This window comes from Lampetra fluviatilis, chromosome 18 (assembly GCF_964198595.1).
Source record: "Lampetra fluviatilis chromosome 18, kcLamFluv1.1, whole genome shotgun sequence".
Taxonomy (NCBI): Eukaryota; Metazoa; Chordata; class Hyperoartia; order Petromyzontiformes; family Petromyzontidae; genus Lampetra; species Lampetra fluviatilis.
The window spans coordinates 8,714,001-8,774,948 of record NC_136292.1 but is presented as its reverse complement, the minus strand read 5'-3'; the positions used below and the strand labels follow the sequence as shown (position 1 = coordinate 8,774,948).

The 60,948-nt window shown below is 46.6% G+C and overlaps 1 protein-coding gene across 4 annotated transcripts; it reads right to left on the bottom strand.

The window, feature by feature from the left end:
- Positions 1-6,882: 6,882 nt before the first annotated feature.
- LOC144937200 (protein cornichon homolog 1-like) lies at positions 6,883-37,599 on the bottom strand. Of its 4 annotated transcripts, XM_078864540.1 has the most exons (7): positions 37,558-37,599; positions 34,640-35,195; positions 30,280-30,348; positions 28,677-28,724; positions 20,103-20,186; positions 14,305-14,448; positions 6,883-9,241 (listed from the first exon to the last, which is right to left on the bottom strand). In XM_078864540.1, the coding sequence occupies exons 2-7, from the start codon at positions 34,718-34,720 to the stop codon at positions 9,065-9,067; spliced, it is 603 nt and encodes a 200-aa protein (XP_078720666.1). In that variant the 5' UTR covers positions 34,721-35,195; positions 37,558-37,599; the 3' UTR covers positions 6,883-9,064. The 4 variants fall into 4 exon arrangements, with proteins under 4 accessions (XP_078720666.1, XP_078720665.1, XP_078720667.1 ...); XM_078864539.1 differs by lacking the exon at positions 37,558-37,599 and having other exon boundaries at positions 34,640-35,315; XM_078864541.1 differs by lacking the exon at positions 37,558-37,599 and having other exon boundaries at positions 9,134-9,241; positions 20,103-20,215; positions 34,640-35,315.
- Between the last annotated feature and the right edge of the window lie 23,349 nt (positions 37,600-60,948).

Below are 60,948 nucleotides of genomic sequence, written 5' to 3'. Positions count from 1 at the left end.
GCGTCTTGTCCTCACTCCTGTTTGTGATTTTCACAGACAGGATACCAAGGCGCAGCCGAGGGATGGAGAGTATCCAGTACAGGGGCATGGAGATGGCTTGGCTGATTTTTGCAAATAACGTTGTCCTTTTTGCCTCGTCAGTCTGTTTTATTCAGCGTGCAGTTGAAGAGTTTGATGCCGAATGTGAAGCGGTTGGGATGAGGATCAGCACCTCCAAATCTGAAGTCATGATTCACTCCCGGAAGATTGTGGATTGTTCTTTTTAGGCGAGGGGGAACAGCTGCCCTTAGTGGAGGAGTTTAAGTACCTCGGGGTCTCTTTCACGAGTGATGGTTATTAAGAACGGGAGATCGGCCAGCCATTTGGTGCGGCGTTCACAGTGTTGCGGGCGCTGTACCATTCCATGGTAGTGAAGCGGGAGCTGAGTTCTCGAACAAAGCTCTCGGTTTACAGGTCGATCTATGTTCCCACCCTCATCTATGGTCATGAGCTTTGGGTAATGACCGAAAGGATGAGATCGCAGGTACAAGGGGCCAAAATGAGGTTTCTCCACAAGGTTGCCGGGCTCATTCTCCACGATCGGGTGAAGAGCTCGGTAATCTGGGAAAGCCTCAGAGTCGAGCCGCTGCTCCTCCGAATCAAGAGGAGCCAGTTGAGGTGGTTCGGGCACCTGGTAAGGATGCCCCCTGGTAGACTCTTCCTGGAACTCTACTGGGCACGTCCCACTGGGCGAAGACGCCGGGGCCGGCCCAGGACACACTGGCAGGACTATGTCGCTCGGCTGGCCTGGGAACGCCTGGAAATTCCCCAGGAAGAGCTACAATCTGTCGCCAGGTGAAGGGAGGTCTGGATCGCCCTACTCAACATGCTGCCACCGCAACCCTTACCAGGACAAGCAGATTGAGAAAGGAATAAATTTTGACGCTACCGTATCTTGCCATTTCTTCCTGCCTTCTGCTAGATTCCTCAATAGCTGCAAAGTCACCACCGTCGCCTTCGAGGCCTGCCCTAAAGAGTTTGCCATGCAGTTTTACATTGAGGGTGTGGATATAGTGCCTTAGGCACGTTAGAGGATGCTTCAGTTAGTGCCCTGTGTTTCTTGTTTCCTTGTATCGCCACTCCTCCATGTAAGTAGACGCAATGGGGTATCTTCAATAATTTACAAAACAGACAAAATTCCAGTGATAGAAAAAAAGTGTCTCAATTATCATTACATTAACAGATCCACATTATATCCTATTTAGATCTGCATTGGGTAAGAAATTCTGTATATGATCAGGGTAGAGATGGGATGCCCACACTTTACCCCACCACCGTTAATAAGATACATGTTTAGTGCTAAGCTCAGATAAAGGCATTAACATGAAGTTCACATTTGGGAAGTCCTCAGGATGAGATGCCAATAATATGAAATGCAAACAAAACTGCAAACACGATATTAGGTTAAGAGTATTTAACTTCTTCTTCTTGGTTCTTTCGGTAAAGTCACGTAGAAGGGAAGTAATAAAATAATAAAAATAAAACATAATAAAATAATTCTCACGAAGTTTCGACCACAACGCAAGCAGCCGTCCTCAGGTGAAGACCAGGTCTGTCGGGGAGACAGCGTCTGAATGAAACACCACCACGCTTGGAGCGTATATTTAAGCTGGGTTGGAAGGGGGGAAGGGCGCCTTGACAAAAGAATTTGCATATCAAGAGGAATTTAGCATATTTATGGGAAATGCAGGTATGTGATTAGTACTACTTGTGAAATGCGCAGGAGGTGGGCGGGGGGTTTCAAAGTCATATTATGCCCGTGCATTATGCAGGATTAGCAGCATCAAAGGGAGGGGATAGGGGTAGCATTAATAAAGGGAAGGAATGTTAATAGTATGTAGCTGCAGTAACTAAACAACCACGTAAAAAACTAAAGTATAAACTACATAGTATCATCAGTATACTAAATATACTCTCCAATAAGCTGAGCTACTAACAGTAAGTAATACATTACAATTCTATGTCGCAAAAAGTATAATATGCTTCCAGCTAAACTTTTTTTCTGCCCCTTACATCACACGGGTCTACCCCGTACTATATGCTGCCATAGACAAACCCAACATTAAATTATATACTGTATTACTATACACCACCCTATACCTTAACTTACACAATACTCCAATAGACATAGGTGGATTACAAAACTCACCGCATGCAGTGCAGACTTCGGCGACACGTCGTGTAGAGGGTACTTCTTATTTTATTACTCACACTGGGCACAACACAGGCCAACACTTATTCTTCCTCACACTGAGTACAACACTCGATATTAACGTCTCTAATGGCTACAAGGAGCAGATCACTCGGCGTGGTCCCATCGTCCTCACTGGCTGGCGGCGTGACAATGACGGCGATTCAATTTTCGTCACAACAGAGCCTCCACAGCGAGTTTATTTCAGAATGAAGGGTCCGCCCTATGGAATCATTTTACACTTCTCTTCTAACACAGATGTGCCATCGTCTCCCGTTGCGCATTCAGCTCAGCCTTCTTCATTTCAGCAGTGTATACGTACACCGTGCAGTGCTAAGTATAATATGGAGTTCAGTGTAAGGTTAGGGGTTAGGATTGTGTAGCGGCCCAATTCGCAGCCACTTGCCCCATCCATCCTTTGTGTTGATCCTCTTATGATCCCCAGGCTCGCTAGACTTTATAAACCAGAATTTGTCAAACTGTGTGATATACACTGAGCTGTTTAAGTGGAACCTGGACAACTGGTATTTTATATGAAACTCTACACACTATATTAACCTTGAAGTAAGTGCATGGGTCTATAGTGCTTTTATTGTAGATGTATGTATTTAACACGTAGGCTTCCGCAACCAATATCATCCATAAGAGGTTTTTGTTGGGTTAGAACGCGTAAATATATAAATGTGTCGTTAAAACCCACCACCACCCGACACAGTCAACTAGTAAGGGTTTTACGTAAACAGAACATGCCAATTCGTCACTAGTACAGCACACCGGTGTCTTGGAGAGCCAAGCCACAACATTTACAATCTGAGTAGGACGTTTCGCTAGTAATTACAACTAGCTTCATCAGGCGACAGACAGATTTGTGGAGAAGTCAACCTGTTTTGTTCCTTATATAGAGGCGTAGATGTGGTGACCACACTTCCAGATGTGGTGACATTTAACTGATACATTTCCATATTTCATTATTCATTCTACCCTACAACAGAAGAAAAACTAAAACAGGCCAAACCTTTTCATGAAGTGGGATTTTATGAGCATTTGGAAGGCAGGCCAATTTGATGCCAAATTTGCTTAAGCTTGCATATGACTGTGATTGGTTGACTGGTCATTTTCAGATTTGAATCGTACATTATTTGTAGTGTTAAATCCTCTCAGTAAGGAAAGAGGGACATTGCAATGTTATCTTGTATTGTGTTGGTCGTAAGTGGTGCTTGTACAAAACAGCCAATGTTCATTTTAAGTGTTCTGGCTTAAAAAAAAAAAATCTACTTTTTTAATTTGAAAAAATGTCAGCTCTGAAATGTGTTTGCACTTGAGTCATGCAGTTCTTTCTTTGGAGTCCAACTTGTATAAATGTTTGTATGATTAAGACCTCTGATAGATATCTTTAAATCGTGGGTGGTGTATTATTTGTTGAATACAATTAATGCGAATGCCATAATATCCAATGCATTACATTTCACCAGGGGAGAACCCATTGCCAATAAACATGGTTATCTCCTTTCTGTGTCCATTTTCCGCACTTTTTTGACTTCGGGGTTAAAACAATAAATCCCCTGTGCTCATACACTCTCGTGAAACGTGGGCACGCAAGATGCCAAGCAGAACTGCGCTCGTAAAAATAAAATTCACAGCGCTTGCCTGGAGCGGCCCAGTAGTAGGCGCTATAATACTGTATTACATTTCGCACACCGCAGGTAATCATGATTCGTATTTCCCAACCTCGTGAAGAGATTGCAGTCCATATATACTGAAGTTAATCATTTAACAATATGGCTAATAATACATTTCAATTAAATGCGTGTTCACGATAAACTAATGCATGATACATATGTGTGTTCACATCAAATGCTCCTGCCAGACTGATGCAGGGAGTAAGAAAATATGATGCCAAAAGTGCAGCCAGTGTGATTCACGTGAGCTATTTCTAGTTTTGGATTGATTGTGTTTTTAAATCTCCCATGTCCTTACATTGCAATCTGGCGTTCAAGTTACATGGGCAGTCGTCACGAGAATTGGTTTTGTGGCCACATTTGGGGTAAAATTAAGTGCAAGTGTAGTGCTCGGAATTTTCCCAGGCCAGGTGTGCATGATGGGTAAATGAAGCGTAGGTATCAATCACTCCAGCGAAAGGCATTCGGCTCCTACGGGCTTGGTATGTGTTTAGGCATTAGTGAAAACTGAAGCAGTACACCGCAACATTTTATTCTTTACTGTTTCACTTACAGTACCTCTTTTACACCCCTTCCATGAAATTTGGCCAGTGTGGAAAACGAGGCCAATACCCTCTATAGGTGCTTACCACAGTTGTCTCTCGTAGAGGCACTGCCGCCAGTAGTGGCGTGAGAATTTGGAGCGTCGCACCTTAATCATTTACAACCCTGGCATGAAAAATGGCAATCGCGTACTAAAGAGTAAAATAAGAAGTGCGTGTGTATTGCAGCTAAACACAAATCAAATGCTAGCTAAAATGACTCACAATGCGATGCTTTTTTATTTGCTTCATGTAGAAACACGTATTCATGGACATGACATTTTCGTCAGGGCTCTCATGCCCTACTATTCCTTTACTCTGCATGTCGATCTCCAGCCATGATAATTTTCTGAAGGAAAACGTGGAAGACGACAGATTTGTACTATGTAGTATATGCTTTTGAAAACGAGTAATAATATTCAGTACACATTCCCTTTTGCAAACAGCCTTAACGTATTAACTTTGCACAAACTATCACACCTCATAAAGGTGGCAACCCCCACTATGTCCCTGTAAAGCCACCTGTCTTCTCTGTGTCTTGCATAAGGAAACCTTCTGAATCCACCAAATGACTTTTGTTCCTGTGTTAATTTAGATCCTGTTCCTTTCTGCTGTCGGTAAAATGCTCCCCTTACTCTCCCAATGGTGGATGTCTTTTTAATATCCATCTATTTAGAAGTAATTGAAATGCCACTCACCAGTTGAATAATCATGAGTGAGTTTATACTAGCTTAGAGATGATGCATTACATTAACGTGAACATAGTGTCCTTGTTGAAAGCATGACCTTGGGGGTTAATTGTAATGTTTTAATTGCTGCTCACATTAGGTACAACAGCACAGGTGAATTATCACGAAGATGAATGATGGTTCATAATTATTGAATATTAATCACCGTAAGAGTAATGCAAGAATTACTCTCGTAGATGAATGTATGCCGTTTGTTCTGCACATTTCTGACCCTCTCCTAACCACCGTACGATGCCGCCAAATGGGGATGAGAGAGTAAACGATGAGCCTTGCCATTTGGCCAACGGAGCCCCCTTGTGTCATCTGCTGCGGGCTTGTTATGTTGATGGTTTCAACTGTAGCCTGCAACCTAAAATAATTGAATACCAGCTGCCTCTATTCCTCCAGCTTGTCACCATCACAGCGGAGAGTTGTGACCAAAATCCTGCGACGAGTTACCACCTGCTCACTTGGCCAGCTATCACGGGGACTGATGGAGCTCTTCAGCTGGGCATGCATGTTCCTGGCAAAAATAAGCAGCCTTTCAACATTTGCCGTTTAACACGCACACCAAGTTGCAGCCCTGAAGCCGTGAAATGTAATTCGTGTGATGTCAGCCGCCTGTCCCTGGGCTGACTGCCTGAGAGGTTTCTGGGTGGCTCAGTGATAGGAGCGCTGCGCCTGCACTGCTGAGTACGTGGGTTTGAATCCAGGCAGCCAGCTGTGATTAAACTGGGTTGTTATGTATGTTGAACTCTTGCCGTGTCACCAATGACTGCACGTAAAACGCATCACATTAAATTTGATTCCACATGATATTTACCAAATGTTATTCTATGTGAGTTACAAATATTGGTTTGACTGTCATGGGATGAACATTACTCACTGTTGTTGGGTGAGTGTCAGAGGGCTGCCTCTTTACTGTGTGGATCACAGGTCACTGAAAGAGATCTCAGAGGTAGCTGTGATGTCTGCTTCTGTGGGCAGTTCTCTAACACCAAGGGTCGCACTGCTCTGTGACGTGATGTCGATAGCACAACCCAGATAAACTTGGGACAAGGACAAAAAAACCCCGCAAAATCAGGCCTCATGAAGCCATTTCAAGGCAATATCTGGAAAATAACGTGGCGCAGATCAGACAGGCATCAGTAGTGGTGATGTCACGTGAGCATAAGTCAGGAGGGTCATCGTGTTCGCATAAATGGTAACAAGCCTTGACACTGTGCTCAGTAATCAATTAGGAAGTATTTGAATGAATTCCTAAAATATCCACTGCATTGGCTGCAATGTCTCTGAGCTGTATCATCCAGCATGTGGTGTATTTCTGTAGGTGCAAAAAGAGGCGTTTAAAATATTTTATTACACTTGTTTTATAAACACTTAAGGATGTGTTTAAAATATCTTACGAGAGCACAGGATGTACAACTCCTTTGCGTTTCTCATGAAATTATGTCAGACATTTTCAGGCGCAGAATAACTATATTATTAAAATAAAACACACAGCTCTAATATTTAAAATACTGTATTCAAACATCATGGACTCCACATCGTTTTTCTGGAATTCAAAGTGTTAAAAATGACGACTGTGTTGTATTACACTCAACTGACCACTTTTACTTATGAAGCATTGCAAAATAACTTAAAGCATTATCAATGTAAAGATAAAAACTTAACAAACTTTTATTGTTATATTTAAAATGACAACATGAATTATAGACATTAACATGAAACATAACTCATTCAAACATGTAATGTCTTCACGTCAAGGGCTTGACACTAACCCTTACTACGCGGTACATGGCAATGCGAGATCAGTCCATCCAGCTTGTGTTCCGCAGAGAGGGAGATGGGCACTCAGGGCTCGGCGGTGTGACAACGTATTACTCCCTCCAGGGCCTACTTGCCAATGCTGTTTGAGTTCCAGCACTCATGAACGTGACCCTTACATTTCAGAACATAAAATGAAAAAATGCACATCCGGTTCTGACATTTTTCCACGAACAGCGACGCACACTCAGATGCACTGCATCGCAGTGGTCAGAGGAAGACAACACAAATGTGCTCAAACTAGTGACCACAATTTGTTTCAAGTTACTTTCTTTTACAATGTCATTTTTCATGAGCTTCACCCCGATGTTTGTGCTGTCGGCGTCATGCTATGAGACGAATAATCCATTCGCATCTCCTCACGGAGCAGCAACCCTTCTTGTTGAAGAACGGGCCACTGAAGCAGACGTCATAAAACTACCTTCGAGAACCCTTCAATGCGATCTGGTTTGCACAGGAAGAGGAAGCACTTGCACATCAACTGTACCTGCAATGTTCGTCACATGATAGCTAGTCAAACCAACGTTTTATTTTTCAGAATTGGAATTTAGCCAAATTAAGTGCATAACCTTGCTTTGTGCAGTCACTGGTAATGGAGCTGAAACCATCAATCCACTACCCTTGGGAACACAGTTAAATCACAATTGGTTACCTGGACTTAATACCAGGATCTCAGCAGTGCCGGCTCAGTACTGTGACGCCTGAACCACCTGGCCACCTACACGGTAAGTGCACCTCATTCAAGTTACTTATCTCTAGTTAGAGGTGGACACCGCAGCCACCACCTCCTCCATGGCTGTGATGTGCTTCTCATTTACACTTGCAATACACGGGCACTGCCTCTCATACTGATGCATCAAACATAGCAGAGTACATCATTTTAAAACACACCTTAGGCAATGATGGTGCGAGGCATAAGAAAACTAAGAAGAAGTATAGGGCCCCAAGAAACCCAAGGGGCCCAGGAGACATGAAAAATAGGGGTACACCACATATGGCCTTACACTCACATCGTTATAAAAAAAAAAGTATTAACATGTCTAACAATATTATTAAAATAATGTAAATTTCAATTAATCGGTTATTTTCATTGTTTCACACAAGGGTGATATCATTAAGTTCCGTAGTTTATCTAACTTATCATGTTTGTAATCGTGTAACCCTAACCCAAACACAATGTCTGCTAATGGCCTAGGCTGAATCAGCAGTGCCGCTGCTGCCCCTAGGGCTGAGTGTGCGGCCCATCCCACATTGACGTCCGTGGGCACGCAACGGTTTCTGTCGGTCAGAATATCGCCGGAGTTAGTCTACGCATACCAAGCAGCAAGGAATGATTGCATGCAAATGATTAGACACCTGCCATGTGTGTCACTATGAGGTGTTTTTCTTAGTGACACCATATTAAAAATTTATTTTAAGACATAATCCAGAAATATAATTCCTTTCTACCACTCGGTTCACGTAACTTGTCCATCATTGTCGCACTTAAAAAAAAATTTCAGTGTAACAGCACCAATGTTTTTTTTTCTTCTGGAGATCAAACACCGAGATGATTGCAAACATGTTCGAGTCTTATTTAAAAATGGAACTGGGATGATCAAGGTAGCCGAGAAACATACATTTTGTACTGTCTGTTTAAAAAACAATACCCAAAGATGCTTAATCATGCCTAGTTTCTCTTTAATCAACCCAGCAAGATAGGGCTTGAGCTACAATCCCTCTCTTTGCTTTCGTCCATGAGTGCAGATGTCGCGCACAAGCATCAAAACAGAAAGGAGCGATTGAACAAACAGGAGGTGCAACAGCAAGAGATTGACAGATCGCAGCAAATAACAAATAATTAACTGCAAAGAGTCTGAGTGCACTTCGCTAAACTAAGGCTCATTCCACTCAGTGGGGGGGGTCTTCATCTTCACACTCTGCCAAAATCTTCTCCCCCAGCGAGGACTTGACGTGGTCCCAAAGTGCAACGTTTTAATCCCTCGTGCTTGGTTATAAACCCATCCGCGATCAATCCACTCACTGTGAGTAATCGTCCATCTGCTCCCAATCGCACGTTCCGGTGGCCACCAAAACACAGCGATCGGCGCTTGAGAGGCACCGTCGCTTTGGAAGAGAGGTTGGCGCGCGGCGGAGCAGCCATAGCCAAGGAAGAGCTGGGGTCCCTAAGGAGGACTCATCAGGTTGTAGACCATGCTGCAGACGCAGATAGGGGGCGTGCACCGATCAAAAACCCGTGTCCCTGCTTGAGATATACATGGTAAAACGCAACCCTGAAACTGTTTGCTCAGGCCACTGTGGGTGAATGGGCCTCCACTGAAGGGAGCTCCAATGGCCTCCCCAGGCCTTCTTAAGAGTGCCCTCTGGGGGGATAGCAATGTAACTTTTAAGTACTTTTATCTCGCACACTAGCCAGACGTCCAAGAAGAGGTGGGAGTATTCACACTCGACCCTACAACACGTCACCTGCTGATCAGCTGTGGTGTTCCCATTGAAACTGCTGGGTGGACAGAGTTGGGGGCATTCAGGAAACTTGCTCATTGCTCCAACTGCCGTGCCAGGAGATAAAACGGGTGCCCTCTGAATTGTAAGACCAGTATGCCAACCGTCACCACCAATTTACAACCCTTTGACAATCCAACGCTGGATAAAATACTCTCAATACCATGTCAGTTATGGAGATTGAATATACTTCACCACGACGGTCAGTGTGCGTTGGAGAAGGAGGGGCTCAGAACCAGATCAGATATCACTCGCCATTGTTGTTAGCCACGGCCAGGAAACAAACTAGGGTCACCAGTGTGCGTACCGCAGGCACCACCGCTTCACCCCGAGCATACCGTTACCAGCAGTGTGTCTATAGCTTGGACCATTATTATTATTGAAGGCGGATCGGGATCAAAACGATGAAATAAAGAGGCCAGGCAGAGTAAGGTGGAGTGTGTTTGGAAAGCTGGACTTAACGAAGAAAAGCGATTTTACAATGTGTCTAAAAAAACGGAGTGTTCAATCAATGCATATTTCCTACTATGCCATGTGGATCGGAAACATGCACTCAACCAAAGAATGTGGAACAAAAGCTCAAAACTGCTAAACAGAAGCACAATTAGATGAATACATGCTGGGAAGTATGCTGAGAAACATACAGGGACATATGTATGAAAGAACAAATACAAATTAGAGACATTATAACAGGGAGAAGAGTAAGTGGGCTTTGGCAGAACATAGCACTATAAGGGATGATCACAGATAGATGAGACTGGTGATTGAATGGCAGCCAAAGAAGTGAACACACCGAAGAATATGATGACCACAGCAGAAATGGAGTGATGAAATCAGCTCATGTGCAGGAGTGAGACGAATTGTAGCATCGCAAGAGCACAAGGCATGTAAGAATGTGAGGAGGCCTTCATCCAGTAGTAGGTAGAACATGATGATAATAAAAGGCAATAGAAATCAGAATGCATAAATCACAGCACGTGACTCCAGCATATTGAAATGAATTCAGTTTGTAAAACATAAATAAACTTATAAAAAACAGGACAACGTTAATTATAATGTTGTCTTATTCTACTGCTACAAGGAAAGTACATTTGTGGAGCTGTAAACATGCAGCAAAAATACATTTTAGCACATTGAAAGCGATAGCTTTACGCATCACTTTCGTTGTGTAATTATGCAAATTGCTACATATGATGCGAGTTTTACAAATCTAATAATGGTGTTTTCTGGTTTTCTATTTTCCCATGAGATATTCAAAATTGTGTTAGTCACACTGCTACACCACCAGTTTATTTTTCGCAGAAAGAAATGTTTAAACGTGTGTACAATGGTGTGGCCTAGGACTGTTTTGCTGTTGTTTACTGCCTTTCCAAAGCTTAGGAATTGACGTTCTTATACAATTTGAACTTATATATTTTATCTCTTATTTATTTATAATAGAGGCACCACGGTGGTGTGATATTATCTTCCTCGCCTGGTATGCAGGAGGTCAGGGGTCACAGTGTACATGTTCTCCCCATGGTCACGTGGATATTTTATCTGGGTCCTCCGGTTTTTCCCTCCACATTTAGAAACGTGCGTTCAGATTATTTCGATTATTTGGCTGCTATACATTTCCACATCATTCGTAGCCGGGTCGCCTCTGAAAAATAAGCTAATAGCTCAGTGTAATTTATCTAATAAAATAAATATTATAATTTTTGTATCATTAAATATGTATGTATATACATATGTACACAATTGTATATATTTTCGTGATCTGCTTACCTTTCCTATACTTTGCACTCCTATCGTGTTTTTGTATTTTTGTTGTTTTAACGTTCTGACCCATCCCTACTGGACATCTGTGAAAATAACTTCATAGCTCATTGGATTCCTCCAGTATAATTAAATATTCTGATTCTGACTCTAAAGCCACAGAACGGCAGCCTCTCCTCCACGGTTAGCACACCAACATTCCACATGCCTAACTGCAGTGGTTTGTTTTTAGAGGAACCCGAAAGGGGGAACAGTCTCCTGGCTCCACCAAATGGGGTTTGGATTGGAGAACACACAGCAGGATTAGGGAACACAACAGGAATGGAGAACACACACAGAATCATTCAAGCTGTTAAGCAAAGGGAGTGGACTTGGCTGGGACATCTTACGGCTGGAATGAACGATGGCCAATGGTCAAAAATAATAACGGAGTGATAGCCGTGGAATGGAATGCAGGTGTTAGGTGGATTATTACATCGCAAGATCATGAGAGGTGGTTGTGGCTCGGGGAAGCCTTCATCCAGCAGTGGATGGACAAATTAATTATTTAAAAACTCACAGAGGCTGTCTTATGGCAGCTCACATACGAGCCCGTGGGTGGTAATGCTCCCACAACACTCATGCTCAGAGAGTACCATCGTTTGCCGGTAGTCTCGTTACATTCACCACACACGGTAAATAAGTAACATTCGCATGATTAAAAGGGCTTGCTTTTAAATGAGCTACAAGCAGCCTCATTGTTTTTCCATCTTCAAAGATGGAAACAATAAAGAAATCATACCAGCATGAAGATAGCAACCTTTCAACAGAAAACGCTTTTGGCACTTGGTGAAGCGGGTTTGCAATAAAACGTTAAAGTATAACTATATAATGACCAATGTCTAATTCCAGACCATAAACCACTCCGGTATATATGTATTTTATACCCCATTAATTTCGCATCTCTATTTGAAAATATGTATACATGATAGAAAAGCACATGTAATTGATGGTGTACATTTGTAGCGATATAAAACGGCGAGTGTCCATATTGATCATGAATATTTAATGCGTTTGCCCAAACTACAAGATAACTGGTGCCTCGTAATTAGTCTGACGCTGTATCACCAATAAAAGTCCACTGTAATTTATGGGCCTGTATTAATTATGAAATGTTTTAAATGTATTTTCAAGCACAATTGTTAAACACAGGCCCAAAGGCCTAAAACTATTATTTTGCCAGCAACGACAGCACTCTAAGGTTCACTTTTAAGATTCGTAAACTAAGAGATGACATTTCTTGTCCGGGTGAGACTACATTATAGATGAGTTTGGCTGTCATTCCAGCACTTGCAGAGTCCCGCACCTGCGGTTAGCATGGTCGGCTTGGCTAAGTAAGGTGCGAAAGAAGTTCAACATACATACATATATTTTCTCTCTTTATGCATTTTAGCTCAATGCCCACATTAGTGTATGGTAATATACCCATCTCCTCCACCTGACATAATTATGTTTCAGATATAAACTGGTACTGAGCCATTGGTATTTTATATAGATGGAAAAATCCGTGTGAGACTTCATTCTAGACATTGTACAGCAGCATTTGCATATTTTTTTGCAGCTTGCAGGCAGAAAGAAAACGTGAAACATGTACACCACGTGGTATTGTCACCAAAATTCAAAATCCTTTCAAGGCACGAGTTGCTTGAACGCATTTCCCTGGCCTCCTGGAATGGAGGTCAAGTTATTTATCCTGAAATAGTTGCTTTGCGCTCCCATGGCTGCACATGTTCACCCAGTGCGAATATGTATATGCAACACTGTGCTTCAATGGAGATGGAACAATACAATCGGCTCGTGTGCAGGGACTATATAGATTGCTGGATCGCAAGACCATTAAATATGTCTACAACTTGGGGTGGCCTTAATTTAGCAGTGGATAGATCATGGCCAATGATGATGATCAAGGAATATATTGTTTAAGCAGATGAGAACTCAAGAGACCAGGATAGTCTCATTTGCAATAGTGACTGGGTCACCAAAATGACAAAAGCAATGATGATAAACAAAAAGTGTGTACTATCAATTCATTTTCTTGGTTCTTTCGGTAAAGTCACGTAGAAGCGAAGTAATAAAATAATAAAAATAAAACATAATAAATTAATTCTCACGACGTTTCGGCTGCTTGCGTTGTGGCCGAAACGTCGTGAGAATTATTTTATTATGTTTTATTTTTATTATTGTATTACTTCCCTTCTACATGTCTTTACCGAAAGAACCAAGAAGATGAATCCCTACAGTCACGAAAGCTTTAAATCGAAATATCAATTCATTGTTTTCTCTTTGGTCGTGGCACGATGCTGAGGACCACAATGTTTCACTGCCAGGCAAACAGTTAAATAATCAGCACGTTGGAATTGCCGTAACTGCAGACTGCATGGAAATCCGCAGGGTGAAGGCAGCCCCAGTAGATATCACAGGCTGACAGAATTCTTTGTGGTGCAAAGGCCCACCAGAGGGTTGATTGCCACCCCACGCCCACCATTCCCCAAAAACTGTGATTCTCCAGTTCAGTGGGCGATACGCAGGGAGCCCAGGGACCCAGCCACACGTAACGGGGGAGATTAAACTGCTACTCAAAGCACGCCCTTCCCAGACGAATAGCGCTCGCGTGCAGTTCCCTTTGAGCTGGCAGAGCAAACATTATTGCTAATTTATGCGTAGGCTTTACTTTTTGCGCACACGTAATGGTTACACTTATGAAAGCCAACTGAATGTCAAAGATAATCTGATTTATTTTGGCACGAGATTAACCATTTAGTAATTGCTTTTAAAACACAAACCAGGACAAATTTAGCATAGAAAAACAGGTGTGGCCCTCACACGCTTCCATGCACAAAGCAGTTATCAATCCATAATTATTCAATATCATCTAACTTCCAGTTGTTGTGCCTTCTCAAAACAAACTGCCACTGCTTCATCAGCGTGCGAGCCATCAACTTGTCCAATCTCCAACTAACCTGTAGAGGTAGTAAAAAAAGGAGAGCAGGTAAAATCCGAGCTTGCACCAGCCCTCCTTGCGACAGTAGGCCAACGCGTCGTCGCCCAAAACAGCACAGGGGTCGTACTGTCCAGGAGAGCTCATCGCCGGCCCACGTAGGTACCTGTGGGGTTAAGTGACAGGGGCACACACCACAGATGTGACACAAAGTGATGCCAGCGGCGTTACGTTGACACCCAACGCCAACGCCGTGGCGATGTCGTTGTTACAAGGGGCCCTGCTACAAGCTGCGCGAGTCTCTTATTCGATTGTGTTGGCTGCTGCTCACCCAGGAGTGTATGATTTTTTTTGCCTTTATTAGACCGTAACTGGGGCATAAAGATGGATTGCCGTTGCAAGCGTCAGCTTTCTGTGCGGTTATTTTTGCTGGGCATGAAAGAGGTAGGAGCCAAAGAGTAAACAAAAAAAACAAGAATGATGGACGCAGGTTATATTGTGGCCTGAGGACATTAGTGTTAAGTTATATCCCTCGCTCCATTTTTCACAATTTCCCTGCAACACTGCACCTTCCAACTCTTCGGCGTGCACTCCGAGTGAGCGTTGCAATGCCTGCATTGGACATCATTTGCTGCGCAGAGTCAAACTAAATATAATAAGTGATCTCCTGCTGTTTAAACAAGCATTGAGGTGGTGCCCATCTCCTATTTACATCTCTGAGCCAGTGGTTGAAATTTTATATCTTTCTCTGGTGAGAGTGAGTCTTTTCATAGGACAACCACTGTTGACTTCTCCACAGAGCCATTCATTTTTTTGACCCCGGATAGATGATAGGCTAAGTAAACCCCCAAACGGGAGTTGAACTCGCAACCATTCCAATTGCGAGCCGCTCACTCTACCACTGAGCCACCTGGTCAAATGTTTATAATATCAACAATAGACTCATCTTCTTGGTTCTTTCGGTAAAGTCACGTAGAATGGAAATAATAAAATAATAAAAATAAAACATAATAAAATAATTCTCACGACGTTTCGGACGGCTGCTTGCGTTGTGGCCGAAACGTCGGGAGAATTATTTTATTATGTTTTATTTTTATTATTTTTTATTATTTTATTTTATTATGATTGTATTATTTCCCTTCTACGTGACTTTACCGAAAGAACCAAGAAGATTAATCCCTGCAGTCACGAAAGCTTGAAATCGAAACAATAGACTCCTTTTCAAGAACGTCCTGCAATTGGATGCTTGACCAACATACACAAGGGGATGACGCTGTAAGGTCCACAGAGACAGGTCTATGAGCTCATTAGATGTACTGTCATCTCCTAACTACCTCGCAGCTCAGCGTCTTTGGGAGTTTCACAGATCTCAATCCGATCCACCAACACTTGCCTCCGAGACGCTAGATTGCAGATGTGTGCCACCAAGCCTCGCTCTTAATGCCCGCTCATCTACAGAAAGACGACCTCGGCAGAGGGATAATTTACAACACCATATCCACACATTTTCAGGGATCTGTACAGTGGCGGCTCCTGCAAAATCTCTCAGGGGGCGCAAATGTCTGGATGATTGATAAGGATAAGGTCCACCCATGCAAAGGATAAATTAACAGCTTAAGCATGTAAAGGCAACTTCACTTCTTTAATATTAATGAAAAATAAAGTGACTCTTACAATACATCTTGTTTGTTTCTATACTCACTATTAATACAATCCACTCATGTTTCTTTTATTAAAGATTCCACTAAGTGGCGACAAATAATTTTGTTGGATGAAACGTGCTTACGTATGATGACGTAAGCACGTTAGTGCGAGCCCTCCCGGAAGCCATAGAGAATGCATTGCAGCGCCCCCCGTTCGAAAAAAACATCTTTGAATGTAAGTCTATGGGACCACTCGGGGCGATTCTCAGCCGGAGGGAAATCGCCCAAAAAGAGGCGGTACTCCACAGGACGTAGCATGACGCTGATTGGACTATATCCAGAGGCACAGTGACGGCTAGCGTGACTCTGTGGTTGAATGACATTGGTGGTGCGTCGCCCAATCGCCCTAATGAAGAAACCGCCCCCCCCTAGATCTGTATCTGGTGGTGCATGTGTGGTGGGGTGGGTGGCGAAATAACCTACGAACCCCGACTTTGATTAATTAGCAGCCACGGCTAACATCGGTGCCGAGTGATACCCAGGGTATCACAACTTCACCAACCCCCCCCTTCTCTTCATCAACCAGTGTGGATTGACAACCAAATTTCAACTATTATTCGAATTATTAATGTGAGCTTGTTATCAGTACAAAAGCAATGCACAATGGCAAATTATATTTGTTGCATTTTACTATTGTAAAATGCATTTTACTATTGTAAAATGCAACAACGTTTTCTGACTAAATTATTTGTAAAAGTGTGAACCTACGTTACATAGAAAATCTCATATCTGTAAACTTGCTTCCACTAAACTAAAAATAAAATCCACCAAATTCTACATATTGTGCCATACCCACAGCTGCATCCGCTCTCCGTTTCAATGCAAACGGTGAATCTCAATGGGCTCTCGCTGCATAAACAGAGGACATGGAAATGAAATTAAATAAAAATCCACTTTGGCCACTTCAATCCACTTTTGTGAAATGGCCTTTATCACCGTCGAGCACTCACACCACTGAGCACTTACTTTGCCGATCCAATATTTTAACGTCTCTTTAACAAAAAGGTCAGCGACCCTGGCTAGGGATGAAACTAGATGTCACATTGCCACATGGCATTTTAGCCACTGTTTCAAAAACATTGCATAAGCTATTGCAACGAATCTCAGAGGTGTTTTCTTCTCATGTCTCAGAATGATTCCCTCACAAAGCCTGTCAGCGGCAAATATACGCTTACACCTATTCAGTCGGTGACATGATGTGTTATATTGCTGTGGCTGGGTTGCAGAGATAAACCAACATAGCGATAAATCTGTAGAGATTCACTTCACTTTTGCAAAGAAATGTAGGTCGCTGGGTAAACAATGTTTGATCAAACCATTCCCCCGCTATATGGTTGAAGCCGCATACTCCAATGGGACAGTGCTTAATGAGCGAAAATATCAACAATCTGTCCCAAAATTTATATGTTCTTCTTTAAAAACATGGTCCATTGTGAATTCGAAATGTACCAATTTCAATAACGAGATTGCATAAGGAATGGAGTATATTATTTCACTAAAAATCTGCTGTGTTCTTTGGTTTCCTCGCATAACTAAATAAAACCCATACAATATAACTGGTATTGGTCAAACATCTCAATGATAGAAAATTATGGGGGAAAAAAACCCAATCCAATAATGTCATGCCTTCGATAGCTGTGCTGGGCGGATTATAAGAAATGTATGCATGCGGCACATACACTGGCATCATAAGCACAAGGGTGCCTGGGAGTGAAGCTCACTTCGTGCCCTGAGGGAGAAGATGCCCGTGAGAGACCAGCAGAGTGCATGCTGCACCGCACGCATTTAGAGAGATATTGCGTCTGTCGGTAACCTGCACAATCACACCACTCTAAGCAGATACGGCGTAGGCATTGTCAGATTTGACAACGTGTGATTCAATGTCGCAAAAGAATATAACGGTGGTCGGTACCGAAAATGTTGTATTCAATGTTTACACGTTGGCATTTCTTTTTTTTTATGTATGTATTTATTTATTGAATACCAGGTTTCCTTTGAAAAAGAGACTCTTGGTCTCAAGCGGCTCCTATCCGGTCATGTATAAACCCCGTGTCTTGTGTGAAAACAGGAGTGTTTTTTTTATACTGGGGTGTGATTAGCCCTCTTGAATAATGTCTATGTTTATTTAAAAACTCCCATGTTGCGTTCACCTTCATATGCAGACTCGACTCAGAGAACCGCTTGGACAGAAATGGCAGTTTAGGTCAAATAGAAAAGTGTCCATTTCAGTTTGTATTATTTAATTAAGAGTCAGTGGAACTGGCGCTTGCAGCTATTTTTATGCAAATACATTTTTACCATTTCCTGGCATCACTGTCACTACATAACAAAAGGCCAATGCCGCAGGATTGCCATTCTCACAGGGCAAGGGCAGTCATGCAAATTAAACCCTTGAGTTGCTGCTATAATATGATTTCTTAATTAAATGCTGTTAGGTTTTTTCGGTAAAGTCACGCAGGTAAACATAAAAATAAATAATAATAAAATGATAACAATGATAATAGAAATAAAGTAATAATATATTAATACATATTATTTAATAAATAAAATAATAATACAAATGATAAAAATGAGAATAGAAATAAAATAATAATATAATAACAAATATTCTTATAATAATGAATATTATTATTTTATTTCTATTATCATTTAATAATTAGCATTATTTCTTTTATATAAATTTATTTATATATTTTTACCTACGTGACTTTACCGAAAAAACCTAAGAGTATGAATCCTTGCAGTCACGAAAGCTTCAAATGTAGTCTTAATTAAATGCCAACGATTGCTTGATTAAATGCTTTACAAGTTATTCTAGAAAACTAGCACAACATCAAAGATATATGTCGCCACCTTAAAGTTGCACGTGTATTTATGTGACCAGGCGAGAACACGAGAGGACCAGGATTGTCTTTGCAAAGGATGATCTGAGACACCAACATCACAAATATAATCATGTAAATTGACGTAACAAACACAGCCAAATTGAAACATGACCAATATAACCGCGTTACAGAAATCTAAAACACTGCATAAACATGAACCAATATCTTCTTGGTTCTTTCGGTAAAGTCACGTAGGAGGGATTCATGAACCAATATTCAATACATTCAATATCCGTTCATAAAATATGGCCTGAACAATTTATAAAAATACATTCATAATAAAATTACGTTACAGGTGTAGTGCTGATGAATGGAGACACACACTACGTGGTTGGAGGCAACCCGTTTATTAGGGGCCGTCCATAAATGACGTCACGCGATTTTGGACGATTTTTGACCCCCCCCCCTTGTCACACGGCATCACAAAGAGTCAGACCCCCCTCAAATATGACGTCACAAAGATCTGCCCCCCCCCCCAAAAAAAACATGCTTCAAATCGCTTTAAACTATTGTCATAGTAGTGCGTATTTAATGTGCCGCTGCACTCTGATGTTGTAGGAAAAAACATTTATCAAAACGTCTATTTAATTAAGTAGAACGTGTTGTCTATATTTATTTAAAGTTGCGCATTTTTACGTGACGTCACATTTCTCACCCCCCCCCCCCCATCGTCACACATCGTCACAAATGTCTGACCCCCCCCCCAGGTGCGTGACGTCATTTATGGACGGCCCCTTAACACTTCCTTATATCGGGACTTTTACGGATCTGACTAATTGCTGTAGACGTATCTATCACTAGGTAACCCACGAAACACGAGGCTATTGACGATCCACGACCCGACAACGTGAACGTTACCCACTGAATCGACCTTCGACGATTTCGGCGCTCCCCTTTTATTCTGTTAAGCGTGGCCTTGCCCCGCCCTCTGGCTCCGCCCTCCTTCTGGCACCTCCCAGAAGGCTCGCTCCCTTGACTGCCCGAATCACGCCCCCTAGGGCCGTTCGTGTACCCCCCCCCCCAAGTGGGTGGCAACAGCGCTCTAACCCCAGGTGGCGGTTATTCCGCCATTACACAGGTAACGTCACGTGGAGTTAGGGTATGGCAGTAGCTGGTAACCAGACAAGGAGACGTGTCAAACGCACGCATCCTTCACCTTGCAGGGGGGTGGTTTGTTACTTGGGGAATCACATGGGGAAGGGCAAAGGAGCGAAGGAATTTTGATTTGTTACCTCCAGATGTGGTAGCACAGGAGAGGTGCATTTACCCCCACGGCCAGCCACTCCAGGGCACACAGGAACATGAGGCAGAATAAGCTGTGGATGAAATATTCTGGCAGGATCAGCTGTGGATGCAGAGGACATCTCCAATTACTGGATGACACAGAAAACTCACTACAAATAATCAGACAATAAGCCTCCTTCACGTCCCTCCGCGTAAAAAAATAACAAAAAAGTAACGTATTTTTAAAATCCTTTATATTAAGTTCACTTGCTTGCTTGCGCGCTTACGACCGTGCAAATCTTTCGGTCGTTTTTTAACCCACTTCCCGTGATCCAATCGAGCTGACATTTTGCACACAGACTCGTTGTGCGTGACAATTTATTTTCGTGAAAAAAAATGTAAAACATTTTCCACTTTTTAGGAATTTTTTTTTCATATTTTATTTAAAATACCAATGTGATAAAAATGAAACTCTTACTCAAGAAAAACAGAAATGAATAATAAAATAAAACCGATGCCACGCATATAAAGGATTTATAGTGAAAAACTTTGTTTTTACGGGTTAATTTTTTATATATCCCATCAGCCAACGGCCTTTTCAGAGTGCATTGATTTCAGCGTTGGATCAACAGAAGTTAAACTCAGGACTGTCATTCACTGTCTCGTCAGCAGTCAGGCCAATGCTCACTACAATGCATCCACGTTTTCCCTTCCTCATGATATCCATAAAAAATAAGTGAATCCAAACCTTATTGATAATTACTAGTTTTAAATTAGTTTGTTATTTTTTTATGAGAACACGCACACTTAAATGAGAAATACGTTTTTTAAGCACTGTACACTACCTCCCTACTGTTGCAAAAAACAGACACAGAACACCAGACAGGCTTCATTAAGGCCTACTGAAATATGACGATATGTCTGCGGAATATAATCAGCGTGAAATGCTGCCTATGTTTGCAACTGTGCTCCCGTATTAACATGATACACTATTTTGTGTATTGGCTGGATTATAATAGAATCAGACCCAGAGGGAAAATATCATCCATTCCAAGTATTCCTTTGGTGCAAAAGTTAAAGGGCAAGTGTTCATCAAGGCCAAATTGCACGTTAGGGCAAAGTCTTCATCTCCACGACAGGTGTTATGGTCTAAATTTGCCAAATTTGAAGATTTACCTGTAAATAACTCGGTTGGGATTTCACATAGCAACATCACTAGTTTTGTGTTTAGTTTATTGTCCTTCTCTCGCAACTCTGATTAGCACAGTTGGCTACGTACGGTGTGAAAGAAGTTTAACATGCATTATACCATGCTGTGAAACTACTGCAGATCATCATCAGAAATGTGAAGGCAGAAGGCCTCCTGTAAAGTTAGGCTGGTGTCAGTAGAGATCTGGCAAAACCCACTGCTGCATAACTATTACTGACTAAGGAATAAGTAACATATAGTGTGGGTCCGTGATAGCCTCGCGCTATATAAAAATAATCTGATTTGATCATCATGCATTGTTAAGTCATTATATTTAGACAGCCAACTGGGCTCGGTCGATTGAACTTTGCACGCAATCGCGATGTCAAGCAAGCGTGCTATCGTGCGCATCTCATCCCTCCGAGCCTTCAGTCCACTGCCATGGCATTGCGTGCCCTATGGAGATCTGAGAGAGAGAGAGAGACCCAGGTGTTCTTCAGCATCGCCGGTGAGATGGTTTTGAATGATTTTGTTTCGTGCTGTTGAAAATCACTCAAGAATTTCGGTAAAAAATGAATAATAATTATATATGAAATACGTTGCAACATTTCAATCAGACAACTCAATCAGCTGTCTAATTGCAGTGCCATCAGAGTGGAGGGTGATACCTTCATTGGCACCCTGTATATCCAACCATACGATTTAAAAAGCATCAACATAGTTTGAGAGCATTTCAAACATGTAATGGCAGGTCTTACGCTTATCAGTCTAGAGTAGCAATTTTCTTACATTTCATCTTGAGAGCAACACATTTGCATAATGTATACTGCGGGGCGTGTAATTAATAAGGACAACGGCAATGCAACGAACCCCAATATCAGCTGCACGTACTGCACCGTTGACACGCTGTTATCATCTTGATGAAAAACACCTCGATGCAAATTTCTCCAATGTACATTAGGGAAGCGGTCGGTGCGGTGGTTAGCAAACTGCGCGATGAACCCAGATAACAGAGTTTGATTCCCAGCCATGGCCAACATGAGCAGTGAGTGGCACCTGATCCGACTGTGTACGCCACTGTTATTTTGGCGACCCACATCACCCGCAATGAGACTACGCTGGTATTCTGAGTTATTCCGTCGTTAAACAGATTCAACTAAACTATGCGACTGGCTAGCATGGCGAATCATGGTCAAACGACCCCCACGTTCAACACAACACGAGGAGGCCTTCATCCAGCAGTGGGTGATACAAAATTGATAGAGACATTCTGTAGAAACACCGAGCTCAGTTAGTTTGCGTTTGAACGCCCATCATTCAAGCACCTGCCTGAGACTTTGTTGCTTTAAGACCCAAAACTAAAGGCTGGAGAACTCACATTGCTTAAATGATCAGGTAATAAGGAGTATTGTTAAGTAATAACCAGTAAGCCGGCAATGGATTTCTGAATTTGTTAACGGTTCCGTAGAATATCAGTAATGAAGGCACCGATTAGCAGTTTGTGTGAACGTACAAACCGGAGTGGCCTAAGTCTCCGCCTGGTACATTTTTCTTATCTTTTCCCAGTCATAAGATAAAGGTGCGATCCTTGCCTGCACACACCAGACGGAGGAGCTAGAGGGTAGTTTGTCTACTCTTCCACGCTAGTCAGATGCTATAGAAGAGATAGGTGTACCCACACTTTACCCCGCCATGTATACAGCTGGGTGGACATAAGCAGGGTAATTTGAGAAACTTGCCCCAGTGTTCAAGTTATTGGTTCTTTCCGTAAAGTCACGTAGAAGGCAAATAATAAAATAATAAAAATAAAACAATAACATTTTTACGACGTTTCGATTGTAACACAAGCAATCATCATCAGGTGTGAAAACCACGGCAAGAAAATTTAAAATCGAAATTTGCCCCAGTGTGTCAACTGCCGAACCAGGAGTTGGAATTGAACCAGCGCCCTCTGAATTGCAAGTCCAGTGCGCTAACCATGACACCGTAACAGTTTTCCTTCATTGCCTGGTTAAAAAGCATTTTTATTTATGTTTACCGCTCTGTACATTTCCAAATGTGCAACAAATCATGAACCGGTCTTTGACCACGCTTTCAATGCAATTATCCGTAATGCGAAAGAAAGCCCAAACATTAACAACCCGAGTAATAACGGTCCATTTGGCACCACCACACCGCAGCTCTGAAACAAAATGGCGCAGTGAGTGAGCCACCTGCCCAGGTGCTGACATATCGTCAAACACTGCCAAATAAATGAAGCATCACACAGGGAGGGACCATTCCCAATGCCTGCAGAGAGGCAACAAACGGCTTTTTGGCGAAGACTGATCGACATATCATTACCATAACACGGGTACATATCATCGGACATGAAACGTACAAAGTGGCCAGGAAGACGCGTGAGTGCCGAGGCCTTTCATTAAATTGCCTCTCCGCGAACGCTTTGAGATGTTTAACGTCTACAGACGACGAGCGGCGCGCTCATTCTTCCCCTCCCCTCGCCCCCCCCCCACCACCCCGTCTGGATGAGGTTAAGTGCTCGTGGTGTTAGTCGGAGGGGCGACGCGCCGTATCGGAGCGGCCGAGCTGCCCGCTTGAGCCAACAAATCCGAGTGCGTTGCAGGCCGATCCCACAGCAGCCATCGCGACGCAAACCGCACGGACCGCCTACGTGGGACTTTATGAATCTCATCATCATCGTTATTTTACTCGTTTACCCAGGCATGCCTCACTGAGTCTCAAGACTATTTTTCAGAAGGGTCGTATGATATGTTCGCAGTAGGGGGGGGCGATGTTGCTGCTGCTACTGCTGTGTGATCCCAATTGAGTAATTTGCAGCTAAGTTTTCAGCATTGCTATGTTTTGGCCTTGAACAGTAACTTTGATGATTCACAGGACCTGTAGAAATTATTGCTACCACTGCGCCACCCGACTGCCAAGGGCACGCAGTTGCTACTCCTGATAGTGCTGTGCTACTAACCTGGCGCCCTGAGTTTGATTCCTGGCCACGGCCAACATAATTGGCGAGTGATCTCGAAACTGGCCCTGGCGCCCCACCTTCACCAACCAGCATTGCCCAGAGTGGTGAAGCATGGTTCAAAACAAAACCCTTCAATAACAGCCACATCATAAGGAAGCCTTCATCCAACATCGGACTGACAAAGGGCTGCAAATATTTATAACTAATAGAATTTGATTTCCCAATGTGAGCTGTACCTGTTCACTTGACTCAAATGAGTTCATGTTTCTTATCATAAGCATCATTCAATGCATATCACCTGCTATGACGCATGGTTCATGAACACTGTCATTCCAGATTTTTTTTACAAAAATGAAAAAGACCATAAAGAAGCATGGGGAGACGCATGCATAACAGTATACTGAGATACAGAGGAACATGTCGATTGGAGAACATACGCAGGGTAACGGTTAACGACATCATCCAAACCATTCAGAAAAGTGAGTGGGCTTGGGCAGAACATGTGATGATGAGAAGGGACGATTCTGGACAGTTGTCAATAATAATTATGGAATGGCAGCCATGGAACGGAACGCATCCAAGCGGAGATCCAGCGAGGAGATGGAGCAATGAAATAATTTCACGTGCAGCAGGTGCTGGATGTGTAGTGAGTTCAACTGAGTCGCAGACGTACGTCTTGGAGCCAACACATTTATTAAAACCAACACACGGGGCACTACCCCTTAACACATTAACAACCTATGGTGGTGTACCACCAGGCTAACTACAATAATCACACAGGAATTAGCTACGACGGACCGGATTCTGGCCAGGGTCCAGGTCCACGTGTTGATGACTCTTATAGGACGTAGAATGTAGATTATTCAGGATGAACAACAGCAGCCGGTCCCGCTCGGGGACCCGGCTTATATCCTCTGTGGCAGGGCTGGCTCCGCCCCTGGCCACAACCACCTTCGAGAATCCTCGAGCAGGATCTCCACCTGACACGTGACCACCCCTAGCCCCCACTTTGGGGGCCCCTGTGTAGACTCAACCGCTCACGTGTCCTTTCGGGTCAACCAGAGTGCCACGGCCTTTAGTAACCCTGTTTCCATGGCCGGTACTCTCACACCCTATCCTGTAGGGGTTGGCACTGCACGCAGAGCGTGGAGCCACTCAGCACTGTCAGACAGCGCTCACCGAGCCCCTCAAGGGCCGTTACTGCACCCACATAAACGTGGTGCCTGCGATGTCGTTACATCGCACGCCGTGCCTCTAGAGCCGACAATACACAGTGACATCCGCAATGACACTATGGATGGATTGTTGCTTTGCAGGATGGCGAGAGTTGGTGACGGCTTGGGATAGGCCTCCATCCAGCAGTGGATTGACCATGGCCGATGACAATGAGACATTCTGTTGAGACGCTAAATGAAGACGCACGAATCACTTTGATCTGCACAAAGCACGAGTCATCGGCACTCGGTGGATGTCGTGGGGCAGTCGGAAGACAAAGAGACTCAACTGGACCCAAGAGGCTGCTGCTTTCAGAGTTAATGACCAGCGCTGATCTCTTTCTATAAAACGCATGACGACATTAACGTGAGCCAATGAAACAAACGGTAAAGAACCACGGCTTAAAAACTCATCCGTATAATAACAAAATGAGACATTGTGTGTATTCATAACCAATTTTTAAGTGAACAATCCAAGTGGTGCTGCTCATCTATTTACAGCTGAGTCAGTGGTGGAAATGCCACATTCTATAGTGGGGGCCAGTCTATACATAGGACAACTACTGTCGACTTACCCCACAGAGTGGTCCTCTTTTTATTGGCCCCAAAGGAATGATGGCCTTACAACCCTAAAGCAGGAATTGAACTCGTAACCTACTAATTACGAGCCCATCTCGTTACCGATGAGCCATCTGGCTAGATATTTCGACGTCCCATAACAAAAGACAAAACTTATAAATGTATAACCGATATATATATTTTTTAAATCACAGATGCAGCAGAGGTTGGCGACCCAGAAAATATTTCCACGCCCCGGCACACCGCATCCAGTCGACCTCTCGCGATGGCCACCAGTGAATGGTGAACCTCCCGGCTTACCGGCCACTGACTGTGAGAGACTGGGCACGCAGAGCCCGGGACGCGGGCAATCAACGACACTGCGGGTGGTGACGCGGGAGTGAGCACAGTGGGAGCCTTGCTAGGACGCGCGTGACCACAGAGGAGTTGTGTTCCTTTAAATGCGTGCGCGGCAAACATTATTTAGAAAATAATAATGATGATGATGATAATAATATGGTAATTGGTTGTTCACTTCGGATGCTTTCTCTTCTGTACTGGGGTACAGACACTCACACCTCCCGTCATTGCTCCCGGCCACAGTGGCAGTTTGCAGGAAAGGTTGGAACGAATAAAGGGACATTCGTATTTGTGTAATTGTGTTTTGTATGGTTATGTTTAATGGGCTAATGACAGAGAATGAATATTAATCCTAAATACTTTAAAAACCTCTGAACACGTACATGTGATTAATATACCAAAAAATGTCACGTAAATGTTTTCCCGAGCGTTATTTAATTGACAAGCAACGAAAAACATCAAACGCAAAGAAACCAAACATAATTATGCATGCGTACAATACTAATTTCTAAGTGGGCCAGATCTTTTTTTGATTTTACGAAGCTACGTGGCCGTTGTGATAATATTACGGCGGCGAGAAAAACGGCAGCACGGTACTTGCTGCTAAATCTATCGCGATCCGAAATTATAAATATATTTTTTAAATCGCATTGCCAATCTTGGCTCAACGAGGTGTGGACAAGCAGCGCTAACAAAGCTGTCGCACGATCCAAAGGTTCGCGACGCGCCACCGTGCTCTCCGTTAAATCACAGCATCGATTCATCGGCCAAGCACGAGACACGCACTATACCGGTAATGCTAATTTAGTGGAGGGGGGGGGTGTTAAATAAAACAATAGAAATATGTGTTGTATTCCACATGATTAATAAACTGGCATTCAAATAGCATTCAACCATTTGTCATTCATTAATTGAGATCACTGAATGGAACGCGATTAGTGCTGTCGAAGAGAGGCTGGCACCAAATGTCAGGGCTCTTCGTGCGCGCCGTGGTAATTACCAATGAGCAGCATCGCTCTGCGTTTCTCGGTGTGGAATCCAATTAACAGGTTCTCTGTGCTTGGCTCTAAGGTCCCTTCTCGACACAATTAGAACTTTAAAATGCACTCGTGGTCTAAAGGCAGCGCACATTTAAAAGTATTTACCTTTTTTTTTGCTGTACATTTTTCAATGTGAAATTTAAATCCTTGCAATGTAATTGAAGTGCCATTGACATGTATTACGTTTTGCATACGTGCATTGTTTGTTGTGCAAAGTTAACAACAAATTGAAACACACACCAGAAATGAATAAGAACTAATTTAGTTAAATATTGATTTCAGCAACACATTTGCCAATGCTTAAACAGCAAATGTTGCATTGCAGGGGGAAATATAAATTATCATTATTGTCTCGGAAACACGCATAAACTGTACTCATACTGCTTTACAAAATCTATTTCATTAAATACCTTCAGTAATTATTGTTTCATTTTACATTATCGGGACATTCCAGCATACTTGTATGGGCTTCAATCCCCCAAGGGCTGCCTGATTTACATTACCAAGTGCGATTGTTTTCTGAGTAGCTACATTTACGCAGAATTATCTCAGAAGGAAATTGATTACATTCACATCACTGAAAAGTATTGTGCTGCAGAGTGCACTCAGTGGTATTTTCCTTTTGAAATTTACATGGAATAAAGTGCATTATTCTTCGTCGCATCACAACTTAAACTCTCACGACAGATTTTGGGAGCTGATTGCCTAAATGCCTTAGATTTGCGATTGCTGAATTATGGGCCCGGAAATTTAAGTTTGTAATTGCATTCGTGTCTTACTATGCTTATGATAACATTGTTTCCATAATGCGCTGTAATTGCCTTAATTAAAGGAATTATTTCAGGTGGAGTAGGGGACATTGCAGATACGGCGTGTCTCCAAACAATGCGCAACAACTCCGGTACTCGACAAGAATGCCATGGACGGCTTTGTATGCCCGTGCGAAATGTTCCTTTGATGCTCCGTTACTATTTGACTGCGCCGCGTCTGGGGATAATCTGTTGCCTTCAACTCAATATAGAAAGCAGCTGCAGACTCAGCACAGCCTGGAGCGCCCGTGGGAACGGAGCACTGCGAGCGAACGTTCCTGCGATTTATCGGGGGGCCCAGGCTCACACGGGCCTCGATATACGGGCGCGTCTTCCATAGGCCAGCCAGCAAGCCCGCTCCACGCAAGACAAAGAACACGGCGCTCTCTTCGCAAACAATGGTGTGACGGGCGGGCGAGGGGTTAAGCCAACCTGTCTCAGCATGCGGCAGATCCGTTCAATTTTCCTCATCCGCTCTTGCTGCATGCAGGCGACAGCATCATGCGCACGCACACACACACACACGCACACGCACACACACACGCGCCATTTCAATAAGTATAATTATGAACACGTTCACAATATCTGTTCATTTACGCACTCGATTTAGACTTCACACGCAGCATGCATTAGCTCATGGAACAGAAACACGTGTGCTATGTTACCATCAGATCGCTTCAATAAACAAATGCATATCTGCAGTGAAACGCGATTAAAACGGCTCGTGTGTGGAGTTAAAAGGGCAGATCTTCTGAAGCCCCCATCAATACGCGGGCACTTCGGATGAAGCGTAACCGCGCTCCGACTGCACTTACCCGCCAACTAGGAGAACATTTGTGTTATTTACTTTACCGAGGCTGAGCATTAATAATACATTCCACACTCCCTCTCGCCGTGCTGCCCTGCACCTGTGTACACCGTGTAAGTGTGTATAGCACAGCGTGGAGGGCTTGTGCCATTATCTTGCCAGGTGCCGATGTTCAAAAGCAATTGCTGCTATAATCGTTTCCGCCAGGACTTTCCGTGTGTGTGGATTTTATCCAAATTGTCAAAAGCCTTGCACTCTGCTTTTTTTTGCGGAAATTAATACTTTTGGTGTGGGTTCTTTGTTTCTACTTACGCATCACTGTCATATATTTATGCGGCATATTTGAACGGTATTTATTTTTGCATCGTCACTGTACGAAATCTCTATCGTGCGCACAATTGACAGAGGTGTTTAATGCGAGCTTCCCACCACGACGCCCCTGCGGAACACTCCGAGCTGGTGCCAAGGGACGACCCGCATCATCCCGGCCCGAAAGGCACTACAAATTGCGTAACACCAGGGTAGTCAATTAACTTGTTGGCATGAAACTCCACGTGGGAAACCTGGCCTGGCACCGATGCCAGCCGAGGGCGCTGGCTCTGTGCGTGTCGCCACCGTCACTTGTGGGGTCGCAAGTGACGCGTGCAGGTGAACTCGTTTATTGGTGCGTGGAGGCAGCGAGTCATTATCTTCGCGCTCAGCTCGGGGAGGAAGCCAGAGCGGTTCCGCAAGGAAATGTTGCGGCTGACAAGACTCAGGTGGGCTGTTCCGGACGGTAACACCGGGGAGGGCTGGAGGGGGCTGAGCTCCTCCTGCGTAAGGATCAGATGCCCCTTCTAAGCTCCTATTGGCAAGCCACAAATTCGCGTGTAAGCGTTACTCGCGTGCGATTTCTGCGTGTGTGCGACTACTTGACGGGAAACCGACTCGAGTAAAAAAAAAAGGATTTAAATCGGACTGCGGAAAAATGTCATGACACCTCTGCATGCGTGTACCCCCCCCTCACTCTCCGTTGAAACCAGGTCAAGCTACAGGGTTGGTCATGAATATGCCACCATCCCTCCAAATACTGGACCCACGAGCTGGCAAAGGGGCTGGCACCACGGCGCGTGGGTTAAGAGCCTCGTGGCACTCTCCCCTTTCTCCGAGTCGTCCGGCGGGGCTGGCGGTCCTCTCTGTCCACTCCGCGTGGTGTACCTCGTTCCTCTCTGCCCACTCTGCCCGTACCTTGTTCAACACGTTGCTGTGCTCGAGGGGACTCGTGCATTCGCGCTGGAGTTCGTCGAAAGCAGCGATCTGTGAAGAGGAGGAGGGGAGGGAGGGAGGCGTTACATTGTTCGCTCGCGGGGACCGTGCTCAAGACTGCGACGTTCCGTGAATTTACATCGCGGCTTGCACTTAGCGCAGTGCACGACTTTATGCAAATTCATGCAGCACGTCTTATGCAGACCCAAGCAGTGCACGGCTATATAGATGCACATGCAGCACACAGATGTATTGAAACCCGTGCAGTACACGTCTGATGCATGTTCAATGCAACGTGCACAAGTACATTCCAGTACACCTGCTAATTATAAACGCGATGTGATATATGCAGACACATTTAGTGCGCAGCAACAAGAAACTACATGCAATTCACGACATGGATACGCATGCAGTGCGCTACAAACCCACGCAGTGCAGTGCTGTGTACATACGAACGCATTATAGTAACATGCTTTATGCAAACCCATGGCTTAAGTTATTGGGTATTAAACACCCACACCAGTATTCGACTCGATACAAACTGCCATTGTTACCCCTGGCACAAAGCATGCAATGGAACGGCATCGGCGACAATGAGCGGCATCGGCGTGCGCGTGGGCGCGCGAAACGCCGCCTCCTCTTCCGCAGAGGGCCACCATCGCTACAGGCAGACGAGCAACGGGGCTAATGATAGCCCACCACTTCAGGTAATCATTACTTATAATAGCAGGTTGGCTGACTCTGCAATTAATCTCCACGCCCGACTGCCAGATCACCAGCCGTGTGCTGCAGCCGATGTCCCCTTTAACCCGTCGCTCGGTGGCATATGCTCGCGGTTATGTAAGGGGGGTTATCTGAGACACACGTGCGAATGAGGAGGTTTGCGCAAAACACCTCGAGTGAGAGTCAGCCTTTGCTGCCGAATAAAATTCGGTGTAAGTGAAGCAGGCGTCCGCTCCTGGTGTTACCCGGCATCATCATCATCAGCCATCAATTCTAGATTTGAAGCTTTCGTGACTGCAAGGATTCATATTCTTAGGTTTTTTCGGTAAAGTCACGTAGGTAAAACATTAAAATTAATGAAAGTAAAATAAAATAAAATGCCTCCGAAACGTCGTGATTTTTATTTTATTTTACTTTCATTAATTTTAATGTTTTACCTACGTGACTTTACCGAAAAAACCTAAGAATATCATCAGCCCTGATCTATCCGCTGCTGTATTAAGGCACCCCCCAAGCCGTTGCTACTTCTTAGAGTCTCGCAACGCATCGACAGGTCTGGCACCTGCACGCCGGCGGATTGCATCGCTGAGTCATTCGACTCAAACTCCAGACATCATCCATTCCAGAGAGCTGCCCAAGCCCCACCGACTTCCCAAACATTGAAGGAGATGTCTAACTCGTGTATGTTCTCTAATGCGCAACACATTGCGTTGCATTCTGCCTGTTCACTCAAGACTCCTTTTCAGGAGGGTCTTGCTAAGTTTTCTCATCAGGGGCGCAGTTGCTGCTATGTGCAACCCTAATTGAGTAATGTGTCGGTAATACGTTTTTTGCATTGGGATGTTTGGACAATACCGTTACATTGCGTGGTGTGTTTTCAGCCAAGGGAGAACCCGGAGGAAACCCATGCAGAGCAGGGGGACAACATACACACTCCACACGTAACCCAGGCACTCGTTTCTGTGAGGAGCGAGAGTTTCCACTGCGCCTCCCTGCCGCTCGGTGGACAAGGGACGTGGACATTGACGAACAAAGCGGAATCGGCGGAGGATGCGCAGAGCGGCGTGGACTCCCACTGCTGTACTCTACAACCTATGGTGTCATGTCACACCCAGAGCAATATTGTCAAATATACACAACACACCGGTGGGCTAAAGCAGAGGTCGCAATCGGGTACCCGATACCCGTACCCTACCCGATACCCGGCTACCCGTACCTGGCCGGGTACGGGTACCCGTTTGCGACCCTGGTGCGGCCGGGTACGGGTAGGCCGTGAGTCACTGGTGAGTAACCGTTTGTCACTCATTTCGGGTACGGGTACGGGTACCCATTTGCGACCCTGGTGCGGCCGGGTACGGGTAAGGAATCAAAACCCGTTTGCGACCTCTGGGCTAAAGTAGTGAACTATTTGTCTTTTGTCAACGTGACACATGTTTTACTGATTGGCCGTGTCGGGTGGTGGAGGGTTGCGACACATTTATAAATAACGCGATCTAACCCAAAAACGTTTATTATGAATAATGTTGGTCGCGAAAGCCTGCGTGTTGAATTGTCAAATATAACTACACTCACCATTGGAACCTCCTTTGCCAGTAGCAAAATATGATAATTGCTTTTTTTTACCCTTTTATCTGGCAACAAAACTGACACCTTTTTTTTACAAGGAGTCATGTTTGCATTGACCACAATACCTGCGGTCGGAATGCAAACCAAAAAAAGACACAACTCTGATCATGTATGCACTGTCCTTGACATTGCTTGGTCCACACCCGAGACAGCTTTTCTTAGAGCCTAGTCTCATATGGTGTTGGACCAGATGACGCCTTTTGGCGTCATCTGGTCCAACACCATGGCGTCATCTGGTCCAACACCATGTAAGACTAGGCTCTAGAAAAGCTGTCTCGGGTGTGGACCAATCAATTTCAAGGACAATGCATAGATTATCAGAGTTGTGTTTTTTTGTTTGCATTCCGACCGCAGTTATTGTGGTCAATGCAAACATGACTGCTTGTAATAAAGGTGTCAGTTTTGTTGCCAGATTAAAGGGTAAAAAAGCAATTATCATAACAACACTCATCATCATGGGTCAGCGTCTGTCCAACCCGCACTGACCAGCTTGGTGACGTATAGCTAAACAACCTCAACGAGCGACGTAGCGTGTCGAAAAGGCCTTCATCCAGCAGTGGAATGCCAAGAGCTGTAAATTATTAATTACGAATACAGCTGTAATAGTAATGATATTATCAACAATCTGCCTGTTCGACGTGTTCTCGCGTCGAAGTTGAAGTTCGTTACCACACCGGCCTGACGCCGTTACAGACCAAGTGGGCCGCGTGTAAATTTGATTTGCATCACGCGATGTGAAGAAACTCCACTATTAATAGACACGACCGCACATGATTCATTATTTAGCTTCATTTTCCAAAAATTAACAACTCTAAATGTAAGTGCCACAGCAGCCAGAGTTCCCCACGACGCATCATCCTAATCCGCCTTGCAATGTTTTCAATTGGGATCACCTACATCACGGATTTACAGCCCTTTCTCAATCAACTGCTGGATGACACCTCTTCTTCACGCCGTGTCTGGCGCAGAGGTCGTTTGACCATACTTCACCACGCTGGTCCACAGCACGCGGGTTGGCGAGGTGGCGTGGCGTTGCGGTGGCTCGGACCCGGTCCGGATATCGCTCGCCACCGGTGGTAGCCGAGAATCATGCAAAGCACGGTTGAATATGAACGATCGTGTAAAATAATTTACCCCAACAAGCCTCAGTGTCTTGGAATTACGTTTGACGCGGGTCTGGCGGCGGGATGCTTGGCCAATGAACTCTGGACTGCAATGAGTGAGCCCTGCACGGTCTACACGTGCGGTTTCCCCCGAGAGCACGGAGCGGTCGGATGTTAAACGCGAGTTCAGTCACCGCGGATTCATCACCACCCACAAGACAGAGATCCCACGTATAGCCTCAACAGACTGTTGGGGCAAGTGCTGTTAGCGAAGCACCTATGAAGGCCGACACGGCACACCAGGGGGTGGGTGGCCAGCACCGCGCCCGCTCGCCTTTGTTTCACCGGGTTCTGATGTTTACACATCGCACCAGAGGTACCCATTTAAGGCTGAGTCAGCCTCGGGGAGGTCTTGGACCGGTTCAGATATTCGCCACTGTTATTGGTCATTGAGCGAGAATCGAACTCTGTTCGCCGGTTTCATAGCGTAGTGCGCTAACCACTGCGCCACCGCTCCCCCAAAAGCGCACACACATACACGTGCATTGCACCACTTGAGATAAACAATACAGCAGTACTCGTAATGCCCAATGTTTACCCGGAGGGCCCTGCAATGAGATGTTTGAACAACGCCACGCTCCCGATCGGCTTCACGTGAGATGAACGGCGGGAAAGCCAGACAAACGCTCACAAGGCATCCTGGACGGGTTACACTCAAAGCGCCACACAGATGGATTCAATCATCATTTGCTGCAACTGGCATCAACTGGCTACCTCGCAGCCCAAGTACTGTTCGCCCGGGCAAGTCTCCCACGAGCCAAGCGCGAGCCACCGGCACTCAATTCGGTGCAGCGCGTTGTGCGGGCAGCAGCAGCAGCAGCATCACTCACGTGCCAGATGGCGAAGAAGATGAGCGTAGAGCACAGGAGCAAGGCCAACATGTAGCAGAAGGCGGAGAAGCTGAACGCCATGGTCGCGAGGCACTACCGCCACCACCTGCCTGCCTGCCGCCGTGTTGCGTCTTCCCCGTGCCACTGACGCTCCGTTGCTCGCTGTGGAATCTTCGTCGCCAAAGCCGTCTTCTGCACCGGCCCGTATTCCTTATTGTCTCCTATTATTATTAATATAACTACTTTTCACGTCTAATATTTTTTTTTTACACCACGACCGACGGTTGAGGGTTTGGAAGACTTAATTAATATGTTCTTAATTTAGAGCCACCCTCCGTTGATTTCAGAAGAAAAAAAAACGAACGTCGAACAAATTTCAACGGCCCTAATCCTTGTAATAATATGAATTATGATCGCAGAATTCGTGCCAAGGGTGCCCGCGGAGGAAACAATGGGTGCGAGCACTCACGGCGTGGAGAGAGACTTGAGGAGCCGCGCCGCGCTTCGATTGTTCAAACCGGAGGCGGTGGGGGCTTTGCTGGGGTACCACTGAGCCCTGGGAGGGCGGGGTGGAGCCGAACGAGTCTTACAAACACCCACTCACCACTAAACCTCTCATCACTCACCGTCTCATCACTCACCCTCTCATCACTCACCGTGTCATCACTCACTCTCTCACCACTCACCCTCTCATCACTCACCGTCTCATCACTCACCCTCTCATCACGCACTCTCTCACCCTCTCATCACTCACCCTCTCATCACTCACCGTCTCATCACTCACCCTCTCATCACTCACCGTCTCATCACTCACTCTCTCACCACTCACCGTCTCACCACTCACCGTCTCATCACTCACCCTCTCATCACTCACCCTCTCATCACTCACCGTCTCATCACTCACCCTCTCATCACTCACCGTCTCATCACTCACCCTCTCATCACTCACCCTCTCATCACTCACCGTCTCATCACTCACTCTCTCATCACTCACCCTCTCATCACTCACCCTCTCACCACTCACCCTCTCACCCTCTCACCACTCACCCTCTCATCACTCACCGTCTCATCACTCACTCTCTCACCACTCACCCTCTCATCACTCACCCTCTCATCACTCACCCTCTCATCACTCACCCTCTCATCACTCACCCTCTCATCACTCACCCTCTCACCACTAACCCTCTCACCACTCACCGTCTCATCACTCACCGTCTCATCACTCACCGTCTCATCACTCACCGTCTCATCACTCACCCTCTCATCACTCACCCTCTCACCACTCACCGTCTCATCACTCACCCTCTCACCACTCACCGTCTCATCACTCACCGTCTCACCACTCACTCTCTCATCACTCACCGTCTCATCACTCACCGTCTCATCACTCACCCTCTCACCACTCACCGTCTCATCACTCACCCTCTCATCACTCACCCTCTCACCACTCACCGTCTCATCACTCACCGTCTCATCACTCACCCTCTCATCACTCACCGTCTCATCACTCACCCTCTCACCACTCACTCTCTCATCACTCACCGTCTCATCACTCACCGTCTCATCACTCACCCTCTCATCACTCACCGTCTCATCACTCACCGTCTCATCACTCACCGTCTCATCACTCACCGTCTCATCACTCACCGTCTCACCACTCACCCTCTCATCACTCACCGTCTCATCACTCACTCTCTCACCACTCACCCTCTCACCACTCACCCTCTCATCACTCACCGTCTCATCACTCACCCTCTCACCACTCACCCTCTCACCACTCACCCTCTCATCACTCACCGTCTCATCACTCACCCTCTCATCACTCACTCTCTCACCACTCACCCTCTCACCACTCACCCTCTCACCACTCACCCTCTCACCACTCACCGTCTCATCACTCACCGTCTCATCACTCACTCTCTCACCACTCACCCTCTCACCACTCACCCTCTCATCACTCACCGTCTCATCACTCACCGTCTCATCACTCAATCTCTCACCACTCACCCTTTCATCACTCACCGTCTCATCACTCACCCTCTCATCACTCACCGTCTCATCACTCACTCTCTCACCGCTCACCCTCTCATCACTCACCGTCTCATCGCTCACCCTCTCATCACTCACCGTCTCATCACTCACCCTTTCATCACTCACCGTCTCATCACTCACCCTCTCATCACTCACCCTCTCATCACTCACCCTCTCATCACTCACCGTCTCATCACTCACCCTCTCACCGCTCACCCTCTCACCACTCACCGTCTCATCACTCACCCTCTCATCACTCACCCTCTCACCACTCACCGTCTCATCACTCACCGTCTCATCACTCACCGTCTCATCACTCACCCTCTCATCACTCACTCTCTCACCACTCACCCTCTCACCGCTCACCCTCTCACCACTAACCCTCTCACCACTCACCACGATCACCGTGCGCCGTTATCTCATGTCACGACTTCGCTCAACATTTCTCGTGTCGTGCTCACCCACTCACCAGCTCACCACTCACCGCCTGATCATGACTCGCCACTCAGCGCACCTATTTCAATCTCTCAATATTACGCAATGCACCTGCTCACCACTCACACCACTCATACCACTCGCTACACACACACACTAATACGCACTCACTAACCTCACTAATTACCATTCACCTCCTCAGTATCTCAACATTTAAATGCTCAGATTATCATCACTCAGCTGCTCACCATCTCACTCCTCACTTTATAAACCTCTTACCATGAGCTAAGCCAGCCTCCCACACCACTCACCTACCCACCCTCACCAATCCCACGACTATTATATTAAGTACTCCTCAAGACGCACATTACTCACTGATCGCCAGCTCACCAGCTATTTCCCCACAACGCATCACCCAAAACCTCACGATGGGTGAGCTTTGCGGTACTCACAATCGCCAGCTCCCCACTCACCCCCGCTCACCACCACTCCCGCTGCTATGGCACAGTGTGTGAGTGAGCGAGCGAGTACGGATCACGCCGACCCGAGAAGAGACGAGGAGGGAGAGGAGAGATGGGGGGGTGCCGACACGAACAGCACAACCATTAGCGTCACCACAAGCAGCACCACCGCGACCACCACCATCATCGTCGCCATCCGCGTCTTCACGTCACCGGCACTACCGTCAACATCGACAGTACCATCGCTGCCGACACCATCAGTACCATGACCACTGCCACCAGCATCACCGTCATCACCGCCATCAGGCAAACTCCATCAGTGTCGTGAGCTTCGCTCCGATTGCCACCGTGAGAGAGAGAGAGCACTGTCGACACCGTCGTGAATTCGCCACGTGTAGCCTCGACGGCTTCCAGTCATCGTAGTCATCTCGCCTGGTAGCGAGCTAAGCCTCGTGCACGAATCATACCCTTCCCAAGTCTGTCTCTCCACGTACAACACAAACGTGTCCTCCACGTAGCGGCCGAGGGATTGTGGAAAACTTATTCTGTGTTTTTACGCGGAGAGGCAGATATAAGGAAACAGTGCCCGCTTATCTATTGTGTCGTAGGTATCTACATTATCCGCAATTACGCTCGCGATTAATATATAACCATTACACACAGTCCATCACGCAGTATTCGTCAGCCATGATCAGTCTGCCGCTGGATGAAGGCCACCCTAAGTCGTGGCCACCTCTCACGGCCCCGCGGCGTGGCAATCCGCCCAGCCCGCTCGCTCGAGGCGATTATCACGGCAATGATCACAGCCGCTTGTAAACGGGGAGACCGCAGGGGCCTGCTGGGAGGCAGGAGCGGCGCGCGTCTGCTGCAATTACCACGCGTCGCGTCCAGCTGAGTGACACAGCCTCAAAACGCGTCTGCTGCACTGACCACACATTGTCCTGCGGAGGGAGCTGGTAGGAACGTTGGGTTGCTCGGTCAATGGCCAGGGTCAACGGCGGCGTGGTGTATTCCGCAAATATGCCCGACTGTGAGGGCGGGCACAAGCCGGCGTGAGTAGGTTAAACGTTGAGTTTTATAAGGGCACCACGGGGTGACCAGCCCCTCCCCACCCAGCCCCTCCCCACCCTCCCCACCCAGCCCCTCCCCACCCTCCCTTCCCCACCCAGCCCCTCCCTCCCCACCCAGCCCCTCCCTGCACGACGGACGGACGGACGGACACAATAATCCCCTGTGGGCTGGTGTAACCAGCAGGTTCCTACCAGTATAACCTCCACATGCATCGCAGTATACAAGACTGCTCGATGCGCAATGAGATAATGCGACGAGCATCACAACCAGAACACTGAAACCGACACCAACCCCCTGGGCTCCCTGTCCTGGCCAACGTTCTGTCACTAAATACCCGCGTGCACATTGCAAGGGAGTTTTCACGTTTTCTATGCCAACGACCACCACCTCCAACCGTGGTCCACCAAGACCTCGTCAATGTTTCTCGCCGCAAACTCAAGTCCCGATCCCCCTTCTAGGATCGCTCTGCTGCTGTCACCGTGCCTGAATCTCGCCCAGATCCGGAAGAACGTTGACGAGCAGAGTGGAACAACGCAGACGTCCAGAATGAACACCTCACTCGACACCCAAACATCATCGCACCTCCATCATTTGACCTCCTTTGCCAGTACCAAAATATAATAATCGGGTTTTCCCCCTTTTTTCTGGCAACAAAACTGAAACATTCTTACGAGGATTCATGTCTGCATTAACCACAATACTTGCAGTCAAAATGCAAACAAAAAACACACACTATGATAATATATGCATTGTCCTTGAAACTTGGTGTGGACCAATCAGTTTCAAGGACAATGCATATATTATCATAGTGTGTTTTTTGTTTGCATTTTGACTGCAAGTATTGTGGTTAATGCAGACATGAATCCTCGTAAAAAGGTTTCAGTTTTGTTGCCAGAAAAAAATGGGTGGTATAACCATCAACCGCATCGGAACATTTGAACATCTGTGAAAACGAGCTCGAAAGCTCATCAGATGGCTCCACTCTAAATAAAGATTCTGAGTCTAAGAACATCAACAGGCCGATGCGAACATGTCCTTCATGAATGGAAAATGAAAGACACAAGCCATTGAACACAAACAATGGAACAAATAATAAATCGCTGTAGTCTGCAATCCTTCAGCGGAGGACAAATTGCAAAACCACACGACCCGGTGAAGCCCTCTCGTGGCTGGCAGACCTCGACCTCGACAGTGGCATTTAGCTCCCGAACCAATTGGTGCCATGCACAAGAATAGAAAATCGCCGTTGGGGACATCCACAGCTCTCCAATTGGCACCACCCCGTCAATAAACGCAGAACCGCGTTTCGTCTCCACGTATAAACACTCAATATTGGGGGAGGGGTGGAGGAGGCTATCAATCTATTTATTCGCTTTCCATACAAACATGGAGCAAGATTTGTTTAAAGCAGGCACACTCTGCACCGGTTTCGCCGTTCTGCGGTCTCATCAGCGGATCCGGGCTCGTTAAGCAATGCTGTTGGGTTTGTATTCTTAGGTTTTGTCGGTAAAGTCACGTAGGTAAAAAATAAAAATTAATAAAAGTAAAATAAAAATAAAATAAAAATCACGACGTTTCGGAGGCAACACAAGCTTCCGTCTTCAGGTGGAACCGTCACAGCACGATAGCTGTATCAAGTGAGAGAAATTCCAAGAACACAGTATTTGTATATATACTGGTTGAGGGTGGGAGGAGCCAAGATAGCCCCTGAATATTATTTTTGTGAGGTTCGGTGCGGCAGATATTATTTGCACTCTGTATAAGTCGCGGGATATGGGTCCCCGCGACAGGCAATGCGGTGAGGTTGTGCGTGAAGCTGTGCACCGGCGAGGTTGGTGTTGCCCTGTCCACAAACTCTCAGTCGCCCTTCGGAGGTGCGAGCGTGAACGCGGCTGAAGTGCACGGAGGGTTCAATCGATGCGCGCTGCTTTCATCTGTGAACAGTTTAACATCGACGAAAATAGATAAATCGTAAAAAAAAGAACAAATCTAAGGTTAAAATAAATACCACTCTGCCCTTTTCAAGTCCGTATCAGAAACATATTTTCACGGTCTTTATAACATTTACACAGGACGCAATTTGCTTTAAATTAAAGTAGTTTCGTTCCATTGAGCAGCTGTGGGCAACACTGAGGCTGGAAATGCTAAACAGCTGCTATAATTTTCGATCTAATTTGCATTTCCAAGCTACGTTCAGGGACCTCGCTCCTCATGAGCAGAGCGAGTTCCCAGCAGACGAACATCCTCCAGCCTCACCCAGCGACACCAAGGGCACGAACGGTGACCTTTGACCTTCACTCAGCAACAATAACAACAATGCGAGATCGACGCGAATACAACCTGACACGCGACCCCTGTGTCAGAACGGCCCGCTGAAGCGGACATCACAGCACTACTTCTGAGGTCCCTTCAAGTGACCAGGTCCATGCACGGCAGGGGGCAGCATTTTGCCACCAACATATTTTTTTTGTCTGATATGATGTGTGTGTGTGTGTCTGTATCTGATACACACTGCAAATGTAGGATTCATATCAAACGATCAAACCGAAGCCAGTCATGGAATGACAATTCAATTCTAGATTTTAAACTCCTCATTTTATGCAAATGTAAATGTGGAGGATGTGATGCAAACTATCCCCACAGACCTCTGCGCTGCGAGACTGTGGGGACAGGGTTGGATTGCGGTCATTTGGGGTCACTATGCAATTAAATGATGCCATTTCCTTTTCATTTGTGCGGTCACGGATTGTTTCTGGCTTGTAATGCGTAGTTTGTCCGGGAGAAACTAAAAATGCTTCTTTCCCTGCCTGCATTGATTGCCTATGACCCATACATTCTGTTTGTGTACAGCATCATTGAGATGCAGTTGCCTTCGATCATTAGCAGCCGCAACAGCCGTGATCAATCCACTGCTGGATGAAGGCTTCCCAAGCCACCGCCAAATATGTCACGGTCTTGCAGAGTTAACATCCTTTTAGCACACGAGCCGATCGCTCCATCCCTTCGGTGGACGTCATCTCAGACGCGTCCTGTCCCTCGGCTGCCATTCCGTCGTGATTCTTGACCAGCGTCTGCCGTCCCGCCTAACGCAGTGTCCCGCCCAGGCACACTGAGCTCTATTCACAGTTTTAATTGTCTTCAACCAGCGCGTGTTCTCGAATCAATGATCCTCTTTCTGCAGTTAAGTGTAGCCGATGTCTACATCCACGCTGTTGTTGTACGCACGTCGCCAGCATAGTCCTCTGGCCACAAGCCAGCGGCTCTGATCAACGGCGAGCTCGAGCATTGACGCCAACCTGAACTTGCCACCACTTAACCGTGAATGTCCTGCCCTCAACAAGCTCAGGGGTGGAGTGGCGGCACAGCCGTTAGCGCGTTGCCCAATGAATACCTGAGGTCAATTCCCGGCCGCGGCTAGCGTCAGTTGTGAGTGCTATCTGAACCGGTTCTGGACCCACGGTTCACAAACCAGCAAGGTGAAGTATGGTAAGACAACCCCCATGATCGATACAGCACAGGGAGGCCTTCATCCAGCAGTGGGTTGACAAAGGATGTACACGGGCGGAGGGGTGGAGCATTGGTGCAGCGGGTAGCGCATTGCACGCTGAACCTGATTGCCCCGAGTTCAATTTGTAACCACGGCGAATATCTGGCCCCCAACAAAACCCACTGTTCGTCAATAAGTGGCGGTACCAGGCTAGGTGCACCTTGACGCCACGTGAAGTGTCCACGGCTCGCTGGATGGAGGTCTCAGACAGAGCTAGGTGTTACGGGGTATTTATCCAGCAGTGGATAGATCATGGCTGATAATGATGGAATAAGGATTCCATTCGACTCACAGTGGTAGAACTGGCAGCAGAACGCGAGATGTTGCGGACCCCTGCCTGCCTGCCTCTGTGCTGATCTCAAAGTAGGCGAATGGGGAGCACAGCGCCCACTGACGCGAATGCGTTCAAGACGCTCTGTGGCTCACAGGCTCATATTTATCTTGCTAGCAGTGCTCATCACTCAAGACGTAGAAACCAATATCCCCGACCCCACCGTTTCACCACCCACTAAGTCTGGCTGGGTGGAGCAGCGGTTAGACTAGCAATCTGAAGGTTGTGAGTTCATTTCCCAGTCAGGGTTCACTCAGCCCATCATCCCCTGGGGGTAGATACAATTATGATCACCTTGTGGGGAACTTAACAGAGGCTGTCCTACGGAATGCTTCACCTCCACCATATGAATGTGGACTTTCCACCACTGATTCAGGGCTGCTAAGGTGAGACGCTGCCCCATTCCACCCACTTAGATAATTCTGTGTTCACAATGACATGGAGAGGACACGGAGCAGGAGGAGGATGAGTTGTTGTGGAAGAGTGGTGAAAGCTTTTTGTGTTTAGTTTGTTATCCTTGTCCCGCACCTCCGATTAGCACGGTTGGTTACATACGATGCGAAAATAGTTCGCATTCTGTGATGGTGATTGCTCTGAAGGCCACTGTGCTGAACGCGGCCATCCGATGTCCACGCTTGCAGTGGGCGGAAGTGCAGCTACATCCATCGTTGTACTGTACTACGCTCCGTCTTCTATGCTCCCCATTTTCACCAATCCTCTGCGACCATCTTGGTGAAGTATGATCAAAGGTGGCCAAATAACCTCCCGTGACCTGCACGGAGCAGGTAGGCCCTCGTCCACTGGTGGGTCGACACAAAGCGCTGTAACTCTACATGGACAGTGCTGTAGGAGGAGGAGGAGACACTGAAGTTCAAGCACGCTACGGAGATGAAATGAAAAAAAAACACATTCCTGCGGAGGGAGCTGGTAGGAACGTTGGGTTGCTCGGTCAATGGCCAGGGTCAACGGCGGCGTGGTGTATTCCGAAAAAATGGCCGACTGTGAGGGCGGGCACAAGCCGGCCCAACCCTCCCCACCCAGCCCCTCCTCATCCTCCCCTCCCAACCCAGCCCCTCCCCACCTACCCCACCCAGCCCCTCCCCACCCATCCCCACCCTTCCCATTTTTGGATGCACGACAGACGGACGGACACAATAATCCCCTGTGGGCTGGTGGAACCAGGTGGTTCCCACCACTAAAAACTTGTTTTTTAAATGTGCTTATGTATCCAGGAGGACCACACTGAGTTGTGGGACTGTTTTCCAGGAGGGTCCCGTGTTGGGTTTTAATTGTAAGGTGTTTTCAGACAATTTCTGAGTGTGTATTATACCAGTGGGAGGAACCCGTAGCACCCAGAGAATCCCCACGTGCGCGGGGGGCAACACTCTATCCCCATACAGTTGGAAACAGATGTCGATTAGTCCACTTGCTGTACTGCCTTCTGCTGGCGAGCTAGGATATGGCAACTCGACGCCCACGGGAAGGGAGTTTCACAACATAAATGCGTAAATTTCGATTTAAAGCTTTCGTGACTGCATGGATTCATCTTCTTGGTTCTTTCGGTAAAGTCACGTAGAAGTAAAATAATAAAATAATAAACATAAAACATAATACAATAATTCTCACGACGTTTCGGCCACAACGCAAGCAGCCGTCTTCAGGTGGAGAACAGGTCTGTCGGGAAGGCATTCAGACTCTGCCTTCTCGACAGACCTGTTCTCCACCTGAAGACGGCTGCTTGCGTTGTGGCCAAAACGTCGTGAGAATTATTTTATTATGTTTTATTTTTATTATTTTCCTTCTACGTGACTTTACCGAAAGAACCAAGAAGAAGAAAAACATAAATGCGATCTACCGACCCTCGCCTCCACAGTGTGGGGTTACAAGCCAACTGCATCGCCGCTACTGTTTGCCGTAGAGTAAACTGTTAGTATTTGAATGCCAAGACGATCTTTGACCGACGCCAGCAAGGATTATGAACAGAGTAAGTGCATGGATAGGAAATTATTTGGTAACAATTGGGGGGGGGGGGGGGGCACAGCACCGGTATCCGGTGGTGACCTCTTGATGACATCTGTCGTGCTGATGAGCAGCACGAAAGTGCCGACAAGTGACACGGAACGGGGGGCAACCCAGTGGAGGTCGCCGTCTTGGCTCCAATACGACGACCTCCTCCTACACCCGCACCCACGGCCAATGCAGGCGTCTCTCTCAATGCGACCACAGTCGCCAATCTCAAGCCACAAACTGCATCGTGGCACCGCCGCGCGCTCGCATCACTCGCCGACAGCGTTTCAGAGATTGACCACGGCTGCTCACGGAGCCGTCTGCCGGCTCGCTCAGCAGCCTCGGCGTGGACATGGAAACGTCGGCGGTCAACTCCCCACCGTACGAAACAATGACTCGGAAATTCGAATTTCAGCACTTGTCAGCAGCGGCGGCGGGTGGCTGGGGCGAAGGTGGCCGTGGCTCCCTCCACAAGCCCCTGAGCCAGCCCGAGTTCCCGCACGCGGCCCGCACGGCAACAAACCTCCCGGGCTCGGCGAGACAACGCAAGGTCACCACGAGCGGAGCACGTGGCGGGCTGACGCGATCGGTGAACCCGCGCCGTGCTCGCATCCATCCGCGTGCCACGTGCTCTGCTGCCAGAAACCTTGTGCTCTCTCGTTTTAGGACATTAACATTTGAAAGAAGTTGACATCACATGCATTGAATTTATTTTTAAGGTTATATCCACCCCGAGATTGTTTTCCCCACGCCCTAGGCCTTGTAGGAAGTAAGAGTGCTGAATTCCAATAAGCCCCCAGCTCGGTCTTATTATAAGCATCGTATATAATCACACAGATCGAACTGCACATCGAAGAGGGAGAGTTATTCGCTCCACATCCCACATATTTAATTTGGGAAAACTATCTCTTGACGCTCCGGTCATTTGAGTGATCGCTGTTGTAAAATGTCTCGGAATTGTACCGTGAGAACCTATTAGTGCTGATGATTGCTTCAGCTGTGCTGCTGGAGGTAAGGGAGGCTCAGTGCTGGGCCACTGTGCCCTGTGTGTGAGCAGACAGACCAATGAAGTCATCGCCGGCACGCATGCCGTCTTGTCTTGCCGCAGCGTGCCACTGAGGCTGCGTGCTGCACCACAGGCAGCGGTGCAGCGGTGGCAGTGGTGAATAAACCCCATGACTAGCATGGTGTGGGAAGGACTTCATCCAGCAGTTGATAAACAAACGATTGCACCTTTTTATATCTATAGTACTATATACTGTATCATATGCAGCACAACAGTTTAATAATAACAATGCTAATTGTTTATTTTTTGTGGCATGGTGGTGTGTAGTGACGACACTTGTGTTTCACAGCAAGAAGCAGCTACAACACCTGGCAAGCCCTGGCAGGTGGTCTCCCATCACAATAAAAATCAGACTCAACCAGCTTAGCTCCTGAGTTTCAAGGGGATCAATTGTACATGAACACTGGGTTAGTAGGTGGAAGGCAAGGTCATTCGCAAGATGATCTTCCGCTCAGAATTTTGAAAGAAGGACGTGCTCAGGGCTGAGATGGGCTATACTGAAGACGCAACTATGGCAATGAATGTGGCGCGTGGAGTATGCACAGCTAATAAAGAGATTCCTGTTTCTTCTGCAAATAACCACCGATTTCACTCAGGTGCTGAGATGTGAGCCAAAGCTCATCACAAACTTGAAAGACTTTGCAGAAGCACCGATGCATTTTTTATGAAATCTGGCACTTGCTGCTCTCTGTGTCCTGCGACGGAATGTTACAGCAGAGAGCTTAACTTTTCATGTGCACTAATTCTGTTTCCCATTCCGCACCGAAAACGTAAACAAACCCGAGTCTCATATCTGTAGAAGCGGAAAGCTGACGAACTCATACGTTTTGAGTTTTCTTTGCTGTGCAGCTTGAGTTGCCGAAACTTTGTGCCAGGGAACTGCTTCACTCCCCAGTGCAGGAACACCGTGCACCAAATCACACAGCACCAAATCACACATCACTAAATCACACAGCACCAAATCACACGGCATCACACAGCATCACACAGCACCAAATCACACAGCATCACACAGCACCAAATCACACAGCATCACACAGCACCAAATCACACAGCATCACACAGCACCAAATCACACAGCACCAAATCACACAGCACCAAATCACACAGCATCACACAACACCAAATCACACAGCACCAAATCACACAGAATCACACAGCACCAAATCACACAGCATCACACAGCACCAAATCACACAGCACCAAATCACACAGCATCACATAGCACCAAATCACACAGCACCAAATCACACATCACCAAATCACACAGCATCACACAGCATCACACAGCATCACGCAGCTCCATTAAACATGGGCTTCATGTGCAGCAAGCATGATAGTTTCCAATTCCTTTATAGATGTAGAATTAAACACATGCCACGGTGTAATTGTGGCCATGCAAGCCATGGAACGTCCCGTATAGTAACCCACTGTTGTCTACACTCCATCAACTCAACAATAGAAAAACGACGCGAACTTTCTCCTGAAGCCCTCTTGTTGTGGCGAACATATCTCGCCATCGGCATTTAGCTCCCGAACATCTTGCTGCCATACGCAATCATAGGATGTTGGCTTCAAGTCAGTTGCAAATCGCTGCATTAAAAAGTAAACGTGTGATCCGGGCGGTTGGGTGGCAAATTGGTAACACTTTGTGCCTCACAACAAGAGAGATCGGGGCCCCTCCGTCCATGTGTGGAGTTTGTGTGTTTTCCCCCTGTTCTGCAGAGTGTGTGTGAGTGTATGGAGTATGTGTGTTCTCCCCCTGTTCTGCAGAGTGTGTGAGTGTGTGGAGTTTGTGTGTTCTGCCCCTGTTCTGCAGAGTGTGTGAGTGTGTGGAGTTTGTGTGTTCTGCCCCTGTTCTGCAGAGTGTGTGAGTGTGTGGAGTTTGTGTGTTCTCCCCCTGTTCTGCAGAGTGTGTGAGTGTGTGGAGTTTGTGTGTTCTCCCCCTGTTCTGCAGAGTGTGTGTGAGTGTATGGAGTTTGTGTGTTCTCCCCTGTTCTGCAGAGTGTGTGTGAGTGTATGGAGTTTGCGTGTTCTCCTCCTGTTCTGCAGAGTGTGTGAGTGTGTGGAGTTTGTGTGTTCACCCCCTGTTCTGCAGAGTGTGTGTGAGTGTATGGAGTTTGCGTGTTCTCCCCCTGTTCTGCAGAGTGTGTGAGTGTGTGGAGTTTGTGTGTTCACCCCCTGTTCTGCAGAGTGTGTGTGAGTGTGTGGAGTTTGTGTGTTCACCCCCTGTTCTGCAGAGTGTGTGAGTGTGTGGAGTTTGTGTGTTCTCCCCCTGTTCTGCAGAGTGTGTGAGTGTGTGGAGTTTGTGTGTTCACCCCCTGTTCTGCAGAGTGTGTGTGAGTGTATGGAGTTTGCGTGTTCTCCCCCTGTTCTGCAGAGTGTGTGAGTGTGTGGAGTTTGTGTGTTCACCCCCTGTTCTGCAGAGTGTGAGTGTGTGGAGTTTGTGTGTTCACCCCCTGTTCTGCAGGGTGAGTGTGAGTGTATGGAGTTTGTGTGTTCTCCCCTGTTCTGCAGAGTGTGTGTGAGTGTATGGAGTTTGTGTGTTCTCCCCTGTTCTGCAGAGTGTGTGTGAGTGTGTGGAGTTTGTGTGTTCTCCCCCTGTTCTGCAGAGTGTGTGTGAGTGTGTGGAGTTTGTGTGTTCTACCCATGTTCTGCAGAGTTTGTGTGAGTGTATGAAGTTTGTGTGTTCTACCCATGTTCTGCAGAGTGAGTGTATGAATTTTGTGTATTCTCCCCTTGTTCTACAGAGTGAGTGTGAGTGTACGGAGTTTGTGTGTTCTCCCCCTGTTCTACAGAGTGAGTGTGAGTGTACGGAGTTTGTGTGTTCTCCCCTTGTTCTACAGAGTGTGTGTGAGTGTATGGAGTTTGTGTGTTCTCCCCCTGTTTTGCAGAGTGTGTGAGTGTATGGAGTTTGTGTGTTCTGCCCCTGTTCTGCAGAGGGTGTGTGAGTGTATGGAGTTTGTGTGTTCTGCCCCTGTTCTGCAGAGTGTGTGTGAGTGTGTGGAGTTTGTGTGTTCTCCCCCTGTTCTGCAGAGTGAGTGTGGGTGTATGGAGTTTGCGTGTTCTCCCCCTGTTCTGCAGAGTGTGTGTGAGTGTGTGGAGTTTGTGTGTTCACCCCCTGTTCTGCAGAGTGTGTGAGTGTGTGGAGTTTGTGTGTTCTTCCCCTGTTCTGCAGAGTGTGTGAGTGTATGGAGTTTGTGTGTTCTACCCCTGTTCTGCAGAGTGTGTGAGTGTGTGGAGTTTGTGTGTTCACCCCCTGTTCTGCAGAGTGTGTGAGTGTGTGGAGTTTGTGTGTTCTCCCCCTGTTCTACAGAGTGTGTGAGTGTGTGGAGTTTGTGTGTTCTCCCCCTGTTCTGCAGAGTGTGTGAGTGTGTGGAGTTTGTGTGTTCTCCCCCTGTTCTGCAGAGGGTGTGTGAGTGTGTGGAGTTTGTGTGTTCTCCCCCTGTTCTACAGAGTGAGTGTGAGTGTGTGGAGTTTGTGTGTTCTCCCCCTGTTCTACAGAGGGTGTGTGAGTGTGTGGAGTTTGTGTGTTCTCCCCCTGTTCTACAGAGTGAGTGTGAGTGTGTGGAGTTTGTGTGTTCTCCCCCTGTTCTATAGAGTGTGTGAGTGTGTGGAGTTTGTGTGTTCTCCCCCTGTTCTGCAGAGTGTGTGAGTGTGTGGAGTTTGTGTGTTCTCCCCCTGTTCTACAGAGGGTGTGTGAGTGTGTGGAGTTTGTGTGTTCTCCCCCTGTTCTACAGAGTGAGTGTGAGTGTGTGGAGTTTGTGTGTTCTCCCCCTGTTCTATAGAGTGTGTGAGTGTGTGGAGTTTGTGTGTTCTCCCCCTGTTCTGCAGAGTGTGTGAGTGTGTGGAGTTTGTGTGTTCTCCCCCTGTTCTGCAGAGTGTATGTGAGTGTATGGAGTTTGTGTGTTCTCCCCCTGTTCTACAGAGTGTGTGTGAGTGTGTGGAGTTTGTATGTTCACCCCCTGTTCTGCAGAGTGAGTGTGAGTGTATGGAGTTTGTGTGTTCTCCCCCTGTTCTGCAGAGTGTGAGTGTGTGGAGTTTGTGTGTTCTCCCCCTGTTCTACAGAGTGTGTGTGAGTGTATGGAGTTTGTGTGTTCTCCCCCTGTTCTGCAGAGTGTGAGTGTGTGGAGTTTGTGTGTTCTCCCCCTGTTTTGCAGAGTGTGTGTGAGTGTATGGAGTTTGTGTGTTCTCCCCCTGTTCTGCGTGGATTTTCTCCAGGCTCTGGTTTCCTGTCATATCCAAACATACAACGTAATTGTCGTGAGCCAAACATCCCAATGTAGCAGGATCCTCCTTAGATATCGCCTTCAAACGCTGCACTGTTATTATTTTATTATTGCGATTGTGCTTTTTTTACCCAGTAAAGCCTCACCCAGTCTCAAGACTCTTTTTCAGAAGGATCCTGTCAGGTTTCTGTGGTCGGGGGCGATTTTACTGCTGCGTGTAATCCCAACTGAGTAGCGTAATATCCAGGATTTGTTTAAATATTGGGCGGTTTAGCCACGACTTTTAAAAATTAAACTAAGAGAGGAAACCTTAGAACCAGGAAGAATCCAATTGGAGAACTCTACGCAGAAAGGTTCCAAATTCAGTAATCGAACCCAGGAATGTATTGATGTAAGGCATGAGTGTTACCACTGCACCACCCTGCCACCCAGTGTGTTTCTTCTGGGTGGTAAGGAATTATCATTATGTCATCTTCATTTAATCCAAACACCCACACTCACAAGTGTGGTTTTCTACTTCTGACGGTAAGAATCAACAACAACAGCAGCAGCAGATGTGTGCGTCCCTGCCCAGCTGGTCTGCTTCCGGACACACACTGGGATGCTGGAAGTATTAAAGGAATTAAAAAAAAATCTTCATTAGCTGGGGAGTTGGGGATTGTCCAGCAGTGCCTTTATGCTGAAATGTGGTAAACAATGTCGCATTGCAGCCTCCGATTGGCAGCTTGCGGTGAAAAAAAAACATTGGCACTTCACATCGCTGAATAGAAATAAATTAATCATCGATTTTTACTCATTGCCAATGGTGAGAATGTCAGCTTCTAAAAATATTTCTTTTGGTGAGAAGCAGAGGCGGTTTCTTCATTAGGGCGATTGGGCGACGCACCACCAATGTCATTCAACCACAGAGTCACGCTAGCCGTCACTGTGCCTCTGGATATAGTCCAATCAGCGTCATGCTACGTCCTGTGGAGTACCGCCTCTTTTTGGGCGATTTCCCTCCGGCTGAGAATTGTGACTCCCGGCTACTCCTCATATTTGCCAGTCTTGGAAAACGAAATATCAGTCAATGGGCCACGGCAGAAATTGGTACCACCTAATGTGGCAGATCTTTTGTACACATTTGTTTACATGACCAACAACTGTGGACGATGTGACAACCCTCTCATTTCAAACGGTTATCACACAATTCACTGTAACTGGCCACACTAAGAAATTGGAACCACGAAAGTGTTGCCAAGCTCATGGACTATCGGCACTGCCAAAATTTGGGTACACGTGCAGCACGCACGGCTTGGCCAGTGTTGCGTCGCCATGTGCCACGTGGATGTCGCCGCAGCAGAGATATTCGCTTGCGTGTCACATCAAATGGCTGAGAGCGTGGGCAGCAGCAGCAGCAGCAGACGGAATTCTACTGGGAAAACGCACTTACACTAATCAGCAAATCAGCCACACGCCCGGTGAATTAGTGGACTTTTAAATGGGTTAGCATTTTTTATTTAATATTTCCATTTGCCCAAGAAAGCATTTCTGAGCCTTGAGACTATTTTCTAGGCGTACCCTGCATTTTGATGTTTGGCCAGTTTCGTTGATGAACGTTTGGGTTAATGAGAGGGAAAGCCTTAAAGAGCCACACAAACAGATTCAAGAATCCATCGTTGTACTGCATAACCTCGCAACTTTACAGTCTAAGCCTACAACATCTGGTATTCTATGGCATTCTCCCATCTAAGTACGAACTAGGCTCCATCCAGCTTAGCTTCTGAGATCCATAAAATCTGGGCACATTCAGGGCGATCTGGTTAGAAATTCAGTAATCAGCCAACATCTGATCCTGCTGATGCCATTTGTCTTAATTAAAAAAACGTAATGACTTGATTATGAATCACGAGCATTAAACAGATGCATCTGCATCTGTTAATGTAATTAGCATACAGTGCAATTCTGTCAATTTATTTGTGGAATATTGTTCTGGCGTTGTGTTGGTATGTTTGGGAATAGAACGTGTGTTTTTGAGCGGGCTCCTGATAGCGCAGATGTGGCACAGTGGTTCACGATCTGCACTTCAATCCCAGCAACCCACGTTCAACTTCCAAACACGCTGTATCTGAACCTGCCCCGGGCCCTTCGTAGGTCAACGCAAGACAACCTGCTGATCTGGTGCATAACAATAGGGTTGACACCTGTCCGAGTCAAACCCAGAAGGTTGGTGACCCTCCGAACATCATTTAACTTGGACAGCGAGGGAATTGGCTTCTGTTACGAGGTGCCAGGAATGTATTTGCATTGAGATCTGGTGGCAGGTGTTGAACGTTATCCCAGTGGATAACACGATTTGGATAAAGCTAGGCAGTGTAGAAAATATGTCCGGGTTTGCTCTGTGGAACAGGTGGCAACCCTAGCCAAGCATCAGAAAACATCAGCATTGGTGAGACAAATGCGACTGGTGTGGCGTTGTACCAGCCTGAATTGGCCACACTGGGCTGAATGCACGATAAGGAAAGCTCGTCATGGATTACCACGCGGTTAATTTGGAGCATAACCACAACATTGCCAAGCATGGCCACTTTGATGATGTGACATTTAGAACACACTCGTTGCCAGCTGAGCTGTAAAAGAACGTATCTGTCATTAAAATTATATGAAGGGACACTGTCAAAGTAATTTGGCGGAAAAAGTAATTTCGGTTGATGCATTAGACTTGGATTCGCAGATCAGACCAGACACCTGAATTTAGTCTCGCTCTGGTCCCGTTTATGTTATTAGTAAAAGTCGGGCGATTGTATTCAAGGAATGCTTAGAGAAGGAGGAGAGAAAATTAATTTGTGTCAGGAACATACATTTCAACAGTGCGCGCTATGAATCACGGCCGTGCAATCTCCCCAAGGTCAATTAAGCACGCGCACTCACACGCAGGCGTTTACCTGCAACTCGCATCCAATCGCCATCTGTCCGCGTGCCGTTACATAACAGCACGGCATCTCTCGCGCAAAGAAAGAGGTTTTATTGCAGCCAAATACTCAATTAGCTCAGTCAACGTCGGCTGTGAGGTCCCGTGATGCGGCATGCATGACATTGCTTGATGTTCTCGTGCAGTAAACGCGTCGAAGTACTCCAGCGACATGATTATTATTTGTAAAGAAGTAAGAATATTACGAACGCTGCACACAAGTCTCACCGCGAGGTGTTGAAATTCCACACACTTTCTGTTTCACTCTCCGTTGAATAAAATTCGAACCTTCCCCGTGCACGTGATGTGCACAGTCTGCCTGCACGTGTGGAGTTACTCGCTACATTATTTTTAAAATGCACTCAGCCCTTGTGCTCACGCATCACTCGATCAAACAAGTTCAATGTCAATGCAATTGCCGGTAAGTTGATTATTTGCAATTGCTAAATATCACGAGCGTAAAAATAGTTTGTGTTTAAACAGAAGCTATGTAAGTTAGACACTTTTACACGGCTTGGAGGGCAGCTGTAATGGTGGTGCAATGGGCGCCGATTCGATCACTGGTGTAAGTGGGTAGCGTGTGGTGGGGTAAAGTGTGGGTACATCCATCTCTTCCAACACGCCTGGCCAGCGTGAAAGAGGAGGAAAAACACCGTCTAAGATTTCACTCTGGCGGAGGGCCCTCCCGCCAGCAGCAGCCGCGTGAACGAGCAATTGCAAGGGCGGTAGCCTTACCTTTGACCCCGTGTGACGGCGTGAACTTATCGTGCGATACGTGGGGGGCCAGCCGCTGGCTCTGCTGGGAGACGCTGGCGAGCGGCAGGGCTGTGCAGGTCTGTGCAGGTGAAGGTGCCACCTCATGGGCAGCTGGCGGGCTCCAGGACACCTTTGTGGGTCTCTTCGACCGGCTTCTGAACGTGGAAAGCTCTGCTCAGTAACCCGTTCCTTGTTAGAGCACTTCAATCAATGCAAACACACAATATACTACTGACTGTTCATAGCAGACAAAAGGAGCCAAAGTGATTTCCTGCTCAAAACTAGCATTGAGTCTTAATTTGGAGCTTTCGTGACTGCAGGAATTACTCTTTGGTTTTGCGGTAAAGTCACGTATAAAGATAAAATAATAAATTAAATAATAGCATACGACGTTTCGATTGCAACACAAGCAATCAACATCAGGTATAAATGAAATAGCGAAAAAAATCTAACCAGAAAACTATAGACAGACATATAAGCAGACAGATATCACCAAGATACATAGAGAGAGAGAGCAACACATCGGCACACAGAGAGAGAACGTATCTGTGACGAGGCCTTAAATAGAGCGGGGGCGGAGAGAGGGAGGGGGTTAGAGAAAAAAAATTAGCATGTCAATGGGTAGGACGACGGGTGGTAAAGTACGCAAGCTAGCATTGAGGCAGTTCTTGTCTCCTGTCTACAGCCCTGGGGCAGTGTAAAAGTTCTCCATTACTATGGCCGGGGCGAGTCTATCCATGGGAAACTCGCTGTTGATGTCCTCACAACGCAACAATAATTTAATCAGTTCCATAGGGATGATTGGCTGCGTAAACCCCCAACCTGATGAAGACCGCTTGTGTTGCGATCGAAACGTCGTGGGTTTTTTTGCTTTCATTATTCTCAATGTATTCTTTTTATTTTTTTATTTATATTTCCCCAACCAGGAGTCGAACTCGCAACCGATTGCGAGCCGCTCGCTCTACTGCTGAGCGACTTGGCCGATTAAAGTCAAACTACGCGGAAAAATACGAACAAATCTTAATTGCCGCGCCAAAAGACCTGCACAGGGAATATATCTATATGTCCACAGGAGAGTGAATAGACCAGAACTTGCTCTGAAACATAACAGCTGCCCCAGTCAATCTGAATATCACAACGTGTGCACGATCCGAGCAGGCAAGGGTGAAGCGAGCACGTCGTGATGGTGTGAAGTGGCGTCTGCCCGCAGGCTCTGGCCGCTAACGGGTCGTGCCTGCAGCTCCTGTTAATAACCCTTCAGCCGATTGACTGCCCTGAAGCAGTATAAATTCCACATTCCTATGGCAGGTAAAGTCAGGGTCAATGTGATATCCTGCTCAAATGGGCATTGGTGTAATGCTCATCACCTTTTTATAGCCCGGAGGTAAATGTGGAAATGACACACGTCTATGGCAGGGGTGAGTCAGTTCATAGGGAGTCCACTGTTGGTTTTAGCAGTGTCATGATTTCACCCCCCCCCCCGCCCATACACCGTACCATTGTAATTCCCATCATCTTGTACTGTCGTTGTGGGGACAAATGTAAGGGCTACCTGGGGCTACTAGCGTCGCAAACGTATCGTATCCAACGCGTACAAATATCTAAACATGTTATGTTACGCGCGGTTCTTACGCGTGTATCCTGAGTATAAGAACCGATATTAATATTCTTAGGTTTTTTCGGTAAAGTCACGTAGGTAAAAAAGAAAAATTAAAATTAATAAAAGTAAAATAAAAATAAACTAAAAATCACGACGTTTCGGAGGCAACACAAGCTTCCATCTTCAGGTGGAATAAATTACTTTTATTAATTTGAATTAAACATTTTTTACCTACGTGACTTTACCGAAACAACCTAAGAATATGAATCCTTGCAGTCACGAAAGCTTCAAATCTAGAACCGATATGAAGTCTACGACTCAACGGGTCGTTTACTCCCCGTCTGAACTTCCCACGAAGGGACGATCATTTCATTGACCGCAGAGTTCCGAATGGCCGTGTTGACCCCGTGGTTTGAACTCGCAACCTTCTCACGGCGAGCCGTGGAGTGGCCGCTCAGGGAGATCATTATCTAATTACAACACCGCACGCTCAAATGCACGTTCGTTGTGGAGAATAACACTGGTCAACAAAAAAAAATCTTTTTTTTCTGGCCTGGACTTTTGCAGCTGTTTTAGACTAATTTCAGGGTGCTGATTCCAAATCTGATCTCAGATTTGCTCTATCACATCTCATTTTTATGCTATCGACATACCCCATTTTCATTGATTTTAATCGAAATTAACTCTATCACTTATGATTGCAAGTTGTTGCGAGTCTGTGACTGCTGTATTTTTAGGATAGTGTGTTTATAATATCATTTAATGTAGATATCCACGTTTATTTAATATTTTTTTTCTGCAGTTTTTATTGAAAATGCAATATTTGATATCTCAAAAACCCTGATGTGATAAACAAAAACTGATGCCAGATTTGGAATCAGCACCCCAAAATTACCTTAAAGCCGTTGGAATACCTTATGCGAGAACAAGTGTGTTGACCAGTGTAATGGTTACCGCTAGCCAGCAAGCCGACTTTCCAGGAGCTGTCACAGCAGACGTGCGACAAGAGAAGCAGGAGGAGCTGTCACACGAGCAGCCATTAAGGGAGAGGCTCTTCCAGCCATGGCTATAATCAAGAGGCCATCATTAGTTCGTGTACCCACCCCTGCCCTTTAAGTAATACTCACGGATATTTATGAAGGCAATTATTGCACCACAGATACCATCATTTACATGCTCACCTGAACCAAAATTACAACACTACAAATTATCTCCTTACGCCGAGTAACGCCTAACCATTTACACATTTAAATAGCCAAGCGCGTGTTCCAAAACAAGCATTAGAAGGGAGTTTTCAGGAGGCACTGGAGGCATAGCTCTATTGCAAGAGGGCACCTGTTGTGGCAGCCGTGTGCCAGGCGCTCGGTTGGGAGAAGAAGGATACCAGGCAACCCCGCGGGCCCGGGGACCGGACGGCAATGACCACGGGCATCCCTGGCAGAGAGCAGAGGTCGCAACCGGGTACCCGATACCCGTACCCTACCCGATACCCGGCTACTCGTACCCGGCCGGGTACGGGTACGAGTACTCGTTTGCGACCCTGGTGCGGCCGGGTACGGGTAGACCGTGAGTCACTGGGGAGTCACCGTTTGTCACTCATTTCCCAACGTCTTGTCTCTTCTCACAATTCAAGTTCCTAGAATCAACCCACCCGCGCCTGCAACATGGCTTCATCCCAGAGGTCGCAATCAGGTACCCGATACCCGTACCCTACGGGTAGGGTACGGGTACGGCCGGGTACGGGTACCCGTTTGCGACCCTGGTGCGGCCGGGTACGGGTCAAGGCGCTCTTCCCCCTCCAACCTAGCTTAAATAAACGCTACCAAGCCTGGTGGTGTTCATTCAGACGCTGTCTTTCTGACAGACCTGTTCTTCACCTGAGGACGGCTGCTTGCGTTGTGGCCGAAACGTCGTGAGAATTATTTTATTATGTTTTATTTTTATTATTTTATTTTTTCCATTCTACGTGACTTTACCGAAAGAACCAAGAAGATGAATCAAAACCCGTTTGCGACCTCTGGCAGAGAGTTACCCTAACCCAGCAGCCCGTTCTGGACTCGTGCCAAATGCACCCACACACTCGCACACGGAACGAACACTCGTGAAATGTACAAACGGCGAATTGCTTCGGGTAATTTGCCATTCATTGCGCGATGATTGTAATCGAGATAGAGAAACGATAACGATGTCAATGATAATTTATCCAGAAAAGCTTCTCCGTGTGTCAAGGCGTGTTTGTCAGCAGGGGTCCTGCTACATTGGGATGTTTGGCTATGAATTCCCTTGATGAGAATTTGGCTTCATGTGGGAGGAGCTGCAGAACCCGGAGAAAGCCCTCACATTGAGGGGGGTCACGTTCAACAATGCCAACTCCTAGCAATCTTCTAGCCCAACACTTACTATACCCGACGTACAGATGGCAAACCCTGGTGGTCGCCCCTCCGAGTAGTAACCGTGCTCTATCAACGCCGCTCAACGCAAAGCCTGAGACTCTGACATTGTACGCAATCTCCATGTGAATGTGCAGCGTGCGTGTTGCGGGAGCAGCCAGACGATATGGGTACGTGATGCACACAGGGGCAATGCTTGTGAGGTGCGCGCTCGCACACCTGTCTAGGCCAGACGCGATTTCCGCAGAAACCCAGCACTGCCACATTTTGCCTGGGTGGGACGGCAAATAATGAGTTGTAGAAAGAAAGCGATGCCGTTAATACAATAATGAGAACCAAGCCATCAATTCTGTGAGTGTGGGCAAGGTATCTCAACGAAGCCACACTCAAAGTGCAACAGGTCACGTATTCATCGGGAGAAGCACCGTGGGTTTACACTGCACCTCCTTCTGTACACCGGACGTTTACAGGACTCACGGTGACTATTTATTAAAACATCCCGTGACATTCAAGCAGCGGAATTGCGTAAACAGGAAGTACTGCAGCGCCGGGCTCCTCTGTAGACAGCACGACTCTACGAAAAACAATACAAATTGCCAACAATCCAAATCTTGTCCCATTTTTTTTACTTAAAAAAAATAAGCGTGGGGGTGCTGATTCAATCTGTTTCGGCGGTTTTGGTGGCGAATGCAAATTTGCGCTGTGAAATAAGTCTTGAAGTTGCCTTGCGAATGTGACGGCGACAGTTCAGCAAACCACTTCGAGGTGCCTTGCAGCGCTAATCAAGCTTGCACACGGAGTTTTGGGCGCTGCGTAATTGTCCCTGGAGAGCTTTTGGCAATGAGCGCTGGCAGGGCCCACCGCACTTGCTTCACATTTGCCTCACAGCGAGCGCGAGCGATGGGAAGGCGAGCTGCCAAATGTCACACGCAGCAGCAGCAGCGGCGGCGGCGGCATCATCATCTTCCCCGACGCGATACACTTCAGTAAAGCCGTCTCTGCGTGATGCAGACAAACGCCGAAATTATTGATGAGCGTCAAACCTCGGCAAAAAATTCGTTCCGTATTTTGCCGGTTCAGCGCATAGGGTCGCCTGCGTGTCCCGTTCAAGTGGGCCTCCAGTTCCGATCGTTTCACGCACCGCGGCAGCTAACGCACCGCAATCAACCACGCATTAAAGCAATGTTCACGGCACGGTGTTAAAAACCCAAGAGCCGTTAAATAAAACATCCAAGCAATAACTTTTGAATGTCGTACGCAAACATCGTATGCAACACGCATTCGCTCCGCCGCACGCGCAGAAAGACCTCGCGAGCGGCTTGGGTAATGGCTAAATATAAATGTCTGTACCGTCTAACGAGGGACAATCCCTGCATTTCTGGAGACAGATGCACAGGTATTCCAAGCAAGTACTACCTTTGTAGAGCCGTAAGGGGTCGTGGGAAAATTAAAGGGCACGGCAGCCGATAGTTTATTGACACACCAGGAGTTAATTTCGCTCCATTGTAAACATCCCTGTTGCCGGCAAAATTGATGCCCACGCTTGGTCGCTCTTCTGTGACCTTTGCGATCCGTCTGCGTACTTCTCAGAGACCAGACCGTTTGTCGTGCAAAGGACCCATTTTCTGGGTGCCCGCCTTCCTCTCCCCCTGCTCCTCATCATCACCATTTCCAGGACTTGTCCCTATTATCTTTACGGCATGATGATTTTAAAATTATTGCAACTATCATCCAAACTTTTGGAGGCAGGGTTGGTGGATCACGCACACGACGAGTTCGGACGTGCGAACTCGCCGTGTGATTGACTCTCAAGATCAATGGCTAAATTCGTTGATGCCATCACACCTCACTGCCAAAACCTTCTCCCCCTTCGCCAGAACTCGCAGATGCCGCACAGGAGACGGCACGAGCTCCGAGATGGGCCCCCAGTAGCATGGCACCGCGCCAACGCACAGGGTGGCCACAACACACAGCTAAGGCCCTCTGATGTCAAAGGGCCCATTACAGCTTAGCTCTCTTCCACCCCCTGTCCAAAATTCTCTCCCTCCCCCCGGCCAGCTGTGCTGTCGACTCTGACCCAGTTCAAGAACGTACTTTTTTTCCCTCTGCCTATGACTGTCAGCCTTCCTCCCTATGAAATAATAAGGCCGCCAGTGTTGATGCACATCTTTAGATGTTATCACGTTTAACCCGCTATGCAAATGCAACTATATTGTAGAGTACAGAAAGTAGGTTGCGGAGCAGTCTGTCAGCGTTGACTTTAAATCCCCCATGTGCACATTTAGGTTTTTTTTTTATTCTCCCCGGGCCAGTCCGATTTCCTCCCCATGTGCGAACAGTCACAGAGAGCGACGGTCCTGGCACCGGTTGTGACCGCGGCCACCCTGGCGAGGGGGTGCGGAATGTGAGCGTGGGATTGACACGCTCAGCGCCAGCTTCCACGACCTCAGGGTGAAGGTGCGAAACTCCGCGGGCACGCCGGGCGCTGAATCGAAGTTGCTGCTAATTGCAGAAATGTAATTATTGCAGTGCAAATGGAAGAACAATAATTACATTCGAGATATTCTTTTTTTTATATTGTGAAAAAAAAAACATCTTACACAAAAAAGATAATTATGCAGGAAAATGACAGTCGATGGACACTCTCCATTCACGGCATTCATGAGCGCCGGGGAGCGCGCTGCCGATGGGCACGCCTTTTTTGCTGCTACGCCACATGCCAAACCACCTTTAGTCCTTCCCCCAATGTGTTTTTTTGTATGTAAATACCAACGTGAATAGGTGTGCGCGCATTACACTCGAGTCAAAAAGTCCGAGTGATCTCCCGCTGCTCACATCAGCATTGAGGCAGTCCTCATCTACTGTTGACAACCCTGAGCTAGTGCTGGGAATTCACCATTCCTATGGCAGGGGTGAGTCTATCCACGGGACGATCACTGTTGACTTAAACACAAAATGGTACTTACTATAACCATCCCAGAGGGATAATGGGATGAGTTAATCCCCAACCAGGAGTTGAACACGCAACCTTCCGATTACGAGCTACTCACTCTACTGCTGAGCGACAAGTCCGTACGCGAGGTAGGACACTAAAATGTATTCGATGTCTGCAGGAGTGAATCTGCACAATGTAAATAAGCGGTTAATCAAAGGCCATGGGGTTCTTCAGGAAATACATATTTACTTATTGAGAAAATACTGACTGAAGAAGGCATGTCAGCCAAAACGTTTAAATCCTGATTTCCTCTCTGCTTATTCAAATCCTGTAAGTGCATTAATGCACGCTCGTATCCGATGTGTAAGGTGCTGCATTTCCTGAACGACATTAACGAGTCTTAGTGGATTCCTGCCAACAAAACATGGGGCAGCATTGCCTACTGAGCCAGTGGTGAAAATCCACATTCGTATGGCGGGTGCAAGTTTATTCGAAATAAA

Coding starts and splice junctions, on each gene's coding strand:
- LOC144937200 (XM_078864540.1), bottom strand. CDS start 34,720: ATGGCGTTCAGCTTCTCCGCCTTCTGCTACATGTTGGCCTTGCTCCTG. Junction 30,349..34,639: donor TCTTCTTCGCCATCTGGCAC/GTGAGTGATGCT, acceptor TCCTCTTCACAG/ATCGCTGCTTTCGACGAACT. Junction 28,725..30,279: donor ACAGCAACGTGTTGAACAAG/GTACGGGCAGAG, acceptor GCCTGCATGCAG/CAAGAGCGGATGAGGAAAAT.